At 43.9% G+C, this 70,864-nt stretch overlaps 6 protein-coding genes across 7 annotated transcripts in view; 4 read left to right on the top strand and 2 right to left on the bottom strand.

Annotated features, from left to right (window-relative positions):
• map6a (microtubule-associated protein 6a) overlaps window positions 1-12,861 on the top strand; it is a 19,553-nt gene extending 6,692 nt beyond the window's left edge. The window contains exons 2-5 of the mRNA XM_079283017.1: window positions 7,149-7,368; window positions 7,569-7,786; window positions 10,471-10,581; window positions 12,405-12,861. Coding sequence (XP_079139143.1) covers window positions 7,149-7,368; window positions 7,569-7,786; window positions 10,471-10,581; window positions 12,405-12,555 — 700 coding nt within the window. The 3' untranslated portion in view covers window positions 12,556-12,861. The remainder of the gene's footprint in view (window positions 1-7,148; window positions 7,369-7,568; window positions 7,787-10,470; window positions 10,582-12,404) is intronic.
• Window positions 12,862-17,485: 4,624 nt separating this feature from the next.
• Window positions 17,486-25,657, bottom strand: umodl1 (uromodulin-like 1; the record flags this gene model as incomplete). Its single annotated transcript, XM_079283383.1, has 13 exons — window positions 17,486-17,673; window positions 18,231-18,315; window positions 18,467-18,623; window positions 19,860-20,090; window positions 20,499-20,659; window positions 20,815-21,056; window positions 21,830-21,967; window positions 23,081-23,221; window positions 23,854-24,037; window positions 24,260-24,387; window positions 24,742-24,900; window positions 25,127-25,369; window positions 25,582-25,657. The coding sequence occupies 13 exons, from the start codon at window positions 25,655-25,657 to the stop codon at window positions 17,486-17,488; spliced, it is 2,133 nt and encodes a 710-aa protein (XP_079139509.1).
• A 1,701-nt stretch (window positions 25,658-27,358) lies between these two features.
• Window positions 27,359-35,377, top strand: zbtb21 (zinc finger and BTB domain containing 21). Its single transcript, XM_079283401.1, has 2 exons — window positions 27,359-27,461; window positions 30,626-35,377. Exon 2 carries the CDS (start codon window positions 30,628-30,630, stop codon window positions 33,688-33,690), a length of 3,063 nt encoding a protein of 1,020 aa, XP_079139527.1. The 5' UTR covers window positions 27,359-27,461; window positions 30,626-30,627; the 3' UTR covers window positions 33,691-35,377.
• A 1,100-nt stretch (window positions 35,378-36,477) lies between these two features.
• On the bottom strand, window positions 36,478-37,827 carry atg101 (autophagy related 101). The gene is made up of 2 exons (XM_079284089.1): window positions 37,315-37,827; window positions 36,478-37,225 (listed from the first exon to the last, which is right to left on the bottom strand). Exons 1-2 carry the CDS (start codon window positions 37,564-37,566, stop codon window positions 36,821-36,823), a joined length of 657 nt encoding a protein of 218 aa, XP_079140215.1. The 5' UTR covers window positions 37,567-37,827; the 3' UTR covers window positions 36,478-36,820.
• Window positions 37,828-38,159: 332 nt separating this feature from the next.
• Window positions 38,160-53,173, top strand: c2cd2 (C2 calcium dependent domain containing 2). Of its 2 annotated transcripts, XM_079283524.1 has the most exons (14): window positions 38,160-38,645; window positions 38,798-38,965; window positions 39,359-39,454; window positions 40,704-40,823; window positions 43,380-43,481; window positions 43,643-43,759; window positions 44,574-44,682; window positions 46,072-46,180; window positions 46,287-46,351; window positions 46,461-46,576; window positions 46,694-46,862; window positions 47,744-47,970; window positions 49,077-49,344; window positions 50,959-53,173. In XM_079283524.1, exons 1-14 carry the CDS (start codon window positions 38,616-38,618, stop codon window positions 51,177-51,179), a joined length of 1,917 nt encoding a protein of 638 aa, XP_079139650.1. In that variant the 5' UTR covers window positions 38,160-38,615; the 3' UTR covers window positions 51,180-53,173. The 2 variants fall into 2 exon arrangements, with proteins under 2 accessions (XP_079139650.1, XP_079139649.1); XM_079283523.1 differs by having other exon boundaries at window positions 38,160-38,965.
• A 549-nt stretch (window positions 53,174-53,722) lies between these two features.
• prdm15 (PR domain containing 15) lies at window positions 53,723-67,145 on the top strand (the record flags this gene model as incomplete). Its single annotated transcript, XM_079283514.1, has 24 exons — window positions 53,723-53,821; window positions 54,372-54,411; window positions 54,493-54,586; window positions 54,977-55,130; window positions 55,226-55,378; window positions 55,508-55,613; window positions 55,703-55,768; window positions 56,612-56,833; window positions 59,316-59,504; window positions 59,643-59,737; window positions 59,823-59,910; window positions 60,047-60,214; window positions 60,386-60,480; window positions 60,585-60,716; window positions 61,747-61,905; window positions 62,172-62,335; window positions 62,519-62,598; window positions 63,209-63,328; window positions 64,004-64,135; window positions 64,272-64,355; window positions 64,608-64,783; window positions 64,867-64,947; window positions 65,230-65,451; window positions 66,125-67,145. 24 exons carry the CDS (start codon window positions 53,723-53,725, stop codon window positions 66,653-66,655), a joined length of 3,450 nt encoding a protein of 1,149 aa, XP_079139640.1. The 3' UTR covers window positions 66,656-67,145.
• Between the last annotated feature and the right edge of the window lie 3,719 nt (window positions 67,146-70,864).

Here is a 70,864-nt window from a genome sequence, read left to right as displayed (position 1 = left end):
ATAAAGTATAGGCGCAACGTAAACCCTCGGCTACATGTGTATATATATATGTATACATACATATATAATTGTATGTATATATATAGATATATATATATATATATTAGGGGTGTAATGGTACGCGTATTCATATTGAACCGTTCGGTACGAGGCTCACGGTTCGGTACGCAAGACGAACCGAATACGTTTGAATAAAAAAATAAAAAAATAAAATTTCTTTTTAAAAACCTTTATTTAACCAGGTAGTCCCATTGAGATAAAAAATCTCTTTTGCAAGATGTAAGTAACAATACTACATAACATGAAGGAGCAGTTTTTGTTTTTTATGCTTATGTGTTGCTAAGAAGACACCCCAGAAGATGAGTCACTCAGGTATAGTTCCATCATTGTTCAAAGTCAAAGAATAACTTCATGATGTTAGTTGTAATGAATAAATATATTTTAAAATAAAGTACATTTCTCTGGCATTTATAGTTTTCTACTGTACCGAAACGTGAATTTTGTGAACCGTTACAAACGGTTCACAAAATTCACGGTTCGGTTCGGTACGATACAGTGGAGCCACGGTTCGGTACGTTTCGGTACAGTCATGCATACCGAACCGTGAGTCTCGTACCGAACGCTTCAATATGAATATGCGTATCGTTACACCCCTAATATATATATATATATATATAATTGTATGTATGTATATATATGTAAATAATAATATATTATTTTTGATTTGAAATGAAAACGAAAACAGCAGGGTTGTCATATTTAGTTTGATTGTAAAAATACTTTCCAGAAAAAAACGGATTAAACTCATGAGACCAGCTGAGGTGGTGATGTCATCAAGTAAGCTGCTGTTCCAATAGTCTGTAGGGCTGCAACAACGAATCGATAAAATCGATTATTAAAAGAGTTGGCAACGAATTTCATGATCGATTCGTTGTGTCGCGCGATTATTACGCCACTCAATAAGTCGCGGAGATGTTTGAGTATAAAAACAAAAGTTGAGTTGAGCCATTCGCGCCGCCGGTCTCGCCGGGGGCTATTTGTGTTCATTCGCACGGGACACGCCGGAGAGGGGGCGTGGCTTATCGCCCTGAAAGCCATTCAACTGTCCGCCATTAACCATTGGAAAAAAATAACCTCTATTTCTGCTTAGTACGTGTTGTGGAAGTCACAGATATCCCGGGAAACTAAACTAAATATGTTAGGGTTACATTTACACCGTCTTACATTTACAACCGGCCCTTTGAGGGCGACCGTGATGCTGATGTGGCCCCAGAGTGAAAATGAGTTTGACACTCCTGGTCCAGAGTATAATACCTCATACTGGATGGATTGCTAAGACACTTTGTGCAGACATTCATGGTTCCCAGAGGATCAACCCTGCTGATATTGTGATCCCCTCGCTGAAACACACAAGGGCAGGAAATGAAAAAAAATAAAATAAGAAAACATAACTTATACAAGGGACTGGGACAGATTCTCATGGTTCCCTCAGGATAAACATTGGAGATCCCTTAACTTTTCATCCAGTGACATAATCGGAGCTGAATTCCAAATTGTCCAGTACAATAGTTTATGACAAAACACCTGAAAAGTTAATGACATTCTCATCGGCCTCAGCTGTACTTTGTGTTTTGTGATAATAAGCAACAGCATCTCAAAAAAGGATTCTTTACTGGACTAAAATGGATTTTTACTGCTAGTTTTCTGTGTCATTGTACTATTCATGTGTCACGGTCAGCTTGTGCAGCTCGACAGCCTTTGATCCCACTCTGCAGAAATTTGCAGGCGTTCGTTTTCATTATTTTCTCCCATAACCCTCCCCGCGGTGAGAGGTCCAGGTTGTGCCGTGTTAGAGCCGGGCTGCCTGGAGCTCAGCAGTGCTGAACCCTGGCGTGGTTCCACCCCCGCAACATGCCAGGGTCCGGTTGTAGCGACGCGGCCTTTCTCTGCACATCCCTTCCACCGCAGCGGGTCAGCCGTCCAAAGCGGCTTTCCTCACACAGCAAGAAGAAATATCATAGGCGGTACGATAGCATAGCCTGAGCCTCAGTGACTCACAGATCCAAACGTCTTCCCTTAAAAACGATGGAAGAAACAATGCAGACATATAAGATAGTAATAGAAAGAGAAAGTAGAAGATGAGGTTATTTGAAATGTGCAGTTCATTTTAAAGGGACGTTTCACCCCAAATCTGAAATACTCTTACCTGGAGTGCTATTTATCAGATATTATTTATCTAGAATGGTTTGGTGTGAATTGCCAACTGTTGGAGATGTCGGACAAAGACTTGTCTGCCTTTTCTCCAATATAACAGGACTAATACATTTGGAAAGATCAAAAGCCATGACGCTTTCCAGAAATCCTGACCCGAGTGCCCAAGGTAATCCACAGACCTTGTTGTGAGCAGTTTCTTGTAGTTAAACAATTTTCATTCTCATAGTTCCTCCTGAAACTGCTCTCAACGAGGTCCGTTACAGTCACACAACAGATTAACGGACTGGACTGTCCATAAGAACACCAGAAACAAGCACAATTTCACAATAGCTGTGACCTCGTATGCATCCAGATACATCCTCACAACACATGACCTCCACCCCTTTTCAGCCTCGTAGGGTGAAACAATGTGATGGGGAACATAGACTGTATATAAGAAGTGGACGTAGTCATCGTGACATCACCCATTGGTTACGACGCCTCGAGCCCGGCGATTTTGGCGTCATCTTGGAATACGGCCGTCGCTGTGTTGTTGTTTTCACAACCAATGGACGGAAGTTACCATATTTGAAATGCAGAAAAGTGACGTAGTGGTGCCGGTTACGGTTCTGGTAGCGTCAGTGACCTGTCAATCACAGTAAGACCCGCCCTAAAGTATACCCTGCTTTATGGTTTGACTCTAAATGGACCATCATGTACTAAATGAACATCACGCTGTATTGAAGAAGACTTGAAACTAGAGATTGAGACATAAACTCATGTTTACAATGTTCACTGAGGTAATAAATCAAGAGAGAAGTAGAGTCATTTTCTCATAGACTTCTATCCAATCTGACTTCACTTTGCATCCGGAGGAGTCGCCCCCTGCTGGGCAGTCGAGAGAATGCAAGTTTTAAGACACTTCTGCATCAGCTTCACTCGGCAGAACCGGAGGCTGCTGCCTGTTGGGGAAGTTTTTGTCAAACGACAGAGCAAGTCATTGAGTGGCTAGTCGTAGCTAAAATACTGTGACATCCTGAAAGGAGCTGGGTGTACTTCACGAGAGTAGTGTGAGGTGTAAGGCGTGTCTTTTTTATGACAAGCACTTGGTCTAACACCTACTATGACATGAAAATAATTCGTTTTTTAACAGTGAGCTTTTTGCTTCCCGACACAAAGGGATGCTTCGTACTTCGGAGTCTCAGTGAACTGCTGGTTTTGCGGTGTTGCGCAGTAATCTGCCCGTTACGAATGTGACAGTAGCTGTGACATGACGCCTGCTGAACCAAGCAAGCTTCTTTAACACTCGTTTTTAAATAAGTACCAAGTACAGTCTGACCTCAGAGACACAGGCTTTATTGTTACACAGTTATATGTCCATGAATAGCAGCAATGTTACAGTACAGACCGGAGTTTCACACTGTGGAACCTGTCTGCACACACAATCTGCCTCTTTCTCTGTCGTTCTCACACACACACACACACACACACGATGTGAGTGCTTTAGACTCTTGGCCTTGGACCCTGTTGTATAACCTGTCTTTGTGGCTTCTCGGCCCAGCCGAGCATTGAAAATGGACTTCAGTCCGGTTATATAACGGCTCTCTGTGTGATTTCCTCCTGTCCTTGGTGTTCACTGTCACCGGCCTTCATATCATAAATAGTTTGCTGTAAATAGTCTAATAGAATGTAAAGAAGTTACATTCTCATACAATGTAACTTCTTTACATTCTAATAGAATGTAAAGAAGTTACATTCTCATACAATGTAACTTCTTTACATTCTAATAGAATTGTCTTTTGAAGATGAACAGGACATGTTTCAGTTTCAAGTAATGACTGGGTTGTTACTTTCGGTGCTGCTTTAGTATTGATCATGTTTTGATATTTGAGTCATGTTGTGGATGATCAGATGGCGTTATGATGGGAGCAGTCGCACAATTGCAGATTCATCTTGAGCGAAACCTTTGTCTATTGTGTTCAAATCAGGCCCACAGGAGTTTACAAGGCAGGCGTCCTTTCTCTAAACACTGACCTGATGCATCAAGTGGATATGTTTTGCTGAACACAATATTATGCATTGGTCCTCTACATCCTCTAGTCTAATGAGCAGACTTATAAACGCACTGTTACAACTCCTTCATAGTGTCATATTGCTTTTCGGAGAATTATGATGATAAGTTCATAGTCGATGCAAAAGTATACTTATGTACAATATATTATGTTGAACATTGTTGCTCCTGAATGGATCACAGCAACCCAATTATGTTCAACACAGCTCCATGTCCTTGGTCATGGTGCCACAGCACTTAAAAGAATAAACTTCATAATTCTCAAAATTCTGACCCTTTGCTTTTTTATTAACAGCATTTACTTGTACTTTTACTTTCAATACTTAAGTACATTTAATATCAGAAAATTACTTTTGATAATTAAGACCAATACATATCAGATACTTTAAGACTTTTACTCAAGTAGTATTCTAATAGGTGACTTTTACTGGAGTCATTTTCCAGTAAGGTATCTTTACTTTTACTCAAGTATGGCTTTTGGGTACTTTATACACCACTGGCTATTAGCGCCTGATAGCTGATTTATGTTTAGATTAATGGGAACAAATTATACAGTTATGAAGATGAGATGTCTAGAGTTTAAGCAGGTCAATTTTTAATTGAACATCGATTATGGTTTGTAAATGTCAGCTGTCTTTATTGGCATAGCGTTAACACAGTTTCACAAAGGTTGAATGATATACTTGAGTCATTACTCGAATGAATTTCCTGCTTGTGTGCAGTAAAGATGTCCAATCAATACAACTGTCCCTGAACTGTAATTGCGTTGAACAGGAACACAGTCTCCGAGGCGTATTTCCGTAGATGCCAGTTATTGATATGTGAGCTCTGTCCTAATGAGGCTCTCGTGCAGCAGCCTGGCCTCGTCTGCTCTGCTGATGTTGCCTCGGGGATCGGAGACCTTTCACTGAACTTTGGCTACAACTGCGTGGCTCTGAGCGCGCGTGCTGCGTTAGGGAAATGTTATGTGTTTGGGACCGCACTGCAGCCACAGGGGAGACCCGGTATGTCATCTGACTGGCCCAAAACACAGAGCAATCTGTTGTCCTTTGTAATTAGCCCCAGCAGCACGGTGTCATATTGCAGGGGAAGCAGATAAACTATTTTTATGTTGCGAATAAGGACACTCGAGCCAACTTTTGCGATGTGTAGAGGAACACATATCCTCTCTTTTTTTAACATTAATAGCAATTTGAACTATTTTATTTTACTATCATTTGAGCTACATGCTCCATTGTTTCATTTTCTTTTGAGAAAAACCAAAGAGCAAATGTTTTTGCTTTTGTTTCCACCTGTAAAAGAGAAATAAATCCATGGTTCATAACAAGCCAATAGTCATTACCAGATATACAGAGCCACTACAAGCTCACTCCTCTTCTATCAGGTTTAGATTATTCTGTTTCTAATCTAGTTTTAGTTTTCTAAAGCATCCCCTGATGACCTGTGGGCGACTGTGGCTAAGGGGATAGCAGGGCCGTCTTTCAGAGGGTCGGCGGTTCGATCCCCGGCTCCGGCTCTGCCAGTCTCATGTCGATGTGTTCTTGAGCAAGACACTTAAACCCAAAATTGCTCCCGTAGCTGTGCCTACGGTGTAGAAATGTGATAGAATTGTAAGTCGCTTTGGATAAAAGCGTCTGCTAAATGACTGTAATGTAATTTAATGAAGATTAAGGAGCATCACAAGCTTTAACATTTAAAGACACGACTGAGCTTCATCTTCCTGTTTCTCACAATAATAATGAATGTTTGTAATAAAAAGCTGTCTCGCTTCCCCTGTAAGGTGAATTACTGTAAATTTCTTCTTTTACAACAATACCAGGTCAACTGATGAACAGAAAAATGATTGTGAAACTAACCGATCCATCGTGTAGGTGTGTCTTCTGTCAGGCATTTTCTTTCTGTTTTCATGGAACAAACAATGAATACAGTAATTAAGGAGATGATCAGCATGTTCATCAATAATGAGACATTTGTTTAGTTGCAGCCCTCATACAATGGAAATGCTGCAGATGAACAGTATCTGCAGCAGATGTTGGTTTGCTTCAAATTAATGTGACCAGACTGCACTACAGAGAAAACACAACGTAAAGGAGAGCGAGAGACATGCAGTGTGATGTCCTACAGTAAAGGACTTTAATGTGCACCTGGTTGTCCTCTGTGGTACACCCGTCCAGAGGTGTATAAATGTGAGCAGAGTCACTGATGGAGAGCTCTGCGTGAGAACGACAGAAAACCACACCATCAGACGCTGGTGCTAAGCTCCTCCCACCTGCCGTACCTCCGACACACTGCGCTCTCCAGCAGCACTGCACCACTTCACTCCACACCTCTTCTGCAGACGCGGACTACAACATTGGTGTCACGCTGTCTGCAATGAATGTGAATCTATTTGAAGAGAGATTTTCTTTGATGACGCTCCAATAAAGACGGTTTTCCTTTCAAAATACAGCCGTATATATGACTAAATGTTGAAACGGTCAAATGGACCAAGCTTAAGAGTGATTGGGACACGAGGGAAATGATTCATTAAAAGCAAACTGATTCATCTGTATTTGCGTTAGAGGTCTAATTTGACATTTTAAGAAATATTTGCTTTCCTACCAAGAGGTAGATGAGAAGATGGATACCACTCTCATGTCTGTACCCTAAATATGAAGCTAGGCTGTACCTAAAATATACCTTTAAATTGAGACACTTTGAGCTAAAGTATCCTAGCTATAGGTCCTGAACACTTTTAGTTTTGGGAGCGTTAACTGAAATGAATTAGCTTGTCACTCGGACCCGTTCACTGTCATGACTCTTCATTGATAATCCTTATTGATGGGGTTTCAAGCTCTACCACGCAGTCCATTTACTTATACCTGACTTCCTTCTTTCCCCACAGAACTGAGTACAAGGCTTACGGAGATGTGAAGCCAGCAAAGATGATCCGGGCCAGGTCCCAGTACCTGCCACCGGATGAGAAGACCAGCCTAGAGACCAGTTACAGTTACAGCTACAAGGGCCAAGCCCCGCTGAGGCCTACTGGACAGGACAACAAGGCCCAGGACAGGAGGAGGATACGCAGTTTGTACAGCGAGCCTTACATAGACCCCATCAAACAGGTGAGAACACGCCTTTCTGACTTTGTAGTAGGGTTTGAAATCAGTTAAGGAGGGGAGAGATCAAAAGAAAGGCTTTCTATTACTGTAGTTGGAAATTCCTCACATGCTCATCTCACTGCACAGCACAGTTTTAGACATGACTAGCCACAAATGGAGCATTACAGCTTAGGAATCTCATTTGCGCTATCTGACCTCCTTAGGTTGACAGGTACAGTGCCCTTCGCACTAAACCCAAGAAGCCTGGAGCCGCCGCCGCGGCCGGCCAGGGCAAGCCAGCGAAGAAAGCCAGAGATAAGCAGAGCGCCGGGCTGAGGGGCTCCAAGAAGACGGCCTCGGAGAGCCAGCTGGAGAACCGGCCGGCGGCGGGCGACAAGGAGAAAAGTAAAGAGATGAACAACAAACTGGCTGAGGCAAAAGAGTAAAAATCATTCAGCACTACTTCTCCTTTTACTCCTTTTTCTTTTGGGGGACACAACACACACAGAGGCTGCAAAATGAATTACGGTTCTGATCATCTCTCCTTCTTTCTCCCCTCCAGTCTCTCTCTCCTCTTCTCTGTTCAGTATCCACTCATTCATTGTACAATGATAACAAGATGTCGGGGATTTTAGACATGACATGTCCTCGCTCCTCCCGCCTCCCGCTATGTTATATCGCTATAGTAACAAGTGGGCGGCTGCATCCTCTTCCTCCGCCATTTGATGCCCCCCCCCCTCCCCCTACCACTCTGCTCGCCTCCATCTCCAGGTTGCCATGGCTACAGGCTGCCAATGGATGGCTCTCGTTGCATGGGTCCACCGACAAGCAACTCGGCTTGGCTTTGATCAGCTGAGCAGATTGCTTTGTTGAGTTTATCAAAGATGTCCCCCCCCCCCCCCCCCACCTTCTCTTGTTTGTTGGGAGAAAAGATAATCGAATTGGCACTTTGGATATGATTTCTACGCTTGCTAAATTAACAACAACTCTGAAGATCTTTGATAAACGTGCCGCTCGGTTAGTCACGAGTGTCTGATCCGTCCCGGCTACCTTCTCACAGGGCTCACGGGACGTGTTGGGCAACATCATGCAACGCTCTGTTAATGTGATTTTGTACTGTCTCACTGTGACCTGAACTCTGTCGAAGGCTACGTGAAATTGTTCATCCCATTCAGCATTTGCTCCTTTCATGCGAGGCTCATTGATACAGCGGCATTTTAGGTTTGTTTACACCCAATTTGTTGCCAAGGAAGCATCTGGGTCACACTAAACTGATTATGCATTAAACACCAGCCATCTCAACGGCAGATGAGCATTTCCCAGACGAATTAGATGATAAGTTGTCGTGCAGTCATGATGACATTTAGCAGAAGACTAACAACATTTCTGAGAGACAGAGAGGTTTGAATTCAGCCTTACTCCCTAAGACTGATCCCTCTGCAAGGCTTCGCAGCAGCGTGCACACAAACGCACACCTCCTTTTGGCCCTTTCATTTTTTCTGTAAGTGCGCTCTGCCGAGGGTGACCGTAACCAATATGATCTGCCTGCCACGGGACGATGGCAAACAGCTCATATTACTGCTTAATCGCGCTTTTCACATAACCTTTAAAGAGGGAGCCGTGTGGATGAAGCTCAGATCCACGTTCCGAATAAGTCATGAACAATTCACTGCCATTTGTCTACAAGGATAAGAAGTTGTATCCCAGTTTCATGTACACACAATAAGTTGTATCTGTTATTAACACCATCTTTTATTTGAACACAGCCCCAATAAGGGCTCAATGATGTGATACGTGTGACTCCAATGTTCTGGATCCATGTTGTTCTTGTTTTGACCAAATTCCAAAAGCATGAAAAGTATGTTGATGAGGTTCAGTTTATTGATTGAAACGTGTTGCGTGTAAAAGACGTTTCATGCAAAACACACCGAAACCAAATCATAAATTCTGGTTGAAGATAAAGGGGGACAGGAAGTAAGTTGTGCTGTAAGTGTTTATCTGTTGAGACTAATTATAACCTCTTGTGTAAATATACAGTATATTATAGCAGGGCTACATGTTGGCTGAGTCAGTACTCGGTCCAAAGCTGTTTTCACTTAGCATAGATGGAGAGATCACTGCTTTCTTTGTTTTTGGATTAGAAGAGCACTGTACAGTCCCCCCCCCCCCCCACCCCACACACACACACACACACACAGCTCATTGCTCTCATTAGTTCTGCTTCTCAGCATCCTTCCCTCCATTGTGAGTGGACGACTGCACCATCTCTACATCCTGTGGTGTCTGACAGCGACCATCTCCACCACCATGTCTGTCCAAGCTGCCCCATGAGGGACCACTCACTAGCATTTTGCAGCCTTTGGTCGGGGGGGGCTTTGTCATGTACCACAAGGGAGGTGGGGGGCTTGTAGGGGCGGTCAATGTATAAAGTTGTTAGCACACCACACACCCTGTGCTATGTCTTTGTGACTACTAGGGAAATAAGGATAGAAAGTATGGTGAAGAAAGTTATGTCTTGGGCCCAAAAACAATTATAACAATAATGACTGTGACGTGCTTGTGTTTCTATCTGCTTGCTCATATTTAATGAAACATTACAAATAAATGCAAAAAAAAGCAGAAAGCGCAGTGTCTTCTTGCTTTTATTTCTTAAAAGGAAAAGACGAGCGGTTGCAGGTCTCTGTCGGCGTGTCTGCTGTCCCCGTCTTTGTCTTTGTGACACAGACGACATTAAACGCATCCACATGGAAGAGAATCTTTTGCTCTCACAACTTCTTTCTATGCTTATCCAAGACTGCTCCACATTCTGGCATGAGCTCTGACGTCCCCTCCGCATGGCCCCGCATGTTGCCCTCGTGTGAGAACTGGAGAATATATTATTTTTTGCATCGTGTCTCTCAATATATTCCAAGAACTCGCCCGACTAGTAGAGCAACATGCGCGTAAAAGGACGTCCAGAAACTCATTCCAGAATAAGATGTCATGTGCTTCTTAGGCTCCCAGTTAATGCAAAAAACAAACACCCACAGATGTGTGATATTACGTTTACTGAGATCATATTGTTCTTTCTTCATACTGTGTCCAATTTGTCGTGTGCTAATGAGTGACATTCTGATTCATTTGAAGGGTTGTGCTAAAACAGTACCACTACATACAGCTCTGCCAGCCAATCCGAGATATTGGCTGGGTGCAGACGCTAAAGCAACACCTGTGGGGCTGTGCGCTGCCCGATCCAAGGTAATCAATCGTGAGAGCAACGAAAGGGAAATCGGCCGCGAGCCGCAAATGCCACTCATTCCCATTCATACATGCTCATGGAGGTGTGATTTGATTTAGTTGTTTTCTATGACAGTCGCACAGTTCCTTTTAGTTTCACCGCATTCCCTCTGGTCCACTCCTCCGGTCACAGCCCTTCTGTATATTTCTCTTCCATATGGACACTAGAGTAGGGGGGGGGGGCTGTCACATCCTACATGTAAGGTTCCTTAAGATGCCTGTTCTTAAGGAGGCCCCAGGTTTAGTCCAAACATCACCCATCCTTGGACGTTAAAGGGCCAGTGTGTAGCATTTAGGGGCTTCTATCGGCAGAGACAGAGTATGTGTAATACGGTTGACACCGTTACAGTCATCACGTCTGTCAAGGTGAAATTATTCACTATAAGCGTGTGTTTTTCGCCGTAGTGGCGCAGAACCGGTTGAGGATTGCCAGAGTTTCACTTTGGGGGCATCAGGTGATTGACCAGGCCTTATCAATCCACTTATTAATTATGATTATTAATCCACTCGCCCAGAAGGGGGCGGCTTTAAGCACAGGTGCTTTTCCTGTGAGCATTTGTTTTTTTCAGCGAGAGATAAGGACGTTTTCTTTTTCCCCGTCATGATTTCAATGTGCACGCAGCACGAGCCTCAGAGAGTTACAGCGAGACAAATTATCATGGGAATAAAGAAATAAACAAAACAAAACTTTAATTAGTGGGAGCACACCTAGTTTTAAAATGTTTTTCTATACGTTGTTATGTAGGAAAAGACCCCAAATTAACTGGAACTTGATGACTACAGGCAAGTGTGTTTTCGTTAGCTTATTAGCCGCGGCTCTTCTTCACCGAGCCGGCCGCCATGTTTCTGGCACTTGGAAGAATTTTCAGTCGGTTGCAACCTGTAACCTCCCCGCTAGATGACGCCAGATCCTACACACTGGCCCTTTAAGACAAAGTGCATGCCTGTATAATTATGGAGCTATTACTAGTGGAGATCACTATTTCATCCATTTATGAGGCAGATCACTCACTTGGTTGAAACCGTCGCACTTTGCATCTCAGCCTGCCGTCCCCGGGCGGACGTGTCCTACTGTGTATTGCACTGCGATGGTTTTCTTTCGTCTCTGAAGCATGCTGCCTCTGTTTTCTGTTGGAACCTGCAATCCGATGTTGCGTTGAAAGAATTCGGTCTAGACTTTGAGTGTTGGCTTGGATATAAGACGAGGGGTAAGTATGAATGGTATGAGGGAAGCGTTGGAAGCGCACAGGTCAAAAGGACATTGTAAGTGCATGTTAATGATCTTCACGGCTGCTAATGTCTGTTGCATCTTGTAGATATTCTGTCACAGAACACCCCGAGACCCTCATTGCACTATTGGCATCCTGTAGTTCATAACGTCACAGTGACTTACTGAATGGGTCCAAGTATAGATTGAAAGCAAAGATCTAAAAGCAAAGCTTTCCAATGCATCATTGGAAACAGACAAGAAGCTTTCATTCACATGTGAATCCCCACAGAACACTGGCTTGTATCGTCTTGTTCAGTTGAGTCACTTGATTCTATCAAGAGTTTCCCTGTAATATATTTGTGATCAGCAAACAGGCCCCGTGGCGATGTCGTCTCTTTGTCTCGTGCTGAGCTCTCGGCCCCCGAACCGAAGCCTGGTGTTCTCCTCTGAAATGAGCGGTCACAGGGTGCTCGGCCCAATGACTTGTTGTTGCTCGCCCGGGAGAAATGCCTCATCGTGTGTCTCTTTGTGTCTCCTTCTCCTCTGCTGTCTTAACCCATGTGCTGCCTCCTAGAGATGCTAAGGACGAGGTTCTCCGACCCGGTCATCATCATACCCAGGGTGCTGCTGGAGGAGAACCACCACCACCACCGCTGGAGAGACCCGAGCCTCGGAGGAGCAGCGGAGTCGTACGCTTTTCCCTAGACGGCAGCCAGACCGAGTAGCTCTGCAGTGAGGATGGAGGCAGATACACCTTAAACAGACTGATGCTCTGTACTGTAGATAACTAGTATTTGCAACTAAGTTGGATTAAGACAAGAGGTTAAATCCCCCCTTCCACCCTCCAAAAAACCCTGAGCTATCCAAGAGGCATTTGAAACACGCATGTTTGAGACATCTCTTAAGGTCACAGCTGTTTGACCCATGGCATTATTCCAAAGGTGCTACATCATTTTCTGGTTTCATGCAATTTATTTTAAAAGAATATGTCACCATCATTAGGAATACCACACCATAAAGTGCTTCGACAACAATTACAACAGAAACTGTGCTGTACATTGATCGGTTTTAGTGTAAATAAATACTCATAACTTGCACATTACAACACTGTATTGTAGTTTTTGTTGTGTGGTCAGTGAGTCACAAATAGGCGGTCTGAATGGTGTGAAGAAAAGGCACAGGGCTCCTAATGTGGATGCAATGTGACACGTGGCCCGTTCAGTTTAAGTGCGTAACATGAGGGGAATACTGTGGGATGGAAACACGATGATGAACTGAGGGCTTTGCATTTGAAAAAAATGCAATAATAGTGCCAGTTTTCAGTATCTTTCCAAAATTATACTTTTTTCCCTTTAATGTAAAGAAACAACAACAATTTTTGAAAGTCCGCCTCCACTTAAAAATGTGTTTGGCTTATTGTTCCTTCCCTTGAATGTTTGAGCTTCAATGTGCAGAATTATATATGTGCACAGTTTATTTTACATTCATTTGCTGAAGGGGGAAAGTGTCTCTGAGCTCATATTTAATCTGCATTTGACATATGTACCAGCAGGATTTTGTGACATCACAACCAGTTTGGAAGCGATCCAGTATGCCACTTACATAAGTGTGATGTGGAAAAATCCAGTGCACATACACTGAAAATGGGAAAACCATAAATGACAACTCAGAACACAGGATTCTTATATGGCTTAAAGGGGAACTCGCCCGATTTTACATTCAGGTCTGTTGCAGGTGTGTATGTGAGAGACGTGTGATAAAGCCTTTTGTGGACGGATGAATTGCTTCAAAAAAACGAACCTGACCCGGCAGACAGAACCATGTGAGAAGCCGTCATTGGAAAGTGTTTGGAAACGAGCAGGCGCTCTCAAAAGCGTGGCAGATGATTGGATGAACCATCTGTCAATCAAACTCTTGTCAAAGTGGTAAAAACCCTCAATGTCGTTCTTTGTTCTTTTTGCTCGAAACTGTCCAGTGTGAGTCCGACAGTGTTAGTTGTACTATTTTAAAACACCTCTTTAAGAGATGCAGCCTTAACAGTGCTCTGAACACCAGCAGCCACACAAGAACTGGCCAAAGATTGGCAATATTTTAGATTTAAAATCAGGAAGTATCTCACAAACAACATTATAATTCCGACGCTCAAAGCCAGCTCTCAGTTCTGATACTGGGCTACGGACACATTTAAGTCATCACCATAATAACGTATGGAGGTTCGATACCCAACCCCCTCAAGTTCAAACAACACAGCAACAAGCCTGGAGCTGTACAACTCAGCTGGTTCAGACATATGTATGCTGGACAGAAACTAGGACAGAAGCTGTTATCTCCTGTCTGCACTCCAAGACAACAAAAGACAAAGGTCGATGAATTACCGATACTTTCTTTAAAAATCACAAGCTGCATCTTTGGCAAGCTTGTGCCTCATTAATGCAGATCCTCATATTTCATGGCCTATAGTCCAGCAGAGCAGAGCGAGATTTAGAAACATGAGGTGGAAAAGGCCGAACAGCTGCTTTGAGCTTTTGGTGCAGAGAAGCGGTTTCCTTGTCACAGTCCATGCTGCTCCTCATTAGACTGGCTTTGCTTCATTGCTGCTGTTAGCTTCATGGCGAACTGTAAATGACAATTTATCGGATTATGCTGACGCCCCCTCACACAGACGCACATCAAACTCAATGAGCACACGCAGCGTGGTTGAGCTTCGGATCGTCACAGCTTTTATTGATGCTGAAGCTTTCTGGAATTTGTGTAATTGTGATTGGAGAGTGTTGTCCACAGCTAGCACTGGGAGGAGGGGAGGTCACTCTCAATCTGTCAGTGCTATTCAGCAAGTCAGCCATCTTGCTGTAGTTCTCAAAGAGGACTATCCAAAGAGAGAGGACCATCGTCTGTTCTCTGACCTTGTTACTTGTTGTTGGTAAGAGAAAGACCTAAAAGCTCTGTACAGCATTTATGTAACCATTAATGTGGTTTCAGATACAACGAGAAAGCAATCCTCATACAGTACTGTAGATCTCACCCGGTGGAGGAAGTATTCATATTATTGACTAAGTAAAACAAGCAATACCACACTGTAAAAATACTCGAGTACAACTAAAAGTCCCACTTTGAAAATGTGGCTTCAGTAAAAGTATCAAAGGTAAAGTAAAATTTGCCAATACAGACAAATTACCCAATGAGTGTTACACTCTTATATGCTAGTAGATTACTGCTGAATACATTCATGTATAAGCAGCATTTCACTTTTGTAGATGGAGGCGGAGCCAATTTGGTAACACTTTATTTATAGATTTCATAACCTCCTGTCACAAAAAAAGAACACGTTTGGGACCAATTACAGGAGAAATGGACACAATAACTTTATTATAATTAGTTCCTGAACTGCTGGTGTCAGCCTTATAGTCACTCGTACCTTCATGGAGATTAATCTGCCAAACACAACTTAATAAACACAAATAACTCTCTACGCGTATACATCTATAATTTGCACTCGATGACACAGATATCTCCAGGAAGGTTCTATTCTATTATCATAGCAAATAACAGCGCCTGTAAAATGAAGTGTTCATTTGAACTACTTTGTAAACTGTATGTTATTCAAATCAATAAAAACACTTGCTCATCATACAGTTTGCATGAACAATCTTGGCACACTAACAGCTGTCATACAAATCTAGAAGAGTGAAAAGTAGAGTAGAAGTGTGAAGTGGCATGAAAAGGAAGCACTAAATTAAAGTACAAGTGTTAAATGTAATTAGTTACATTCCACCACTGAAATATCAAGATCAGTTGACGAGCAGGCGACTGGGATTTTATAACAGTCTCCAGAAACAAGCGCAATCACACCGCTCACATTAGCGATTCCATTACAGTGTAGAGGTGATGAGCTGCTCTGTAAAACCACAATGAGGATGTTTAATTAGCACTGACCTGTGTGAGAGAAAGCAGGGCACGAAGCCCGATGAACGGCCGAGTGTCTCCGAGCCGCTCTGACCTGGACCACCAGAGAGAGAGAGAGAGAGACGGAAGGGAGGGAGGGAGGAGAGAGGAAGGACTGTGGAGACACGGATCATGTTGCAGGGCCATTACGAGGATTGTGGCTCTGCTGCTTCCCGGATTACAGACGTACAGAGTGGGAAAACACTATTTACATCACCGAGGCCTCATCTGTGTATTTGGGAATATCCCTCCCTAGACACTTGTTTTGCGTGTCTAATGATGTTAGATTGTTGCTAGTAACACCTGCACATTGCTGTTTTTACAATCCAGTGCAATCAAGGCCATCCACAGTAGATGAACTGCAAAACACTCACTAGAAGAGGCAGCAGAGATGTCAAGTTGAATCCCAGAAAGATCAGCGTCTGAATCCTGCAGTTGTATCAAATCAAGAATAAAGGCACAGTTCACGCTTTTTAAACTGACGTCTTTTTCTCCCCTTTGATCCCAGTTGCTCTCCCTCCCTCCCTCCTTGCACTGGGCTGTTGCCAGGTCTCAGACGGTGAGGCTGAATGGGTTAATTAGGAGGCGGGGAGTTTGCAGCCCTCCAGATGGTAGTGTAGGCCCCTTCTCCGCAGGGCTCCAGGGACCTCCTCTCAAAAGAGAAAGCCTCTGTTGTTTAGTATTCAGTCCCTCGCCGTCGAACCAAGAGGTGCATTTATGACCCTGTAGTCAACAATGTGGGATTATGGGATGTGCAAGGGGGTGAAGCTGGGACCTCCTCTTCAGCTCTGTTCGGCTGAGATCATTTTTCTCAAGCCCTGATCTGATTAAAGATGAATAATGTTGTCTGTCCTTGTATTATCTCATACCTTATGTTGTCCTCTATAAACAGTGTATACATGTTGTCTCGATGCATGCGGGAGGCCATCTTGCCTTGTTTTTACAGAGCTGAAGAACTGTGACAGAAGCACCCCCAAGTGTCTACCTTCATACAGGACTCGAGTTTATTGTTACACCGCTTACAGCACGAGAGGAGCTGGTACACAATGGATATCAGATGTGTAACAAGCAGTACAAATACAATATGTGTAAATGTAGAAAAGTAGCAGCTAAAAGACAATAAAGTGATGACTGTGCTTGAGTAGTGTTAAACATGAACATGATTATTGAGACAAAAGATAAGTGACACAATCTGGTTTAGTGCACTCATTACATTACAGGTTTTGATGTGAAGCATGTAGTGAAATAATCTGAATTTATATTTTCCATCTGGTACCATCATGTTGCTTCTGTGAATGCTCACGAAACTTTGACCTTTTAAAATGTGTAGAAAATCACACATATGTATTCTTTATTAATGTGAAATATTCATGAAATATTTATATTCTACATATATATATATATATATATATATATATATATATATATATATATATATATATATATATATATATATGACATATATATATATATATATATATATATGACATTTCAGGATGCAACTACTCTATCATTTAAATATCTTAAATATATGTTTAGGGGGCATAAAATATAAATCTGTATTCCATTCGCTGTTTAATGTGCAAAGACTTGCAATGTTGCATCAGAGCAAATATGTGAATGGTGCAACAGCTCCACCCAGTGGCAGCTGTACTGTACTGACCTACTAAATCTGCTAATTCTGTAATTTTGGTTGTGGGTGCTGCTGCACCTTCAGGTGTTAAAGACAAGGTAGGTGAAGTTCTCCTGCTTGGGTTTGACGCTGAAGTTGTAGTGTCCAATGCGGTTCCTTTGGAAGTAGAAAATGCAGACGAAACCGATGATGAAGAAGAGCGTGAGGCCGATTCCAAGACAGGAGAGGCCGACTACATAGAGAAGGCTAAATCCCTCCTCCAAGGACTCTGCAAGAATATGTGTCGAAGAATTACAAATCAGTAAGCATCCATTGAAAAGGAAAAAATAAATCCCCACTTAATCAACAAAATGACAGATTATTTGAAACACTGTGACGTCCATAAGCACTGACTCTTATAACAAACTCTTGCGTTCAGCACACTTTCAAAAAGCTGAAATGTTCAAATCAACTCATGAGTCCAAATTAAGATACTTAATCAACTTCAGGGCTTTTTAAATGTGTGTTTTCTATCACGGCCACTTAAACTGGCCCCTGCACCTCGCTGATGATAGAGACAGCAGCGCTGCTGCCATAATACAACAGATTGGCCCATTCGAATTTCAAAATGGAGAGACACTCAGGTTCATAATGGATCCTGAAGATCTTGATAGCTGCTCTGCTTTTAAAACCGGCCAGCTCGTCGGTGAGGTCATGGGGAATCCCATCTTTTGGCTCACTTTTAAACACAGCAGAGGCATGCAGCTGACAAATACTTCCTTTCTAACAGAACCCCGCATCACAGAAGAGTGAGCGGTAGATGTTATTCTGTGTACAAGGACTCACCGTCATATGACTGCAGCAGAGACCCGGAAGAACCGACAGCTGTTCCAATCGTTTTTGATGACCGAACTGTTCTTTGCAGACAGTCCTGCAAGAAAACATGAGCAAAGACAAAGGAGAACGTTCTAATCTCTTCTTCAACAACCTTACAACCAAAAGCTTCAGTCAGAGTTGGGGATTAGTTATTTGCTAAAGAAGTTGTAAGGTTGCAAGTCATTTTTATAATAGGTTACACTCACAGGCACACAGGTATCTGATCCAATCTCCACACAGATCTGGACCAGGCAGTGCAGATAGATCACATCCAGGTTGACGATGGAGAAAATCTTCACAGACACGCGTGCTGTGCTCGAGTTGCCGTTCATCAACACCTTGGTGTACGTGTTCAGGGAACAGCTGTGGAGGACAGCGACCAACAAACAGTCTTTGTCTGCATCTGATATGCATTGTGTCTGATAAGACTGGGAAATGACAACCCGTAAACAATGTTCAATCATCCGTTGCAGCGTAAATAGTAGCTACAAATATACAAAAGTGTATAAGAAAGACATGAATTCAGCCTTGAAGGGGGTTAATAGTTCAACATTTTAGGAGATACACATATTCGCTTTCTTGTCGTCAGTTTGACGAGAAGGTCAATACCACTCTCATGTATGTTTGTTGAAGATGAAGCTAGAGCCAGGAGAGTTAGCTTAGCATAAAGACTGGAAACACTGCTTCCAGTGACCAAATCTGCCTAAAGGCACAAAAAATCGAATGTCTTGTATCTCGTTTGTTTAATGCGCACAAAAACCAAAGTGTAAAAATGGGTTATGTGCTGCAACTGCCTCCAGGAAGTCACTGTTTGTATGGCTTAAACGAAGTAAAGTTGCAGGGAGGCGCACTGTGCTAGCTTAAGACAGAGCCAGGCTAGCTGTCTCCTGCTTCCAGTCCCTGTGCTACGCTAAGCTAACAGGCTGTAGCTTCATATTGAAACAGTTTGAGAGTGGTTTCGATTTTGTCATCAAACTTTTAGCAAGGATGAATAATAATAGTGAAAAATTATAATTATTTACAACTAAGAATTAATTTGAGTTTACTTGTTGGTTTAAAAACTGGGCTTTAATGTTTGACTCATTATATTTAAGCATGTCCTTTTATTAGGCAGATTAGAAGATGTGAACAGTTTCTCAACCTCTTTTTTTGCCTGTGACCCTACTTCTACCTCACAAAGTCCTCATCGCCCCAACAATTACAGTGTTGTCATGGAAAGATTCCTTTCGTATTTTATTTTGAAAAGCATGAAGGGAGCTTCACATTGATTAAAAGGAGAAAAATAAATGATGTGCCGGTATATAAAACCTACAGAAGCTGAGAACAGCCTTTTATTCCATTACCTGGAGATTACAGGTTTATTTTGTCATTATCTCAGGATGACAGAGTTGTTTCTGGTGTTAACGGAAAAGAACAAAGATCTTTGCTTCCAAACAAACCTTAATATATAGGCCTAACTGTCCAAGGTAGAGATACTCTGAAGTAACGGCAGCAGTAATAGTAAGATCATAAGAAATAGCTGTGTGGGGGGAAAAGTACATGAATTAGTCGGCTCAAAGACTAACAGCAATAGAAATAGTGGCAGTGCTGTAAGCAGACCTGTTCTCCAGGAAGGTGAGGCTGTAGGCGTCTGCAGGGTTTTGAGTGGGAGTGGCCCAGCATTTGTTGATGACTACTTTAATCTGCTCTGAAGAGGAGTTGAGGCTGACCTCCACCACCACAGCCTCGTCAGAGGACAAGCTGTGGTTGTTGGGTAGAGGCATTGTACCGTTCATCAGCTGCACCTGGAACGACCCCGAGCCCGTTATGAAATCTCCGATCATGTCATACCTAAAGATGGGTGAGAAAAAAAATAAATATATGTTTAAATATATAGCCATAAATACAACAGAAACACACAGCCTACCAGCACCTAAAGCTCACAAATTAACATGTAACGTTGTTTAATCTGCAAAACCCCAAAAATGAAAAATGAAAAGTTGCTGTTTATCTGGATCCAAGGATGTTACTGGTGAGCTTCTGGTTACTTAGTGACCTTTAGAGGTGCTGAGCAGCAGAATTTGTTTCCTTCGAACAGAACCAGGCCAGCTGTTTTCCCCTGATCCCAGTCTTTAAGATAAGCTTAAAAGAGTGGTATCAGTCATCTAACTCATGAAAATAAAAACAGTTGCAGATGCTCTGAGGCTATTTAGAAAAATGCATAAAGCATGCTAAGTAATAAAGACAGCATGTTGGTACCCCATGGAGCCAAAGTCAGCAGAGATGAGCGTGCTCTTCATGTAGGTACACAGGATGGGAGCCTCCAGCCGTATTCTGGGTACCTCCACTTTCCCGCTGTCTGACGTGTACACTTCCATGGTGTTGAACAGGGTTACAGATGCTGTGTAGTATGTTTCATTCTAAAATACCAGATGACGCAAGCAGTGTGGGTCATTTACAGTTAACGCAATTCAGTTTTACAGGCCAAATACTGGCAAGCATAGTGTCTATGCAATGTGTGAGAACGCAGGAAAATGCAAAAGCGTCCTTAACACATCGCTTTTACAAAACTCACATGCACGAGACTGGTACCACACTCATTCCAGGCCACAGTCAGCTGGGCGTGGGTGGCGTTGCCTCCATTGACGCCACATTCCGGCAATCCCAAGTATAGAGTGTGCTCCCTGATCTTGTTGCTCAGGAGAAAATCCTTGGTAACTGTCAGGGTGATTGCAGCAACCCTGCACTGGACTGAGATGGCCCGCAGCATAGAGACATTGGTGGCAGTTCTCAGGGGAGTAGCGGTGGTCGCAGGAGCTGTAATGGTGGTAGTGGGGCTGGCAATGGTAGGGGTAGAAGTCATAGATATCATTGTCGTGGCTGTGGTTGTAGTGGCGGTTGTTAGGGCAGTAAATGTTACAGGAGTAGTAGTGGTGATTGCGGGGGCAGTAATGTTGGTTCTTGGGGCAGTAGGGGTGATTTCAATATTGTTTGTTGTTGGGGCAGTGGTGGTGATTGTAGGGGCAGTAATGATTGTTGTCTGGGCAGTAGGGGTGATTTCAGGGGCAGAATTTTTGGCTGTTAAGGCAGTAACGTTGGCTGTTGTGGCAGTATTGTTGGCTGTTGGGACAGTGGTGGTTGTTGGGGCAGTATTGTTGGTTGTTGGGGCAGTGGTGGTGGTTGTTGTTGGGGCAGTATTGTTGGTTGTTGGGGCAGTAATGATTGTTGTCTGGGCAGTAGGGGGGATTTCAGGGGCAATATTGTTGGCTGTTGGGACAGTGGTGGTTGTTGTTGGGGCAGTATTGTTGGTTGTTGGGGCAGTGGTGGTGGTTGTTGGGGCAGTAATGATTGTTGTCTGGGCAGTAGGGGGGATTTCAGGGGCAGTGTTGTTGGCTGTTGGGACAGTGGTGGTGATTGTAGGGGCAGTATTGTTGGCTGTTGGGACGGTGGTGGTTGTTGGGGCAGTAATGTTAGTTGCTGGGACAGTGGTGGTTGTTGCAATTTCTGCACAAGACAAAACACTCTGGTTATTTAATGCATGTAGTCTGTGTAAAACAAGTCTTTCCCACTACCACACAGTGAGACCGTACCTTGACAGGCTCGTCCAGGCCTTTCTGGGTTGTTGTCAATAAATCCATCCAGGCAAACACATGTGTAGGAGGCCCAGGTGTTTGTACATGTAGCCCACCGGGAACAGTCATTGTCCTCTGAAGCACATTCATTAAAATCTGCACAAAGCAAAAGTATTGGACTCAGTAAGTCAGGCTTTATGTTGTTGTAGTATTGTACTGTCGGTTCCTGGCTTGTAGATTGATTCGACTTGATAACCAGACCAGACTAGACAATGCATTACATTTTAGTTTGTTGTCTTTTAGGTCCTGGTATGGGTCAAGATCCAAAAATTCTGCATCCTACAATTCCCACAATGCAACTCGCTAGCATCCTATATCCTAATTGCCTCGTAAATACCTTTTTCTTTCAAACTCGTGCCCCCTGAATGAAAAACCCACTGTGAAAGGGTAAAAGCTACAAGACAAAAAAAAGTCAGCGACCTGTCAATCACAAGGTAGCCCCGCCCTAAAGCATACCCTGCGTTATGGTCTATTATTAGACTATAATTTACTAAATGAACATCACGCTGTATTGAAGAAGACTTGTAATTAGAGATTGAGACCATAAACTCATGTTTACAATGTTTACTGAGGTAATAAATCAAGAGAGAAGTAGAGTCATTTTCTTATAGACTTCTATACAATCAGACTTTTTTCGTCCCCTGCTGGCCAGTAGCGAGAATGCAGGTTTTCGGCACTGAAGCTTCACTATTCAGGCCCTGCTAAGAACCCAGCCTCCAGGTGACATTTGTGGTGTTGACAAAATGTTGTCACATTAAATCTGACCTCAACTTCCTCGTTCCAGCAGCGTTGAGGAAATACTTTGGCACATGCTGAGGCTTGCACTTCATTTCAAGACCGTGGTTTATTCCCTAAGACAAGACTTGCATTGTCTTATCACCCTGATAACATGAAGTGAAGACCTACGTAAACATAAGTTACCCACAAAGAAGCGTGTATCATTCCAGCTCACTCTTTCCTTCTCTATCTTAAAACAAACATGATAATAATTTATCATACATATCTAGTTGCATTTTATTAGATGTTTACCATCATGTTCGTGCTCTGGAGGTGCCATCAAATTAATTGTAGATTTATGATAAAAGGTGAGGTTTTCTGAGCTAAAAAGCCACGCAACTAAATGCTTTGGTGGTGAATGCACATGCATGCACACACACACACTCACTCACTCACTCACTCACTCACTCACTCACTCACACACAGTCTAACCTGTGCAGTGGGCTCCAGGGTTCCTGGGGTCCACATCAATAAATCCCTGGTGGCATGCACAACGGTAGGAGCCCACTGTGTTGTTACAGTCTGCATGAAGGGAGCACTGACGGAGAGCAGACTGTGCACACTCATCTACATCTGCAACAAAAACACGGACATATGAGGTTACAAGTACATGTTTCCGTTATTGAATTACAAGATGGAATGAGAAGTACAAGTTGGACTTGATTCCCTTTTCTTCTTGTATTTTTCATTTAAAGGCTAAGTAATTCAGAGGTGCCTTGAAAATAATAAAAGTACATTTTCACGCTGGCATAAAGTGATTCATTGAATTTGTGTTTACAGAGTCGAGAAGTAAATTTATTTAAAGAACATTCGGAAGGCGACTTGGTGTGTGTTTGATTGTATGGCACGCTTGTTACTGTGTCTTGTGCAAATGTGAAAGTGTGGCTGATTCATGATTAATATCTCTGGGTGTGTGCGTGTGTGTGCGTATATGTGTGTGCGTGTGCGTGTGTGCGCGTGTCTGCGCTCGCTCTGGTGTTATTTTCCGCCATTGCAGGAAACATCCCACAGATGACTGTCACTCAAACTGAAGTGGTGGGAGAAGGAAACTGTGGTGCGACTGAGTCATTCTTTCCTGAACACCGTGTTCTCTGCAACATGAATCATTCTCAAAGCTGCACAAGAATGTCATTTCTCAAAGGAAAGAAAAGAAAGAGGGCGATGTGACTGCTGCTGCTGCTGCACAAAACAACGCGTCTCCTCACCTTCCACGCTTACAGATGTCACCTCCTGTATGTATTTGAGGAGCTGGTGCAGCTTTGACGTTACATTGTGCAGTGAAAGAGCAAAGTTGCAGTCAATCAGCAGCGAGGTGGCAGTTCTGTAGGGATGCACGGGCTGTGAGCTGAGGTAATAAACAGAAACATCAGACTGCAGAGCTCCAGTCACCTGTTAGAGATACGATAGAGACACTTTGCTTTAAAGGAAAACCTTTAAAATGACTCAGAAGGACAAGAGACAAGTGGATGCCCATTTATAATTGCCATGTTTTAATTAACATAATTGCAAATATTGGTTGTTGGCTATAGAGCCTTGGCAGCATAGTCATATATCATATAAGCAGCAGAAATATGGCAGCTGTAGTAGAAGCAGTATTAGCAGTTGTATTACCATTGCTTGCAACAATCGCGTGTGATTCAGAATTCCTCTTTCGCTGGAACTCAGTTGCTGGTAATCTGTCTTCACTGTCACTGTTGCATTAAATCTGTATCCTCCATTCTCAGAATAATTTGCCGAGCCTGAAAATTAAGTTAAAAGCGTCAGTACACCCATGATATATTTGAACATTGGACCCTCCCCTTGACTTGGAGCGACTAAACAAACTAAGTTCAGGCTGCGTATCTGTGCAGCTACAGGTAAAGCTGAAATAAAATATAAAATCTAGGATGATAACATTTAAAATGACCATACTCCAGTAAATCAGACACCCCTTTCTTCAACAAAAAGAGAGCACACAAAACCCTCTCTCTTTTTTGGCCCCTATACTCAGCTAGTAGTTTGACAGCAGTCTCTAAATTCAGAAACGTTTGGCTTTATTTGCCCTGTTTTTTTTAGATAAAAGCCAAATTAAAAAAACAATCAGCTCAACTAACTTGTCGGATCCGTGCAGAGAAAGCTCCCCGATTGGTGGCAGCATTTTTGCCAGCCTGGGCAGTCCATGTCCCACTCGCAGTCCTCAGATCTGGGACACAATCCATCTGCAGTTGGACAGGATCCTGGCTTGGCAGTGAGCTCATCACTCCTGTTTACAGCTTCATTCAAAAGGAAATAACACATTACAGGCCATATATTAGCAGAAAGATATTTTTCTGTGCTCCCATCTGGTGTCTTGCACACAGCACCACACTCTGAAAGGTCACTGGTCTGTCTCCGGCGGTCCACGCTTTGCGATATCATCACATGTTATAAACACTTGGACAAAGACGCAGAGCAATTTGTGCGTTACTTTAATGGATATATGTGGTGTGCAGGACTCACGCCGGGCGCAGTAACGGCCGACTTGTTCATATCCACTGCAGCATCCGGTCACCTGCTCCATCACTGTCTTGTGCTCAGTCTGATAGGTCATCCTGTACTGTGTGACCGTACATGTCTGCCAGAGGAGCCAGCCGCCGCAAGGCTTTGTCACAGCGTAGGGGACCGTGTGCATCACCAGGAAACTCACGTTCCGTGTCTCATTGTGAACACACAGATGGTAGCCAGACTCAGACAGGCTATTCCCTAGAGCAAAACATTTCTTGTCAATTCAACTGTTGGTTTCCATGGTAGCATAAAGACATTTTCAATGCTGCTTGATTTTGACTTACTCTGTGACATTAAACTTTTTTTTTTTTTAAACAAATGAAAGCAGGCAAAGCATCGTCACATCCAATCCATACATATTGAGCTTCATGTTAAATTCATGTGAAGTCGTCATGTGGGTGGAGGCCTACCTTCATGCACAGTGTTTCGTCCCCTACAGAGAGACAGCAGGGCCGTCGCCACCCAGACGGAGAGCATCCAACTCATTTTCCACAGATCAAAATCCCAACCATGTATCTACCGACCACATTGTGCGTACATGCTCCTCTTTGAGATGATGCTAACTGACTGTTCAGGGCGTACTCAAAGATTAAATTCTCCGTGGCTCTGTCTTCCTCCTCCCCACCCCCATCAGTCCCTGATGGACCACACATTCACCACAGCCAGCAGGTAGGTATCGCATTTATGAAAACATTTGGAGTCACATTTTCCCAGTGTGTTAAAATGACACTTTCAGTTTTTGAAAGAATAATTACAATATTCAGACAATTCGATACCTTGCATTGCCATGACGTATGGCAGCATGACAAGCTAGTGAGGCAAGAGAAAAGCCTTTGGGTCGCATGATTTTCACAAGGGGAGCGCAGGCCTCACTTTAATCTTTGTAGACTAGATAAGTCGTCAGTTTACTCATTCTTTGATGGTGTCAGTAAACATGTTTATGACGCCGGGGTAAGAGATGTGGGATGGGAGAAGTCAGAGTCCCTAATGACTTGGTTTCCACACAGGTAACCATGGCAGTGCTTGCTATGCTGCTGGCACGAACAGCCCGTGTCAGCCATTAATGTCAAGTAAGAAGGAGTGAAAACTCCCCTGCCATGTTCCCACACGTCTTCTTTCTTGTTATAGAAGGAGCAGCGGGATGCTTCCGGCTGCCAAAGATATGTTCTATAGAAAGACGAGATTCTACAGATCGTCTGTATTCTTTTAAGTCTTTTCATGCATATTTACCTCTTATTTCTTCTAAATGTGGTGAGTGATGTACGACGCTCCTTCTTCAGTAATGAGCTGTGGAATAGTGCTTGATTAAACTTCCGTCAGTCATTAAGTGATCATGCTACATGCTGACGAGGTGGAGCATGTGGATGCATGGCTACAGACTGAGTAAATGAAGGTCACCACACACAGTTACAATACAAAATGAACATCAGCAGCTCAATAGAACATGGTTTGAGGCCGTATTGCACGTGTTTCACCACCAGTGCCACACCCGATTGGGTCATGGTACTGTAGCTTCCCGGGAACAGGTCTGTAGGCCAAATAAACATAGCAACAAGTCCCCACTGGATGCCAGTGATGAAAACAAACTCACTGCTATTCTGTCGTGACTTCCATTCAATTACAGACCTAATTGGTTTCATTGGGGTTAGGGGGATGATTATATCTACCTCTCGCAGTTCAAACCTACCAAAGACAGTCTCTATGTTGCTGGATACATAAAATAGGTATTATATATAACATTAATTTTTATTTTTCAATGCTAAAATATCAAAAGGTGGGCTCTGGTTATTTGAAATGCATACACTCGTGTGTTAAAATAGATAAACAACCACCAGCCTCCACCCTTGGCTAGTTTACTGTAACACATGTGATTCAGGCTAAATGGAGAACCTACTGTACTTAATTTAAACCATACTTAAAAATAATTACAGAGCAGTGCTCTACTAAACTGTCATTGCCAACAAGGACTGTAACTTCAGCGATCAACCTTTGGACAAAAGAAAAACAAGGCAAGTAACAGAAACATAGACAGAGCGAATACGAAAAATATGACCTATCCCTTTAAATTAGCTTCAGCGTCATGTCTTCCGTTGGACCCGCCTTCGAGTCCCTTTTCCGGCCTATCAGAGCGCAGTGCACGTGACGAGCTTTCTTTGCGATGACCTCATCCCTGGTGTGGGATGACGTCAAATTCAAGATGGATGGAATCACGACCAGCGCGCAGAAATCTACACAACACTGAATAAAGTCGCGGCTGTGTGGAGGAAAGAGCATATTGACGACGGGCAGGGTAAGTGTAGCTGGACCACCAAACTTAACGTTAGGCTGAATTAGCGCGGACGGTGAAACATAGTTGGTAGAGTGCTGTTAAGGGGAAGCTTTTCCTCCCTGACGTAACTCGAAAGGGGGCTCGTGCTGCTGTAAAACCTGGACAACTACAACATATTTTGCAGCCAACAACTAAAGTTACGCCTTGTCAGGCCGACATTAAACCGTTTTAAAAAACACAAACACCACTGCCACCGGAGATGGCTAACGTTACGTTAGGGGGCTCAATTCACCACCCCCCTCCCCTCCTCCTCACACTCTAACAGCTTCTCTCTCCGCACCGACTGTGTTTTCATTCCGGGGTTTGCCGCGGTGGAGTCCATTGAAACGCGCTCAACTCCCCCCCCCCCACCTTCTTGATTTGGTAGAACCGTTAAAGCGAAACGGTCGTATCCTCTGTTCTGACGCCATTTGCCCGCACGAAACGAGCGACTCGTGACTGTTTTAACTGAACTGGAAGTGGCGTGTCGGTTGGAGAAGTTATGTGTCATGAGGAATTGAGCCACGTCTCACGCTGTGATCTGACGCCGAAAGCCTGACCCCACTCCCTCGTGGGAAACTGACACGACCGAACATTCGCTGTTGTTCTCTTAACGTGGACCACACGTTTAGATGGAGAGGCAACCGCGCGGTTGCTATTTTTTGATGAATGAATGAAGCTTATGCCCAGTGCCCATGAGCCTATTATAGAACGCGTCAACATAAGTGGCATGTCTTCCGGTCACCATTTTTCAAAATAAAAGCTGAGAGGAACTACGATTGTGTAAAACAAATATGAATATATTTTTTGCAGGTGAAAATGCAGTTGTTCTCGTATTCAGAAAGGATAACTCCAATGCACCTAATAGAGGCCTCTCACACAACACTCTGTAAAACAACTAAATTGATTGAATTGGTGTCTTATTACTGGATAATGTCAATACACTCAGTTGCCAGTTTAATAAGTATACCGAGTTCAAACCAATGCACTCCCTTACAACAGCCCTACCTAACATTACCTCAAACTACAACCGCAAATGTGACCATAAAGTGCTCAAAATCAGTTCCAAGAAGAACTAAATTAAACCTACATGAAAGTGTGCTTTATTGCAGAGCTGGTGTATTTAGCTAGGCATACTTCCAAGGGTGTAATTTCTGCTCTGGGTGTGAGGGCCATGACCACTCACTTTTCAAAATCATATTTTTCTTATCTTTTTTTTTTTAAATCACTTTAGTGCATATTTGTTTTGCATCTCAGGCTACATACAGGCAGCCCTAACTTCCTGGTGGAGGTTGATATGGCTTCATGCAGCCTGAACGGAATGACTGCAGGCATGTTTTTCAGGTTTAAAAACTATTATGTAAACTATATTTTTATTTACAGTTGCTATTCTCATCAAAAGTGCTTGAGTAAAACATCAATCAAAAATAAAGGCAGCAAATGGTTCCTTGTTGTGAAGATGTCAGTACAACATCATCTATTCTGGTAAGGAAACTAAACATGATTTGAAGTAGGCTGGCTGCCTCAACAATACAGCAGCGGGTAACATACCATTTCTATTATTTTATTTTTTATATAAAAAATGATATGGAACAATTTTATTCATTTTTTTCTTCAGTGCTAGATTGATTCAAGTGTACTTAAAATACAGGTTACACACACACACACTGCTGGAACCAAACTTGCACTCATTTAGTACACATTGCAGTGTAACCATTGTACAGAGGGAGAATATTTTTATGTGACTTTTTATTCCTCCCTCAGGACATTTTTTAGATTAAGTAGTAAACCAGCGAGATCCTGATGCGGCTCGTCTCACAATCAACTTAGTTAGTAGATGACGACCTAAACAATAGTCACACATGTGACATATAGGCCATTTGCTGCATACAATGCCACATCTGCTCTTTTCTTTGAATATTTATGTTTTATTTCCTAAAAACATATTAAACAGGCCGAACGCTAAAGCCTTTATTTTTAAGGCCAATTTATTCAACTTCCTGCATTTGTCTGTGTCACTGAGGGTGACTTGACAGAGCTGCATGTGCCTACCTTCTGACTTCCAACATGATGTCATGCCCATAAACCTGCTCTGCATGTCCTTCTGTGTAACTCCAGTGATCACCACAAACAACAAGCAGTAAGAAAAATAGAGTCGACGAAAGTCAGCATTGCATTACTTAAATTCTTATTGTGTGTATATAAAGCTTATTCAAATATAAAAGTAGTTGCTAATCGTTTTTTTTCTGTCATTCAATTCATCGACTAAGTACTGCATCTCTAAGTCACAGTAATCCTACTGTACATTATCAAAAGTATCAATACTGAGCCTTAAAACATTTGTTTACACACAGCGCATCCATTTATTAACAAAGATGTTTGGAGAACACAGTTAATGTCTTAACTGAGGTAATCATACATTACGACATTTATCCAAATAAATTCAACATTTATTTATTTTATTTATCAAAATTATTAAATTAATTTCAAAAGCTTTTTGTTGCCTCTATTTACTATCAGGTGGCATCTGATATATTTTAGATTATACTTAGTTATAGTAAAATGTCAAATTATTGCTTAAATGTAAAAAGAAAATCCTCTTGCCTTAACATATATAGATATTTCAAGAATTTTGTAATAAAGTGACGATGTTTATAAGAGTGATCTGTATTGTAATTTGATACAAAAACATAAACTCACCTGCAGTAGAATCACGCTGGTTTAAATGAGAAGCATTTGAACACTTTTACATTGTGTTTAGATGCATATTTTATATTTTACACAGAGATTTTGTGTTAGACACTTCTATTTGTTTGACATTATATTTAACCAAGGCTACTTTACATGACAACATAATTGGCACATGTTGGGCTGGATTAACTATACTACAAGGCTCCATAACATACTGGGATAATATAATCTGTGACACTGATGGGGTTGTGGCCCCGCAGACAAAGGCCAATAGACACAAGCATACGTTAATGAGAGGCCAATAGGGACGCTATCTGATCTCCAGTTGGCTATTGTTGTGTTTGCATGTGCCGGTTCATGCCCGTCTCTACACTTAATAACCACCTTTTGTACTTGCATTCCCTTTGTGTTTACATTCCTGCGTTAAAATGCAACCCTCCCGTCTTGTCTTTCAGCCATGGAGAGCCTAGTGCATTACAGCAATCCCTCCCATGCCCTGTCAGTGTTGGGGGTTCTGAATGAGCAGCGCCTGCGGGGCCAGATGTGTGACGTAGTCCTGGTTGTGGCGGACCAGAGGTACCAGGCCCATAAGAGTGTTCTGGCCGCCACCAGTGAGTATTTCCAGTCCCTGTTCACGCGGACAGACGCAGAGTCGCTGAAAATTGTGAACCTGGACTTCTGTGAGCCGGATGCCTTCGAGATAGTTCTGAACTACATTTACTCCTCTTCACTATTTGTGGACAAAGGCAGCCTGGCAGCCATTCAAGAGCTTGGCTACAGTCTTGGAATCCCTTTCCTCACCAATATAGTGTCAACAAGGCCCCATGCGTCCTACTGTGTGTCTAGAAAAAGGCTTTCGTTCTCAGAGGGCGATGAGAACGACGTCCAGACAAGGAGCGTCATTGTGCGTCGGGTCCGGAATGACACAACACATCCCTCTCGCTCGAATTATCAGAGAAAAGCATCAGAGAGATCGTCCCCTCCCCACTCTGCTCGAGAGTCCGCTCTGCCTCCATCGGAGCACAACTCGTATGAATCTCTCAGAAACTCAGAATCCATCAGCAGGAAATCATCGGAGCCGAGCGACGCTGCTGAGAGGAAACCCACCTATCCGTACGCCTCCATATTAAAAGGGAACTCGTCGCACATCGCATCCGTTCGGCCCCAGCTGACATCATCGGTGTCTTTCAGTGATGCGGAAGTGCAGCACACCAGGCTGCAGTCTGGCACTGACCAGGACACCAAAGAGGAGGATGAAGAGCTGCAGCCCCACTATCACACCAAAGTGCCCTTCCGGGGTCAGGCCACTGAGCCGAGCCAGACCATCGACAGGAGCGGGCCGCTCATAAAAAGCCTGCTCCGAAGATCGCTGTCCATGGACAGCCCTGTTCCGGTCTTCTCGCCCACGCTGGAGCTCAAGGGGCTGCAAAACCGCGAACAGTCGGTCGTCAAAATGGCTTCAAACGCATCTGGGCCAGAAACATCTGCTCACAATGGCGATTCAAAAAGAACTTCTCCCCTGGTACTCGGGTCAAAGTACCCCAGCAGGTATGATGAAAATACTCAGGTAGAAAGAGAGTACAGTGTGAAAGCTGAGCCCAGCAGTCCACTCGCTGACCCCATGGACATTATTAGAATCACAGTCGGAGAAGTGTTGCCAGTCAATCTTAGAGACTTTCAAACGAATTACGAGCAAGATTCCAGGCCAGACTTCAATCCCTTTGGGAAAAGGAAGGATAGGCCGGACAACAGAAGGTACCCATTTAAGAAGAACAAAACATTGAAGGAACATACCCTGTCACCTGATGAGAACGTGTCAGAAACAGTACCTCAGAGTGCCGGCAGCGACTCCAATGAAAACAGCGGGGAGCCGCCGCAGAACAAGATTTTCAAATGCTGGAACTGTTTGAAGGTTTTCAGGTCCAGCGCTGGACTACACCGCCATGTAAATATGTATCACAACCCCGAAAAGCCGTATGCTTGCGACATCTGCCACAAGCGCTTCCATACCAACTTCAAAGTGTGGACTCACTGCCAAACCCAGCATGGTGTAGTACAAAACCCAGCGTCGTCCTCCAGCTCCTCTGTGCTGGATGAGAAATTTCAAAAGAAGCTGATAGATATTGTGCGAGAGCGGGAGATCAAGAAAGCCTTGCTTTGGAAGTTGAAGAGGAATAAGCAGGGTCTGCAGGCTCCTGCGCTCACCAAGAAGAGATCAAGGCCCAGCTTCATATGTCCTTACTGTGGGAAAGTATTCGTGTTCCAGTCTCAGTACAGACAGCATTTAAGAACACACCCTGCTGAAAAACCAGACGAGGACACCGAGAGCATCCTCTACCACAAGCAGGATGAGAACATTCAGCAGACGAACGCGGACGCCGGCGTTTACTCCTGTAGACTCTGTAACATGAAGCTGTCGTCACTCTTCGAGCAGGGCGACCACGAGAGGGGCTGTCGACACGCGACCGTGTGCCCCTACTGCGGCCTCCGCTTCTCGAGTCCAACGGTCAAGACGGACCACGAGGCTCATTGTAAGTACAAGAAACTGACGTGCCTGGAGTGCATGCGGACCTTCAAGTCCTCCTTCAGCATATGGCGCCACCAGGTGGAGGTCCACAACCACAACATGATGACAGTTAAAGACCAGATTCACCTGAGGCAGCACGAGAACAACGAAGAGGCGTCCGAAATGCTCGGCGAGGAGCATTACAGTGACGAGCCTCTGGCACCCGGGAGCTCGAGGGAGGTCATCACTTACAGCGACTCCTCGGGTCCGCCCATGTACGATTCAGAAGACTCCTTGTCCTATGTGCCTGAGGACCTGAGCATGGGCCACCATGGCAAGCTGGTGGTGAAAGAAGAGCCGTTAGAGGAGGCTGTGAGTGAGATGGAGAACTCTGAGTCTGCCCAAGCAGGGCCCGAGGAAGCCGGCGTGTGGCCGTGTGAGAAATGCGGAAACCTCTTCAGCTCTCGCAAAGACCTGGAGCGACACCAGGAGCTGCTATGCCACATCAAGCCGTTCATCTGTCACATCTGCAACAAAGCCTTCAGGACCAACTTCCGCCTTTGGAGCCACTTCCAGTCCCACATGTCGACTGCTAACGAGCCTGGAGCCAAAGAGATCGACGGAGACCCGGCGTCCCTGTCGCCATCCCCGCCCGCGACCCCTCAAAGCGGCGACCGTCCCTCCCCACAGGCCTCCGTGCTCAAGTCCGCCCAGACGGCGCCGGTGGCCGCGGTGATGGCCGAGGACTCCAGCAGCCCGGAGCCCTGCGGCTCGTCGGCGAGCAAGACGAAGAGGCCCGAGCTAGAACGGCAAGCCAGCGGCCACAGCCCTCTGTCGAGGTCAAACAGCATGGAGAACGCAGGCGGCCCTCAGGAATCGGACACCCTCTTTTACCACGCGCCGTCTCTCTCGGCCCTGACGTTCAAGAGGCAGTACATGTGTAAACTCTGTCACAGGACCTTCAAGACGGCCTTTAGTCTCTGGAGCCACGAGCAGAGTCACAGCCACGTGTAAGCGTCAGACGAGTTGTGGTGGTGCACTTCTCTCGAGACAATACTTGGTATTAGAATACCTCAGCCTACAAAAGGAAGACTCTGAATGTATAGCTTGTTTGCTTGCCTCCAATGTCATATATATTGAAGTGGCCATGTTCATTAGAGGTGTAAACGTGAATGTGCAATCAAGTGCTAGATTTCTCTGTGAGATGAGATGATTATAACTGTTTTATTTTTTTCCTTCAAAATGAGCTACAAGCATTTGTCGATTTCAAAGCTCCTTTAGTTGTTCACTTGTATTTATCTATCTTGGTGTTTTTGAGAAAACAAAGTACAGAGTTGCACCAGCTGTACCGCGTTTACAGCGGCAACTGTGTACATTGTTTCCTCAGAGTGTGGAAACAGTGCTTCAAATTTGATGGAGGTTGCAGTTTAATTTAAAAGTTGTGCTTTTTGACCCTTCTGTCAGATCTAGTGAGCAACATCCCTGAAGATAATATTGGTGGCCTGAACAATGACTTTCAAAATGCACTTTGTATAACAGTTTGATTCTGTTAGGGGGGGGGGTCCATTGTCCCAAATGTTCACTTGGGTGCTTTCACTGACTGAGGTTTTTAGGCTGTATAAGTCTAAATGATAAGCAGGCTCAGTAGTTTTGTGTCTACATGCTTAGCATTCCTCTGCATTTTCCCAAAGGTTAATGCATATGAATCATTTGTAAAAGGTGCTCAGACCAGCTTAGTAACAAAAAGGGGAAATTGTGAGTTTATTTGACAGTATCTTAAATAGATAACATCATTCAAACCCTACGAATGCTTTAAAAAAAAGCACACTGCAGCCTGGTAATGCAGTTTATGGTTATACTGCAAGTAATAGAAATGAAATGAAAATTATAATTTGTTATATATTAGACATTGTCACAATTTCTGAATCGCGAAATTCCACCACCCCAGTGCAACGCCAGTGTGGTGATTAACCAAGCTTTACAATGCTTTCATGGCCTTATGCAATTTTGAAACTATTTTGTCAACATTATTTAACACGAAAGCACAACAAGAGTTTCAGATGATTTATGACTCAGGCTTTTCAAGAAGAGGGAAGAGGGAAGCACGGGGAATCCAATCTTTTATTCTATGAATGGTGAGAAAGTGTTCCTGCTCCCTAAAGATGTATTATTAACGGTTGTGTTGATTGTATTCCAGATGTTTCACAATTGTATTCTTGTACAAGTATATACCGGTAGTTCTGCTTTGGCTTGATGGATTAGACCTTCGTCATAAGTTATTACGATTTGGGGAGATGTTGCATTCAAAGAGTGCTCCACACAAACTGTGGGAAGTAGTTTTCCTCTGGAACGCGAGCTGCATTGTGATGTTAAATGCGTCGGAGAACTTCTGTATTGATAATAGTGCTCTTAATTTCTTGTGATAAAAGACTTTCTGAAAGTTTCACAGAGATGATTAGAATTGTGTACATGGAAGTGTTTGTATCCTCGATTTTGTACCAATTTTGTTAGTAAACAAAAGTTTTATCTTTTTAGTATTCCTGTGCTCTCACTGCAATAATGAATATTTGTATCAGCATTGGTTGCATTATTGTTGCTTTTGGAAACTTGCAGCTGTTTTGTGTTTAGGTTTTTCTACAGTTTTTGTGCTTAATTTCTGTAATAAAGAGTAACAATGGAGTATATATATCTATATACACAACCATTTGTGGTATTCAAATTTTTCGGTAACCATTACCCTCAGCTCATTTAAAGCTTAATCAAAAGTACATTTGCAGGACTTTGCATAACCTTGAGTGAGCTTGTTTACTGCAGCTAAAGGGGACGCGTCATTAAAAACCCACGTTTTCAGTACTTGTGCACATACACGTGGGTATCTGAAGTGCCAACCAACCAGTCAGTTTTTTGTGGACTGACTACCTTTGCAAAGGTGCACTATATTGCACTATATTTTTTGCTTAAGCCAATCAGAACAGACTAGCCTTTTGTTAGGAGGGAGGGGGCTTAAAGAGACAGGTGCTGAAACGGAGCGTTTGACAGATACAGCTATTTTCAGACTTTCTTTTTCTTTACATTAAATCATGTAAACATGTTCTATGAGAAACCCCAAACACAGGTATGAATGTGGAACTGAGAATGATATGTCCGCTTTAACTGTCTTATTTGAATACCTGATACACTACATATGCACTTTCATGATTTACTGCATCTTCGTCACCACAACTAGGATTTAGTGATACACAAAAAGAACATTTTTGCCATGTATGCCCTTATTTGTTTATGTATATCAACAGCCCGTCAATGTGACTGTGCTTGTGAAGAAAGATACAGCTCGTCTACCTGTGTAACTAAAGTAAGTGAAAACGGACGCACACGTTGTGCAGTTGGCAGACAACACTGAGCAAGAGGGATGTTTTTCAAGCTGGGGGCCACGGTGACAATTTCTGGCTGGAAAACTCGGGAGTGAACTAAGGAGGTGTTTGCTTTAATTTGGAAAAATGGCAAACTGGAAATCCTGTCCTACCCATGTGTGAGGTCACACTCTCCATGAAGCTGTGTGCAGAGGAAGTTTTCACATAGATGAGGAAATCTGCTCGCAAACTCAGCCATATCTTTTTCATAAAGAAAAAAAGAAATTCTCTCTGCCAGCAGTTTCCATATCGAAACGCTGGGATAGGTTTACAGAATTGATCGTTAGTTTAAAAGCGCTGTGACTGTTGACTACGAGTACCACCAGTTACAATGAACATTTATTGTCAAAGATGAACAATAACTTACAGATTTGACATTATCAGCACACAATGAAAGAATTGAACTGATATATTGTGTTATTTGCTACTGGGTTGAAGTTACATTCCTAGACGGTGAAAGACATTTTGAGAAAGCTTGCAAAAACAAAATGTGTTTTAAATCAGCATTATATAATCAAGATTCTTAAAAGGTACAAGCAATAGCAAAACCGCAGCAGAGACATCAAACTAAGTTACTGATTAGGCGCTTACACTGACACTGCTGCAGAAGTACAGCTGTCAAATTTGTGTTTCTGAACATTAAAAAAAAAAGAGAGAGTTATAAAGCATCACTATAAATACAGTTATGGATTAAATCGTCCAGATCTTTCTGCTCTCTGTCTTGGAGCAAATCCTCACAGTGCCAGGGTGTCTTTGATCAGCCTTCTCATTGTCGTGCTTACAGAGGTGCCCAGAGAGTCTGTGATCTGGAACGTGATTTTGTAAAGGTAGGGCTGGACATCTTTGAGACTGGTGTCGAATACATTGTCCACTTCGGACTGGGTGGGCATCTTTGGCAGGTACTCGTGGCGGTTTATGACCTCGACGACGTTAATCACCTTCTCGCCCAGCTTCTCGCCCACTTTCTCCCTGCAGATCTGTCTCTCCTGCTCATTGGCCAGGTTGACAACGTTGACCTTGATGCTCCACACTTCCCAGGGAATGCACTCGTCAGAAAAGGGCCAGCGAGACTTCTTCTTCTGGTAGAACTCCAGGGAGATTTGCCCCATGCCATCGCTGCCGGAGTTGCTCAACGCATCCTGTAAACAAAGCATGTGATGAAGTCGTGAACTTATAGGCCCTGCAGCAGTATTACAGACAACAATCACACGTTGAAACCACCAATTACCTTGAATTCAGACACAGCTTTCCGGATCACTCTGTCCAGCTCCTCCGAGGACACCCTGACGAACGTGAAATCGATGAAGTCGCAGTCGAAGTCCAGTGTGCCCACGGTACCTATGGAGTAGGTGCCCTCCTTTTTGTAGTGGAATTTCCCGGAGCTGCGATGCAGTAAAATGGTGTGCAGCAAAGACAGCATCGCTTCTTCCACCTGCCTCGCCTCCACCGTTACTTCAAGAACCTCTGAGCGGCAATTCATAGCGAAATGATTGTTATTTCCATGTACAGGCGACAACTTGAGTTGGGTGACGATGGCTGCTGTGTAGCAGCTTGATCACGTTAGGTGACGAAGATATACTTTGTTTACCTCTACGGGTGGGCGGAGCCTATCCCACACATCGTATTACATTATATTAAAAACACGATAGTAATTTTCAGAAAGGCTGACCTACTTCCAAATGTAAAATATGCGACCTGAGCACATTAACATGGACACAAAGGCTAACTAGCAAGCGTTACGTGTTTGCTACAAACGGGACAGGAAGATGTGGTAATGATGACAGCCATCTACGGCAAGTCGCGAGGTTCAGTAGACTGTTTTTGGAGTCGTTTCCTCCTCAACTGCGTCTTTTTTATGTGTCAAATGTAATGTACTTCACATAATATCACATTGCTTGTTGACAGCACACAACAGAGTTTATAGATACCAAAACTTGTCCTCAGTTTGTTCATACGTTCAGTTTCGCGCGACCGGCACACGGCAAAAAACTCTCGCAAACTGTCGCTGTGCATTCTGGGACTTACAGTTTGTGCCACATATCCGTTTAGAAACGGCAACTTTGTACAGTCAGGCTGAGCCGCAAAGCGAGTCCAGCGTGACAAATGCATCCTTCTCTACCAGGATGTGTCCTCGGAACTCTTGTTCAACGTCTGGCTATCGTTCGGTGGAAGTAAACCGCAGACTTTGGAAATAATTCACATTTGGGGAACTTTGGCGGCTCCATAGCCAATGAAGAATAGCTAGTTAAGCGAACCGTGGCGAAGATTAGCTAACTGGGCTAACAACCGTATTCAGCGAGAGGAGGAGAGCGCGTTTCTGCTACATTTAACTCTTTTTACAATGCTCTAGGTCTCTTTAACCAGCTGGAGTAGTTTGTGACATCTTATATCGCTCGTTAAAGCTACTATCGAGTCCTGCAGCATGGATCCCAATAAGCACAACTTGTTCTGGGGGTTGAGCTCTGTGCTGCTATCAGCTGTGAGCGATCGCTTTCATTGATTTCGCCGGTCCTTGATCAAATACAGACTATGAGGTTGCCCGGATATTTCTCAGAGGAGGTGTGTTAAACTTTGATCATCGTTCTCATCTGCAAAGAATGTCCGACTTTGGAAGTTCCAGTTCATATTTCGGTTTGAAGGATCCGCAGTGGCTATGCATGGTCACACTTTTCTTCGTGTCTCTGGTCACCCTGATACTGTATTTCGTACAGTATTTCCAACAAAGGGGTGTAGGAAACAAGCGGACAGCAGCCGAGGACAATGCGGAGAAGGAGGAAGCCGCGGCTCTGCTGGGATGGGCGCTGTCACTGAGCGGCTGGAGAAGTCAGTGGAGAGGAGCTTGGTGCAGGGCTTTGAATGAGCGATCGAGGAAGAGTGGGGTAAGTCTCGTGACCACTCTGCTCTGTGTAATACAAGTGCAGCTTGTCATTGAATGTGACTAGAAATAACCTGGAGTGAATCCATGTCATTTATGCTCTCTTCAATCAAATCCCACCTCATTCCTTTGACATGAAACAAAACACAACCACTCCACTGTTTTTAATTTACACTCAATAGTGTAGTATGTGCACCTTCTTGCCCCACCCCTGATCTATTCGTGTTTCTTTTTTTATTACCAGGTATTATCAAGTCCGAACACATGCATTGACGTTGCCAATGTGATGCATTGCAGCCAAGCTCATCATTTATTAGGCAACAGCTTCATTTTTCCTGCGAGTTGCGTAAAAGGCATTTGCTGTTGATTTCATGTTTCCATCATCTTCCCCCAACAGGGTCCGCTTCTGTTGACGTTTGAAGAGGATGATCTTGAGGCGTCGGAGCTCACGGTCAGCCAAGTCTCCAGCTTTCAGAAGTCTGCCAGAAACAAGGTACACTGATCATAAAGTCTTCTAGTAATACAGAGCGGCGTTTTTCTGGATCAATATATCCTGTGTTTAGTGCAGATGCAGTGTCCTCCTCCCAACCACCGGCAAGATAACAGATTTATTTTGTCATTGCAGCGTCAGCATTCATTTAGGTTATAGCAGCAGCAGACACGATAGATTTCTAATTTCCTCTTTATGTACTTTATTGATAAAAGTTGTCCTACAAATCAATCACCCCTTCTCTTATTCAGTGGAGAGGGAGCTACTCTCCCACCAGTGCTGCATTTTAGCCGGCAGTGGACAAGCACTGAGTCATCACCTGGCCAACTTATGTCCCCCATTTATTTAGATTTGGCAAATGAATCTGCTCAGCAATTTTTCACAATGTCCACATGCATATTACAGAAATCACAGAACTCAATGAACACTTCTGCTTAAAGGAGGCTGGTATGATGCACCTTTTTTATCAGTCAGATGTATGTACAGCAGACCGTGTGTAAAACAAACTGCCCCCGGAGGGCTTTTATTTTTTCAGAGAGGTCAAATAGGGACAAATTGCTGGCTGTGTTGCTGCCCCCGGTTGGCTTTGCACTGCTCCCTATGCAAACTCAGCCCTTTCTTTGTGACGATCACGATGTGGAGCAAAATACCAGGTGCTCTGTTGTTGAATGCGGGTAGTTTAATGAACAGAGGCTTATTTTTGCCCACACGATGTGTGTGTGTGTGTGAGTGTGAGTGTGCGCTAGAGCTCTAAGAAGCTTACATAGCTGTCAAGCTCAGCAGCGAGGAGGAGCAGGCAGACAGGAATGCACCACGCTTAGGTTTCCCCTCACGGTGATCTAAACCCAACAGGACACGAACACGCCCGTCTTCCACTGAAATCCCAATGAATAGCTGTGTTTCAAGGAAGAGGACACTTATGATTCTGTGGTAATTCACTCTGTTCCAGATGCATTCCATTGCAGGGAAAGTGATTTCTTGAATCTGCTGATAAAGCGAGTACAGATGTTTGTCCAGATGTTTGTCCTTTTTCACAGTTCAGGCATGAACCTCATCGAAGGCAGATGTTTTGCCTCTGGATCAGTTTAAGCTAAAGTGACGACAGACATACAGCACCTTACAGTTTAGTGCACATTCTAGTGTTTCATGGTATAACTACATGTGAGTCACATGCAAATGCTGCCATGGCTTTAGCTCCGGCGTTCTCAGTGTATTTACGTTACGCTGTCGCCTCAATTTGTCCTCCCAACAGGCCGCTCGCTGCAGCGTGGTCGGGGAGCAGCTTCAATTCTCTCTCGGTGCATCAACGACAGCCATGGCTACGGCAGATCCTTGTAAATACACCGTCTGTATAGCTCCACTGGAGCTGCAGGTAAGTGCTCATTAGTCTGTCCCAAGGCATCTATTAAAGTTGCAAGTGTCGAGAAAGTAGGCAATACTCGTATTGTTGTTTTTTTATGTGCGTATCCCTTTAACACTGTCTGAAAACAGAGTCCCATCCTTAGAAGTTGCTGTGGTTTAGTTTAATGGGAGATTTTATTGAATGCGATTTGTGCCGCCCAGCTCTGGCTCACTGCTGGCAGGAGTCTTTGATGAAATGGCTGGGATGTCTTTCTGTGCTTGGCGAATGACCCGAAGACCTCATTAGAATCACTGTCAGGCCCGTTTCCAGTGCGGCTGCCCCACTTTGTCTGCATTAATATTAGTCAGAGGCCCGTACGGGATTGATGAAGGTATGACACATATTACTGCCATGCTCTTACCTGGAGATTGCAGCGATTTCTTTTAGTTATTTATCATGCCCCAACCCGACTGGACTCTTTGTCTAAGTAAAATATGACAGGCTTCAAATGAAGCGAGTCAACGGTGATGTTTAGCGAGTCGTGTACAGTGAACTTTCATCCTGCTCTTCGTTTCAGTGTTAAATCTTCACCAACGTATGGATACAAGTGGCTGTCCAAGCTAACCCAATTGTATCAAGGCTATTTTTAAACCAATAAGGTGCTTGTCTCCCCAGCTGAACTCATTGTGCCACAAATACAACCTGAGTGAGTGAGAGACTCGAAAGCTGAAGTCGGGATTAGAGTCGGGCCGGTTTTGTTTTGGTTGCGGATCAGTTGTTGTGGCAGGAACATAAAGGACGCCTCTTGTCTCCTTTTCACTCTAATTGTTTCAGCTTAGTCTGGAAAAGTCGGAGGGCCCTTTTCAAATGTCTCCATCCATCCATCCGCTGGAACAGTTGTTAGCTTTTGACCGGGCTTCCATGCTAGAATGGTCCTGGCTCGTGCTGTTATGAGTGCCGGGATGTGTGGACCAGAAGCCCCGGGGCATGTATGGTCTCTGGACACAATAACAACACCCAGTGCACTGCGGACATGTGACGAGGGACACGCATGTCGCGTGTGTGTCGTCCCAATGCGGTAACGGCACATTTAAATATCTGTTGTAGGACCTCACAACAGGCACTTCTCTCTCGGGGATATGAAAATACTTTAATGATTATCTTATACCTTTTAATAAGCAGCTTCTCTTCAAACTGTTTCCGTTCTTCAGATCATGTGGTTGGAGTTGTATTATTATGCCAACATAGCCTTCCACACAAAGCTGTTAGCATGAACTGATCCGGGTCTCATCAATGCAGCCTGTGATATTATTCGGCCGGATCCATCAAAGCGTTCTCATTGTTAACTGATGAGGCCTTTGTTTGGCATCACAGAGGCGGTTGTTCAGTCTTCCACTGGAATCCAGGCATGCTGGGACAGGATGGCCCAGTCTGTTTTCTCTCTCCCTCTTTTACTCTCTTCTTCTTTCACTTTGTCTCTCACGTGAGCAAAGTGTTGACGGGCACCTCGCTGACCTCCTCCTCTGAACCGTCTTCCTGTTTGTCAGGCTGACTAGAGAAGCATTGCATAGTGTTTGTTGTAGAGAGCAGGGTGTCGGCCACGCCATCGCTGTTATTCTTCAGATTGAAATTGGAAATAAGTCATTAAAAAGGTTTTATTATACTAATTGAGAAAGAATAGAGTTATATAAAACAAAGAAAATGAACCAAATGTTAATGTAATCAATGATATCCAAGATCAACAAATGAATCCCATCTAGAGATTGCAGCTGTAGAATAGATTGAAGGAAATAATGTATTCAAGATATGACAACGTTTTAATGAGCCTGACATTGCTTGTTGCCTTTGAAGTTGGTCAACAAATTAAAGCACGACAAAATTTGGTACTGTACTGACAATTTAAGGCTTGCTTAATGGCTCGATAATTGACCATTCAAGTCATCTAACAACATAACCGTAGCAACAGAGCATCATGACAGCAGGTAGAGCTACAGAACAGACACAAAGATAACCGGATGCTTTTTTGTTTTCCTCTGCCTTTAAGGCTTTTTGAGCCCGCTGCCTTCTTTGGAAAAGAATTGGCAACACTGCCTCGTGTTTCCACAGTTACTTTGGTTCTTTGACTATCTGCCATTCTGCTGCTGGGGATCTTTACTGCAGAGAACTTCCACTCATACTCTCTGGTAACTGGGGAGAGCTACCGAGAGCTAGCTGAGAAAACAGAAGCGCTGTCCTCTTCCTGTTTTGGTTGCGCAATGGTTGATGCACTTCCTTCCTTTTCCCAGGAGATCGCACCCGGTGCAAAGTAAAAGTGAGGCTAAAGGGAACCAATCGAAACACTGATGGTGTCATTAGTCTACAGCTGTTACATCGAGCAGACAGAGATTCCTTTCAGATGAAGTTAAAGCAGAAACCTTTCTTTGCCACTTTATTCAACATCCTGAACCTACGTTCTAAATGTTTCATGATATCCAGAAGATTAGTCCTGATATTGTAAATGCCAGTTTTATGTCATTTAAATTGAAATATCACAACAGATACTAAAGTGTGTGTGATCTCTGCTTTTCTCTCATCTGTGTTCCTCAGCTTGACCTGCAGATGCAAGAAGCTGAAGATGTGGTCACGGTGAGCTGGGGAGTGTCTCACCTGGAGACGGGGGCGCTGCAGGTGATGCCCACTTTCACCCAGGTAATTCACCAGTGAGATGTTCCTGTCGTCAAGATTCTATCAATACTGTATATATTTTTAATTTGACCCTCTACAAAGGAGGTTATGTTTCTGGTTTAATACCACAGTTATGCTGTTGATATGTGGGACATGTCTGATATCATCATCTCTTTATCTGTCAGGTCAACGCCAACACCTCCAGTGTGGCGGCCGTACAGGAGCAGTTGAGGCAGCTGCTGTGTGCGACGCGTCCCTCTGTGTCGCTGAGCTGCCGGCCTGCTCAGGCCTCACAGGTCAAGGTGAGCGGAGGAGTCTCTTGGTTCTGAACATGTTCAGAAGTGTGTGCAGGTTTGTCACACTGCGTCATGGTTTCAAATAACGTGAGGGGTTGCTCATAGTGAATCCGCAGCTCTCTGCCTTTTTTATAGTAAGTTTCATCACCCGAGGTTAAATCTATACTTTTACACCGAGGTTACTCAAGGCAACTAATCTGATTTATTTTGATGCAACGCAGATGCTTCTCGAGGGTTATTGCATTCATGTTAAACCCACTAAGCCACTGTGTCTCCACACAAATGTCAGAGATTCATAATGGGAGCATGTGATCATGGTCACCGCATGCATAATTAAAGCCTGCGCTGACGTGGTGTAGTGAGTTTATTATGCTGACACGCATTTACACGCATTTACACACATTTACACACATTTACACACCTTTTTTCTGATGTGCTCTTTGCCCAGTCATCACAAGATGTCATGTGCTCCTGATTTGATCACGTGTCGTACGTTCAGTGTCACAGATGTTGACAAATGCCTCGCAAGTCAGCCGAGCCCAAAGTGGTCCCTCGAAATGTTCTATTTTTCCAAATGTTTTGAATTTTTCAAAACATGTGTATGATTGTTTGTTCTTTCGAGGTTGAAACAATGACTTCTAATGCAGATTCTATCGAGCACAGAATATTGTACATACTCTACACATTAACATTCCCGGCATGCTGAGACGAGCTGGCAGAAGTTGTTTCAAGTGGTACTTTGCTTACATTGTTGCTGTTAATATTACGGCCAGTAGATCAACGTTGTTTAATTATTCAATTACTGTGGTTCCTCCAATAGGAAGCGGGCAACAACATCCTTTCACCCCCAAAACCCCCCCGTGCCCACGACTGGAAGCTGCTGGTGAAGAACATCCGAGTGACACTGAATCAGGAGGAGGATGCTGCAGGTTGGATGCTCTTGTTCTCAGAAATGTCCCGGTGGTCAGATGACATGGCTGTTGCTAGGGTCCTTATTCTGTCCTGATGTTAACCAACATCAGTCCCCTCACATCTGCATCACAGTCATGTCTCCGGTTTGTTGTAATCAGTTTACACGACAGAGCAGGATGTAAACATCAACAGCGATCTCCTGCGAGCGGTAACTTTAGCTAGCTCGGTGGCGCTAGGTGAGCTAGCAGTATCGATGCACGCAGACATCTTTACACCCGATATCTCCAACCCGTGGCACCTCGCACCAAAGCACTGTAGATTGATAAATAGCACTGTAGGGCGGAGGAAGAACATGTTTCTTTCGATTCTGGGTTGAACTCTTTCTTTAATACCGTGCTGCTTCTGTGTTCCGTAATTGTATTTCAGGACTTGATTCAGCTTTTTTAAAATGGGAGTAACATGCATTCTGTTATCGCTCATCAACATTGAGTTCATCATACCTGGAGGACTGTTTCTGCCTTGCCTTTGTTTATTTAGCCAACATGTGATACAGAGGCTCTCCAGATAACGAGGCAGAGACCGGTTTGCCCGTTGGCTGTCAAAAGTGGTAATCTGCTTCTTAAAGCTGAACAATGCTGTCAGTTCATGAATAACACACCTTCACTAGTGTCACTCCACCCTGTGTGCTGGCCTGTACCTGCACAGGAATTATGATCAGAGTGAAAAGAAGGTGTTGTCAGCTGTGACACCAGAGGGCAAGATGTCCTTGAGTCACGAGAGGCTGTTCAATCATTGTTCAGTCTTAGACCTGAACATCATCCACAACAACAGCGTCTTTGTCGAGTCACTCTCTAGTTGTGAGTCAGCGGTTTTCAGGACTCCAGACATCTTCTTAAGTATTGTGCCCCAGCTCTAGATAATGCACAGCAGAGACATGACACAGCGTTCAACACCTCATTATCTGCTTTCCGTCCCGTGAGTGAAGGGCAGTTATACTTCGCTTCACTTGTGAGACTTCCTGCAGACTAGCCCCAGAAGCCAGATCTAGAGCGGCTGCAGCAGACGCTCTGTCTTTGAGGCTTCTGCTGCTGTTGTATTCATTAAGACACAGTGCTCTCACAGTGTTGGAACTGTATAACTATATATATATATATATATATATATATATATATATATATATATATATATATATATATATATATATATATATATATATATAACTTACGCTGACGTCTGTCCATCAACGTGAAGCAGAAGAAGTGACCAAAGCAACGTGTATTATTGCAGCAGCACATTTTATGTGGCCAGCTGTCACAAAGCCATTCCTATGAATTTGAAGCGAGATCTCGGGTCACACGGTGTGTTTCTTTCCTGTGATGTCGACGGTTTTCTGCTGTGTTTTTTAGGCAGCATGAATCCTGTGTGTGTAATGCAGTTAGACGATCCTCCACAGAGGCTGAACACCCCCATGTTGAAGAACACAGCCAATCCTGCCTGGGACCAGCCGTTCATCTTGTAAGATTTACTCATTCAGTCACTGTTTTTCTGTGCAGTCCACCAACATCTGTAATGCATTTTCTTTCTTTCCCTGATTATGCTTTTATTTTTGCTCTCTCACCAGTGAATTGAACGGACGATCAAAAGAGCTCAATATTCAGCTAATGAATGATGGACAACCTCAAGAGAGTAAGGAAACCAATAATACCGGCTGCCTTTTGATGTTTGTGGCGAAGACTTCTTTTATTCACATGTGTTTGTACTGCCAGACTAAAGTAGGCGTGTCTCTCTCTTCCAGGTTCACTGCTGGGTCAGGCGTCGGTGCCTTTTGATCTTGTAAAGAAGCAGCCCAAAGGACAGCAAACGTTTGCACTCATGACCAAAGACGTAGTGACCGGATCACTAACTACTGATGTAAGATCTCATCCCAGTTAACATCGGGATATAGTGACACGTTTGCCTTAATATCAACATTATCTGAGGTTTTCCCTTTGCACAACATTAACTGTGTGGGGGGGTTGTATCCTTCAGTTTACCTATCTGGAGCCCAGTGAGGTGAGGTCCTGGCACCCTCCCACCCCAGCCTCCAATAGGAGGGTGGAGATGGACCGTACAGTCATGCCCTGTGGCACGGTGGTCACCACCGTCACCGCGGTGAAGAGCAAGCCGGGTCGACCCCCCCCTCTCAGACTCACCATAGGTACGGCACCACAGACCGAGCACTGACAAAGATGCTATACATATCAAGATAGAGTACAGGAAGACTCATTGAGGTATACGTGTTGATGCTGAGATAATGATCCGATAATTATCTTCATATCGACTTAATCCATCATAGTATTTGTCTGCAAATCTACAGACGCCCTCAGAGGCAAGTGAGATTTATTTTTCTTGTGATACATTTTCTGAATCTGAACTAAATAGTTTTCCTCTCCTGTGTTTATGACTAAAGAACAGGTAAAAAAAACAAAAGGTTTTGCCGTGATCATCTTTCTGTGGAGAAAACATTTTCCCAGATGGAAAAAGTCGTTGTTGTTGTAGTACTCATTTCTGCCACAAGTGTACCACTACCCCGTGTTCTTTTACCTCAAGACAATTTAGATCACAATCATTTTTTTTCATCACTTGCCTCTCAGGGCTTCTGTACAAATCCCTGCAAATTTCACTTTCAGAAAAAGTTCTGCAATAAACACATATAACCTCTGGAAGAACCTGCCACAACGTATTAACCATAAGCTAGCAGAGTTGCTCTATGGGTGCCAATGTACAAATTATACCTGCTAAACATTCGCTTCTTAGCATTTAGCCCAAGTGCAGCCTCTCAGAGCCACTAGAGGGAGTCTTGTTATCCCAAAGTCAGCTGTAGTTGGGACCAAACACCTTGGACAACAAAGCAATGCAAAAGCAAAATATGGTAATTCAAAGTGTCTGTATGACAAATCTAAAACTTTATTATACTTACAGCTCAAATACTAAATATGTCTGCAGATAAAAACACATGAAATTTAACTTCAACATCATTCATGTTTTGACCTTCCATCCATGAAGCAGTCCATTAAACTAACTTTTGTGCTGACTCAGATCCGGCCCAGAAAGCGGTGGCCGTCAAGTCTAAGCTGTCGGAGCAGGCGTCTATGATGGGGGCCACCGTCAGCAAGGCCTTGTCCTCCTCTGATACCGAGCTGCTGATGCTCAATGGCACCGACCCGGTGGCCGAGGCCGCCATCAGGCAGCTCCACCAGTCCGCCAAGCAGAAGCTCAAGTCCCCGGTGAAGAAGAGTACAATCATCATCTCTGGCATCGCCAAAGTAAGAATGAGTTCCAGCACCAGAGGAGCTCTTCACTGGTGCATTGTACTGTTTCATTTATTACATAAACAGGGTAACGTAGAGCAGAGGACTGGCTCAGGAAATCAGTTTCACCAACACTTGTTTAGCTCTTGTGTTCCCAATCAGTGGATCATGACGGAGGAAATACACCAATCTGAACCCTCAAAGACAAGGACCATAATCCCATCCATATGCTTTAAAAAGTCACGTGAAGCAGAGTTTCTACATGTTTTCAGTGCTGTCACATATTTTCTAGTTTGGGCATTCCGAGGCTCCGTAGTGAACGAGGTTACGCCATCACGTTCTGCAGCATTGATTCATCACGGAATCACATGTACCGGTAGTTCTTTGTTCTTTGTCCTGTTTTGTTCAAAGTTTGTCCTCATCATCTACTCCACCGATCAGCATAGGTTTTGGTCTTTCATTTTATTTTCAAACGAGTCGAGAGGCGATGTTGCGTTGGACTTCAGCCAGAGGATTGATCCGTTGTTCATTTAATAATACATTTCTCTGGGGGGAAAAAGACACGTTTGCTTCAATGTCCTCTGTTATGATATAATAACCTTTGAAATGAACCCCAGAACGTATTTGAACACATCTACATGAGCAGTAAATGATAAATAGGAATACACCTTGTTAGCTGTAGACCAAAAATCATTTGTAAGCCATATATTTAAAAATGTCCTGAGGTTCTGTTTCAGCTCAGAGTACGTATTTTATCAATTATCAGACTAAACAAATGTAAACTTTGGACTTAAAATGAACCAGACTGAAAGCTGAGGGTCTCTTGATTCCAGTGATGCATGGCACTTAATGCTGACGCTGGTTAACATTGGTTAGAAAAACATAATAAATACAGGAGAGTCAGGCGGCCAGAAATAGTTTACGGTCTTTGAGGGTTAAATGAAACATTGTGTCAACTCGTGTTGTTGAAGTACACTTCATGTGCCAACGATTAAATCTCGGCCTCATGACTCATGATGCCAGAGGAAGAATTTGCATGATCACATGCAAATGTTAAACCAAAGGAAATCTCGCCTCACCAAAAAGTGATTTAAAAAGTTTCAATACGCTCAATTTCCCAGACGCCCTTGACTCAGGATGACGAGCTCGCCCTGATGGCGGGCTACGCCGCAGCGATGGACGCCTCCATGTCAGAGGCCAGCTCCACTCAGGACGTGACCACAGCGATCGCGACAGGGTCCAGCAGCCCTCCAGACACGTCCGAGCCCCAGGAGGGCCCCAGTGGAATAGGCCGGCCTCCGGAGGACTGGGAGAGCCAGACCGGAGAGGGGCTGGACAACAGCTCGCTGTCCATGTGCGTGTCCGAGGCAAGCTGCAAGAAGAGAAGAGGTGAGGGGTCACAGAGGGAAGCCACGAGTGACCGTGGACATGGGGGCATAGCTGGTCTTTATAGGCATGTTATTTTATGAAATATATCACTCTGACGGCAGAACTTGATAAATGTCCATGTGGTTGTTTTCTCGGTGATGCATGTTTTTTTGTGTTCTTTTCTCGCTTCCCTTCCGACTGTGTCTTCTTTTTCCTTTGACCTATCGTCACTGCCGTCTTAGAGGAAGGCAGTGCTGAGCACACGTTATGTCCAGATGAGTAAGTTCTTTCAGGAGCTACTTGTAGTGCCATGGTGCTCTAGTATGTGTAGTATCCGCTGCAGTAGAGTAGATAACCTAGTTTTTCTGCAATGTCAAATTCATTTTCACTTCATGCTAAATCAATGAGATCAAAGCTGATCATATACGGTAGTTGCTTTTAGAGATTTAGAATACGTGTTGTGGGGGCTGAACAATATTCACAAAGGCCTATGAATATTTTGAGATATTCACTTGCAACATGATGGATTGCATATTAGGACCTTTGGTACGAGCGGTGTGAGTCTTTTGGTGTTTCACGATTCGATGCACAATCATCTCTCAATTCAAATTCTTTTCCCAATTCAGTACGTTCGGGTGCTAATTCCAGGATCGACTCCAGTCTGCTGTGCGCTGAAAGAGGGCGGCAAATGAAAGCAGAGAAAAGTTTATGATTATGTAGTATTTAAACACGTGATATCAACTGATTGCAGTACTATAAACACACAAAGGCAAGGCAAACCTAAGACAAAAGGTAACATTCATGCTCAACTTTCACAAATTACCTTTTTTTCTTTTTTTTTTTTTACTGAAACGTTTTTAGTATTTTTCAATTATCAGTGACTTCAAAAATGAAAAACAAAAAGTCAAAATGCTGCCTGTTGCATAAATACAATTGGATGGCTGAGGCCAGCTGCCTTTTTTTTTTAAATTTCTCAAACTCTTTCCAATTTCTAAAAATTGTAGCCCACCGGAGCCACAGATGGCAAAGACCACTCTCACTATTCCAGTCTGAAATTACATTATAAACGTGGATATTAAAATGCTGATAGTACAGAGTAAAATACCAGGCACATAATGGAGATCAAACCTATTCAATACAATACAAGTTATTCACTATATAAGATATTGTTCAGCCTGTAGCTGTAGGAATCTATTCTGTGTGGAGGAGAAGGATGTTACTGTCTTCATCTGAAATGAATTAGTTGTCATAATGTTGTTTATATTGTTTTGTATTAATTTAATCTAATCGCCAGAAATGATAAAATCCCAGAAACCTCTTGTGTGCTGACAGGAAGGAATGCTGCTTGCAGTGAGGTCTTTGTATGGTACAGTTCAGTGTGTGTTCGCTGCTCTTCTCCAGAGGAAAAACTAGGTGTAGAAGGAGGAATAACCAGAAGTGTTTTACTCCAACCTGTCCCATCCATCCCAGATGTTCTCACCATCAATCATCACAAATTGCTTCGGCTGTCTTCAAATCGCCGCCACTTGAATATTGTCCATGCCCAAAGTTTGATTCTGTCTCGAGTGGTGTCGTCTTGACATGGTCCTTGTCTCAAGGTATCCCAGTTTATATTCCTTGTCCTCCCCGCTACAGGGAGCTTCCTCCAGAAGAGCGCCAAGCTCTTCTTCCGGCGGCGTCACCAGCGCAAGGACCCGGGGATGAGCCAGTCCCACAACGACCTGGTGTACCTGGAGTCTCCGGCCGCAGTGGAGCAGGCCAGCCGAACAGCCACGCTCAGCCGCATGCTCAGCCGCAAGAGTAAGAACAAGAGCAAAGCCAACGGCGCTACCTCCATGGGGGAGCCACCTGCGTGACCCCCTCAGTCCCTCCGACAAACGACTACGACCATCACCACCTCCACCTCAATCTTGCACTGGCATACTTCCTGGCTGACTTACTCCCCCTAACGCCCAGCCTGCAGCCGGCTCCTGCATTGTGAATTGGGGAAAGCTGTACAGATGGAAAGAAATACATATATATCCTCTTAAACTGCCGTTTCCTGCTTCCTTTAAGAGGCAGATATTCCACCAAAAGCAAGCGTGTGCATGTGTGAATGAAGGTCTCCTGTCTTAGATTAAGGGTATTTCAGAGGATATTGTTTTGCATGTTTCTTCTGTCAAAGTTCATGCAACGTTTTTGAAATCTTTTAAGCGCTTTTGTGGCCTTTTCACTGACAGAAGGGGCAGATGTGTGCTGTCACTCTTTACCTCACTGACACTGGGGGCGCAGAGTAAACTCCCCCTGCTGTAATCCGTACGCTTCCTACGGTGGACCAACGGGACCAAAGATATCGGAAGAGTGGTGTTTGTATGATTTGCACAATTCTAGTATCTTTATTTAAAGTGCAATGAGGGGAGCTGCTCTTGTATCACATTCACAAAGGGAGATGATCTTTTCACTGTGGGAGATAGTAACGAGACTACTTTTTGACACTAATACTATGAAATGTGGTATTTATATCGGTTAATTTAATAAATCCTTGAAATTTGAATTCCACGTGAAACAAGATGAGAATGACAGACCGATGTAATGTGCCCATGAAAGCTGTAAAACAAAGCTATCCGGAAAAAACTAAAGTCAGCAGCCTTCACAACCGTTGGTGTACGGTTGGAATACCGGCTACAGGAAAAGACAGAAAGAAAGAAAGAAGCAAGCAGTGACACTATGGTTTACATGGGACTTTAGCAACACGAGAGCGTTTTCAAATGACATGCAACTTTCTTCTTTGTCTTCCTAAAGAGTCCACCTGTACACTACTGTCATCAGCAGGGTTGTTAATGTGTCAAAAGGGAACCCGGAGGAACCTTTTATCCAGGGACTGTGACGTTACACTCGGCCGTACTCGCAGCATAACGTGCTCATGAAAAACCCATCCGAAATGAAGTCCTCCGTTCTTTTATCGGATGTTCTGTTGTTTTTAAAAGATGTAGCTTTGAACACATGAACGTGTGAACGAACACCTTTGGGAGCAACCAAATGGTTTGGCTGCTGCTTCTTCTCCTTTTTTAATCCAGCTAATGATTGTACTTTAGTTTATTTGTTTTTTTGCGAGCAGCTTGTTGAAGACATTCTCTGTACATCGTGTTAACTACTGTCTCTTCAATAACCTGCTCAGAGAATGGATGTGGCAGTGACGGACAGAACTAACAGGTCGCCTTACAGTTAGTCCGAGGACCACGTCACGGGGAGTGGACTTGTCCTTTTATGGTTCCGCCGTGACACCAGAGGGCTGAAGGACCTCAGCGAACTGTTGGAGAGACAAGGTTACCACCGTGTTCCTGAACCATCGGCCATGTCGATCATCTAGAAGCCTATGCACATAACGTGTTAACTGAGCGTTTCCATTATTAGACTATCTGAGAATTAAAGAAAACAACTCGGCTTGCTGACATTGTCCTGCAGATACAGGGTGGGTTGTCTTTTGTTTAAAGCACATGGCAGAGCTGTGATCCTGCAAACCTGTGATCTTCCACCATCATGAGCTGCAGTCTGTTTTAAAACACAGAAAAGCCCAGATTTGAGCTGAAGAAAATTCAGTTATCTTTCAAACAGAATCACATTTAAACTCTGAGGAACAAAGGGAGGGGGGTTAATGATGCTCTGAAGCTGAGCTCATATCAGCCTGCAAGCATTGGCTACTGTCATGCATCAGTAAGCAGTACGGCTGTATGTGATTATTAACTTCTTGATGGGTTTTTTATCGGCATCTGCTCTGCTGACTGTTTTTGCAGAACGTCAATCATTCCCTGCAGGGACTATAACTAATATACATATCGAGTTATTTCATTTTCAGCAATAAATATTGATTGAATAACTGAGACTGTGGTGCCAACTTTGAATGTCCAGGCTGTAGCGGATTCTCCCTTAACTGTGCATGTTGATGTTACTTAACATAGGCAAGTTTTTTGTTTTTTGCAGATTGTTCTAGCACATGATGCATGTTTCAGTAAAAACAAATCTCCCTCTTATCAAGTCATTGTAGTCTGGAATTGAGTCCTAGGTATATTTTACACACTAAAAGTAGCCTACAAGTATAGTAGGAATATTTCGATTTTTCTAAAATCAACTTTTATTATTATTTACACTCTTATTTCATGATACAGACACTCATTTGTTAATTTTTGTTTTTAAATGCAACACATAAAATAGACATACAGCCAGAGAAAGACTTCATAAAGTAGTTAAATGCTCCGCCTCGACCAGCTACAACAAAAATGCTGCTTAAAATCATGTTATGGTATTATATAAGACTGTGTGGTCGTTAAGACAAAAGTTAGACGTTAAAGTGCGTGTCCATATCTTGTATCTCTTTTGATGCCTGATTGAGTCGCTTTGTATCGAGCCTACATTCCCCACAATGCACACGGCGCGGCTTGTTTCCGGTCCTGCGCCGTTTCTGGAGCGGATTGGAACCCGGAGTCAGGATTCGCTAAATGAAGGGTCTTTTGCAGAAAAGGTAACGTGTTTCCCCGTAAATGTACACCGAATTCCCACAAAATGGCGACGCAGTTCTGTGGTGAAGGTGCAGCCGGGTTGTCCGGTTCGCTCCGGGCTTCCTTGCGCCGCCTCCACCGCGAACTGCTTGACGTTGAAGAGCATCGACTCCGGTTTGGCGGTTCGCGTCTCCGGTCCATCCGCCATGCCGACTGTTCTTTGTTACATTTTACTAAAGACCAGCCGCTCAGATCGGAGTTAAAACCCGGCAAGCGTTTGGGAACGACTCAAATCCCGGATCTCGTCTCCTGCCCGGACTGCATACATTAGCATGCACGCTCCAACCGTGTCGCTCATACCAAAAAGCCAGCTAATGTTGTCATAACACGCTGCCGTTTGGCCGGGAGGTCTGATGCATTCAAGTGTCCCAGGTTAAATGTGCGTGCAGGCTTGGAAGTTGAACACTCTTAACTCACTCTTGAAAGAACTTCCCTCATATAAATGTGCGTTTTAGGGCGCTCTGTGGGACACTTGTTTCCTAATAGTATGATGATCTTTTCTCCTGTTTGTAGGTTGGCATAATGGCTGAACAGGCACCAGATGAGTTCATCTGTGAGTATGAATCCAGTCTGAGCTGTACTGCTGACACAGTGTGACTGAGGGCTGCTGTGACAGGTGTGATGTGTGTCGCAGGGTGCGAGGACTGTGGCCAGTACCATGACTCAGAGTGTCCCGAGCTGGGACCCCTGGTGACCGTCCAGGACTCCTTCGTCCTCAGCCGGGCCCGGTGAGTGACCTTCACTGACTGCAATCAAACATTGGATTTCCATCCATATAACCTAAGTCCATTTTCAGAGATTCAACCAGAGAAAGAAGACTAGTAGACTGACCTCTGTCCTCCTCCTGGAGAGGAGAACGATTACACAAAGCCTCTACACGTGTCATGTTATTGATATCACAGAGCTCGAGTGAGTAAAGAGCCATTGCACATAACCGACTCTCTGGTACTTGAAGTTCCATCCTTCAGGCAAATCCCCACATTTTATTTTAACAAGCCCCTGAAACTACAATGCGGTTATGTAATCTCATTACACTGGGGGACTAATGAAGGAAACAATATAAATTACTTTTTGTGTGCGGTTTCATAACAATCATACCAAGCTGCTCCTTGTTTTAGGTCGTCTTTGCCAAACAGCCTGGAGTTCAGACAGGGGGCTGACGGGCAGGAGGGAGTGTTTGTGATTCGCAGGCTTGTCAAGAGGACACGCTTCGGGCCCTTCGAGGCTAAGAGGGTCCCCCACCTGGAGAAGGAAGGAGCTTTCCCTCTTAAGGTGCAGCCACACAGGCTCGATGCTCTGCTCTGTTATAAATACATGGACGTGGTTGTTATTTATGCTTCCTCTCTTGTTCTCCTCTCGATGGGCAGATCTTCAAGAACAACGGCGTGGGGGTGTGTTTCGACTCCAGCAGTGAAGAGGACTGCAACTGGATGATGCTGGTGCGGAGCGCCGCCGACCACACTCACCAGAATCTGTCGGCTTACCAGCAGGACGATGACGTGTACTTCAACACCTCCCAGGTGCGTGCGTCCATCCTGGACCTGAGCTTCGTTGGGCTCAAGAGTTCAGGGATTCATTTAGTCAGTCATCTCAAACAGGAGATTGGCGTCTTCTAACGTTTTGGCTTTCCCGCTTTTTCTTTCCCCAAGGATGTGTTCCCAGGAACGGAGCTGAGGGTCTGGTACGGAGCTTTCTATGCCAAGAAGATGGAGATGCCGATGCTTAAGCCTCCACTTCAACCGGCACCTCCACCAGGTAGATGACATCGCTGCACCGATGCTGTTTGTACCATGTCATGGCAACAGTGTGAGTTGTGTCTTACAGCTTGTCTCTGTTTCACTTAGACATGCCGGAGACCTCCGAGAAAACTGGAGCCCACATGCCCCCGGTGGCTGAAGAAGACAACGCAGGTGAGATCGTTCAAAACATCCATCACCTCCAGTTAGTTGGTTGAATCTGTTTCATTTAAATCCGAGCGAAGACCATTTGGGGTTCCATTGAAAAAGTTTAGCGTACAATGCACTTCTCAGGAACGAATAAAATGAATGTTACACACATGTTATATACTCTGTTAAAGAAAAAAGCCTGGGCAACAATGTCCTGCAAGCCATGTTTACATGCTCCAAACACAATTCCTCCTCAAAATCTGTTCAACGGAGGTCCTTGTTTGTCAAAAATTCTCTTTCCGTGAAGACTGGTGGGATTTGACCCAGGGAAGCTGGGGGAAGGGATTTGATTTTCGGCGTCTCGGATTTTACGCTTGGCGAGGGACGGCACAGTTTTGATTCTGACTGGCTAACGATTCTGTCAATCAATCCCACGTTGACCCAGCTCAATTCTATGGACTCTGACACGTCGAAGGAGGGTTCATTGACTGAAATCGGCCAATGGGCTGCTGACTTAGGCCTGCATAGACTCAGAGAAACTGCAGGCAGACGAGACAGCTCCATGGATCACAGACACAAAATGGACTCAGAGGATTCTCGCTCTCAAAATGCAGCCAAACTGCTGTATTTGGATAGATTGAACACTAATAGTGATAAAATAAGTGAAATATATAGTTATATAGTGTAGAAAATTACAATTTGGGTGAACTCGCCTGACCTCTCTGTACTAAAACTTCTCTAATTTTGTTCTGCTTCACTTTATGAAAGTCATACTTTGCAGAGAGACTGTTTCTCTCCACAGGGATCCAACAGGAGTGGAAACGTCATGTCATAGTCACTCACTCTGATTCCCTCTGGTGATCACAGGCAACATGCTGAGTCACCTGGCTGAGACGGCGACAGCAGCAGCACTTCCGGTGGACCCGCTCCTGACCCGAGAGGAGGAGAGCCTGGTCGCTCCCGATGATGAGGAGGAGGAGGAGGAGGTATGCGCCCCCCCCGCAGCTCAGCCGGTCCCCAAGAGAGGGCAGGGCCGAGGGAGGAGAGCCAAGGGACGCAGGCCCGGAGCTACGGCAAGCAAAAGCAAAGGTGAGAGGAAAAAGCAGCTCTGCTTGAGCAGATAAAACCAAACCTGAAGCACACGACAGTTTGAAATGGGTCTTTGTGGAGCAAAATTGTGGCGAACTCTCTTAAGTTGGACAGTTGTTAAGGATCTAGAACACATGTGTCAAACCCGCCACGTCATTCTATGTGGCCCGCGAATTCGCCAGCAAACACAAAAAAACAACATTTTTTTTTCCCCTCTTTTTAAAAAAAACAAATAATTAAAAGTTAGACTTGAAAATAAAAGTATCCCCATGGTCGAAATTATGAGATTGCATGTTGTCTGTGTACCGACATTAAAACTATCACAACAGGTGGACAGGAGAGGCAACAGCCCGAAAAGAGGTTTTCCAACGATTGAAAAAGATTGACAAATAATCCCAAAATGTCCACGAAGAGAAAAATTGATGCAGAGGGAAGAAAATGTAATGAAAGATGGGAAAGCGAATACATGTTTGTGCTTCAAGGAGAACAAACGGGTCTGTCTTCTGTGTTATCAGGCACATGACCACATGTCGGTGATGAAGGATACAATTCACGTCGGCATTTTGACACCAAACACGGAGCTAAATTTAGCCTCCAAGAAAAACATCAAACTGTCCAAGAATTAAAAGGCAGACTGCAATCACAGCAGAATATATTTACACAGCTACAGCCCAGTGCATGCTGAAGGATGTGAGCAGAGCTCCGACCAGATACAGACTTTTACAAATGTCAGTTTGTGAAGAAACACCATCGCAGACCGAGTTCATGAACTAGCAGCAATCTAACAACACAGACCGCTAAGAGACGAGCAGGTACTCGTCTTCTTCATTATCTGTTGATGAAAGCACAGACAACACGGATACATCATCTATCCATGTTCATCAGACCTGACTCTCAGTGAGGAGCTCTTGGATGTAGCTGCATGCACAGGACGACGACAGGGAGGAACATTAGTGATGCAGAGAGGTGACACAAACAGCTTTGAACAAAGTTAATGTCATAACTTGTGTTTGATATTTGTCTGTTATTTGCTTTAATAGTTTGATCTTTGATAGAGTCATGTGGGTTTCTTAACCCTCAATTAAAATTATTTATGTTATAATAACAGAAATGATACAATATCTTTACACTTGAATAAACAACAATCAAATGCAGAGAGAGTTATTTAACAATATGTCAGGGAGAAGTTAGTTATACAGTCTTACAGTTACAACTGGCCCTTTGAGGACGACCGTGATGCTGATGTGGCCCAGAGTGGAAATGAGTTTGACACCCCTGATCTAGAACGTCTTATTTATTCAGCAGCATTTGTGTCAGTTCATGACTGGTGTTCATAAACATATAATTAGAAATTCATCTCAGATACTATAGGGTTAGAGTTCACAATGCAATACAGCGCTCACTTTTTTTTATCCTCTACTTGCTATCAGATTTATCACCACGTATGTTTTCACATACAAAGAATTTGCTTTGCTGTACATAGTACGGGGAAATTAAAAATAAAAGTAAGTTGTTGCAAGAATCCTAAAATACTATAAAAATGTGTTCAAATAACATGAATATAAAATAGAAGAAAAATACTTTAAAAATACAATAAAGATATGTACAATATATCTGAATTAAAATGGAAGTTTTGAGCACAAATAAACACATTGTCCCATGACTGTACAAAGGTTCACAGTACGAAGTGTGAAAGAATATGTGACAGATGTGAAGACGTCCATGTGGCATGTGGGGTCTATAGGAGGGGATAAGAGTCCCGGGCCTTGCTGATGAGGCACATTGCGATCACTCCACCACCTTCATCACTCCACCACCTTCTTCCTACATGTGTAACACACAACTCTGAAGTGATCAAGTTGCAACAGGTTCAGGCACATTCTGCAGAGGCTATCAGATGGCATTCTGGGAAAATGTTAGAAATGTCTAACTGAGGCAGTCTGTGATTGGTGGCTAGCGGCCTCGCCCTGGGGACAAATGACAGAAGACCACCACTTTGGTCCAGATTGAAATATCTCAACAATTACTGAATACAATCTTGTACATTCGTGGTCCCCAGAGGATGAATCTTACTCGCTTTAGTGATTCTAGTCAAAAGTTTACTGTCGTTTATGACCAAATACCTGCATAACTAATGAGGAACCAGTCAACCTCAGCTTCAAGTTGTTTAGTGCTAATTAGCAAATGTTAGCACGCTAACATGCTAAACTACAAGGGGAACATGGTAAATGTATATTATTATACCATACATAGTTAGCATTAAGCTCAAAGCACCGCTGTGCCCACGTACAGCCTCACATAGCTTGTCTGTGTTTCCTATGCATCTTGATTATTTAATGTAACGTTCGTGAAATACAGGTTCAACTGTAAAGTATTATCTTCAAAACAAAAGTGTTTACGTTTAAAGCAAATCAGATCATTTCTGTCAATTTGTATTGTTCTTATATTTTCCCCTTTGACACTGGGTTCCTGATGTGTGCAGATGTGAAGCCCTCGGTGGCGAGCTCCGAGCCAGCAGCAGCAGAGAGCAGCAGCCTGCTGGGCTCTCCGGACGGCGGGGCCGTCCCGAAGAGACACAAACCCAGAGAGCACAAGAGGGTCTACCGCTGCTCGCTCTGCAACAAGGTCTTCCAGAACAGCAGCAACCTCAACAGGCACATCCGCTCTCACGGTACGCGGAGATCAGTGAGCAGAGGAGCTGATCTTTGGCTCTTCAGAGCAGCGTTGGATTCATCGCATCATTCAAATACAGTTAACGTTGGGAATGAGTGGATGCATTAAGCGGCCCTTTTATGTGCATTGTCCCCAGGTGATAAGCTGTTCAAATGCGATGAATGCGACAAGTTGTTCAGCCGCAAGGAGAGTCTGAAGCAGCACATCTCTTACAAGCACAGCAAGAATATGGTGAGTTAGACTGCAGAGCTGGTGGCTCAGGAGCTTTTGGTTACCCTGCTAGTCGATGAGTCTTCTATTTATGTGCTTCTAACAGATTGACCAGGACTACAAATATAAATGCAACACGTGCGAGAAATCCTTCCGCCTGGAAAATGCCTTAAAGTTCCACAACTGTCGGACAGGTAGGATAGTCTCTCAGGAATGAATCATCTCCTCGCTTTTCTTCCTTTTGAAAGATGTTTCCCGATCACATTCCTGCCGGGGTCCCCTCCGTCTCATTTTATCATCGTCTCGCTCTCTCGCTCTCTCGCTCTTCAGACGACAAGACGTTCCAGTGCGACATCTGCTCGCGCTTCTTCTCCACCAACAGTAACCTCTCCAAGCACAAGAAGAAGCACGGCGAGAAGCTCTACTCCTGCGAGATCTGCAACAAGATGTTCTACCGCAAAGACGTGATGCAGGAGCACCACAGGAGGCACGGCGTCGGTGAGTTTCACCAGGGCGGAGAGCTTCGACTTCATTTTGTCTCTGTGTGGGAAATTGACTTTGTGTTCAGGTGCGTCATTAACAATCCAGATGAAGGTGCTTTAGAAACATGGGACTGGATCAAAAATCTGCTTCTAAGCCCAAAACATAAATAAACATGCATCTTGACAGGACCAAAGCACATGAAGAGAGAGGAGCTGGAGGCCAATGGAGAAGAAGGGACCAGGTACAGGAAGGAGCCGTCACCCTGTCCCATCTGTGGCAAGGTGAGCGCTCTACACGGCAGCCATGATTCATGGCTGCAGGTCAAAGAGCTGCACGCGAGGAGAGGAGGGTAAAAATGTTTTACCGTGGGTGTTTGTGTGCACAGGTGTTCTCCTGCAGGAGCAACATGAACAAGCATCTGTTGACTCACGGTGATAAGAAGTACACCTGTGAGATCTGCGCTCGCAAGTTCTTCCGCGTGGACGTCCTCCGAGATCACATCCACGTTCACTTCAAGGTGAGTCGGGCCCGCCGCTTCTCTGTCGTTCACGTTTAACCGCCGCGTTTCTTTTCTTCATCAGCGAGCGATAAGGCACAGGCGTGGGGATCACAAGAAAAACAGCTTATATTTGTTTCTCCAAATAAATTCAAAATATGACTTTTTTTTAAATAGACCATCAGTCATCAGCACCTACAGCTGTGTGTATTTGTTCCGACAAAGTAGATCGGTAAGAAGGCCTTGTCTGGAATGTGGCATGATATCAAGTGGTGATGAATATTTACAGTGGTGGAGATTAAGTAAGTACATTTACTCAAGTATTGTACTATTTAGAGGTACTTCTACTCTACTGTAATTCATAGGGAAATATTGTGCTTTTTATTTGTTTTAGTCTGTTTAATACCCGTAGTTTGAGCAATATTGCATATTGTGCATATAACACAAAATATAATAAGAAATGAATCATAATGAGGAATTATTACAGATTAAGACAAACCATTGTTGATCCCACGGTACCTTAAAGTGTGTCAAATCATTTAAATGAACTCGTACATTAAAGTGATGAGCCAATCAATCAATCCAGTAATATAATACACCAGATTCTGAAATGGGCCATTCTGCATAATGAGTACTTTTACTATTTGTGCTTATTTTTACCATGTGGTTTTGCTATGTTCACTTAAAGTTACTAAGAGGAACTCTTAACTGTTCATGAAACCGTCTATTATAACTAACTTATTTGTGCATGTATGTAATCATACATTCATCATTGAATTTCAAACCTGTTTTTTTTAAGAAAGTGCCTCCGCAACACCTCGTATGCACAACCACGTGACGAGCCTGATCCTGCACATGCACTGAATTTAAGACTGTCGTCCATTTTGTTGTCCAGGAGCTCTGCGATGTAACCGATGAACATAAGTAGACTTTGCTGGTATGGCTGGTCACAATGTATTCCTCGGATAGGTATCAACGTTTCATTGATTTCGGTTGGGACTCCCCGTCTGGATAATACATGAATCATTTCAAAGAGCTCTGTTTGCTCCAGGATATAGCCTTAATGGACGAGCAGGAGAGAGAGGGCTTCATCAAGAAGATCGGCATCTCGGCAGGCGACAGCGACGAAACGGCCGAAGACGATGACGACGAGGAGGAGGAGGAGGAAGACGATCCCGAGCACCACAAGTACAACTGCAAGAAATGCCAAGTAAGCTTTGTCCTGGGGGGCGTGGAGATCCCCTGCACACTTTTTAAGTTCTTCATCTTATTCACTTGTAATAAGATCCAAACATTCCCGCGAGTTGAAGCACATTTTAGAATACAGAATGTTTCAACGTTATCCCGAGCAGCGTTCACTGAACGCGCTCAAGGCCGTGAAGCTTAGATCAGATAGTGCTATAAACTGACTGTGTGTACCCTGCGTTGTTTTTCCTTCACACTCATTCACAAACCTCCATCCTCCTGCATCTCTAGTTGTCGTTTGCCAAGGGCAAAGAGTACCTGAGGCACATCCTGGAGCAGCATAAGGAGAGAGGCTACGGCTGCGCCATCTGTAACCGACGCTTCGCGCTGAAGGCCACGTACAACGCTCACCTGGTCATCCACAGGGAGCAGCTGCCTGACGCCGCAGTGCAGAAGTAAGCACATGAGACGTCTTCCAGCTCACGTTGGTGTCTGTGGTCTTTGTGTTTGTGCTTTAGCCTGGTCCAAGTATTTGGAACAGGAAAGGCAATTTCAAAGTGTAAATGTAACGTATAACAAATGACCGTGAGGTCCAAAGCCATTGTAATCATTTCTAATCTGCTCTGGTGTCCCTAAAGGTACATCCACCCGTGTGAAATTTGTGGCCGAATCTTCAATAGCATCGGTAACCTGGAAAGGCACAAGATCATCCACACTGGTGAGCGACGGCCTGAGATCTCTTTATACGTACGTTTGTCCCATTATGTGTGTGATGTCTGGACAAGGATGCCAAATGGTCACATGCTTTGGTTAAATAGTTGTAAAGCAACGCTGTGAAACAAAGACTTGCATGCATCGAGAGCGAGACTCTAAAATGAACTGCTGCATTACCTCCGAAGGCTCCAAGAAATCTTTAAGTTGTTGGCGTTGCATCCACGGGTTGTCTACACACTGCAAATATCTCTGTGATTAGATGGAGGCGCGTGTTCGAGGGATAAGAGACACGTTGATGAGACATTATGAGTCTTAGTAACGTCTAAAGAATGTATCGATGGTGCAAACAAAGAAAAACATCCAATATTTGCTCATTTGACTTCCTATTGTTCTTTTTCTTACTTCTCTCTGTGATAAACATGTTTCACTTCCCATAATGCTCTGGGGAATGGATGTGAGCAGGAAGTATAATGTTGCCATGGGGTTTTTGACATGTTTGGCATAATAACATGTAATAGAAACATAAGTTACTCACAGAGACACAAGATGGCAACACATGTTTTTCTTTTCTCGTGCTGATTGAGTGCCTAACATGCGTCTGTTTGGTCTTCCAGGGGTGAAGAGCCACGGCTGTGATACGTGTGGCAAATCATTCGCAAGGAAGGACATGCTGAAGGAGCACCTCAGGGTTCACGACGACATCCGGGACTTCCTGTGTGCAGAGTGCGGAAAAGGTCAGGCTGCTGCAACGCGCTCACTGTCACTGTGCAAACCGCACCGTCAGCACGTAGGTGCTCCAACGGGCATGTTGGTCTCAAAAGGAGGGTCAGGCGTGTTGTTGCCGCATTGCTATCTTGAGGCAACAGAAAGCCATTGAGCAGCAAAAGCCTGCTCTGAAGTCAATGGTGCAGTATTTCCCTGCTGTTTAAAGGACACATTATTCAGAGAGTAAGATGTGCCGACACTGCGTATTACACATACAGGAACGCACAGCAGCACTCCTCCTCAGGTCGTCAATGGACAACATTTTTTTTATCTCACAAAATATTCTGCTCTGATCCATATTTTAAAACGTTTTCACTGCAGAAAAACCACTCGCTTCTCCAATTTGTCAAATCTGCCATTTAAAAAGCAATGTGTCAGGTGCATCTGGCTTTTAACAGGAATGGGAGACGACACAGATTTTGGTTTTATTCATGTTACACCCAAAACACAGCTATCATTAATTAACATACTAAATACAACCCCTTTGCCCCTTGCACCTTACATTGCGCCCAGATTATGCACCGTTTGGCTGACAAACGCACCCCTAAATACATGAGCTATGCACTTTAGACCATGCGCTACAGATCATTTAAATAGTTGATGTTTGGATCACCACAATATCGAGCAGATGCTTTCCTGTGCAGGCATGAAGACCAAGCACGCTCTGAGGCACCACATGAAGCTTCACAAGGGCATCAAGGAGTACGAGTGTAAAGAGTGCAGCCGCAAGTTCGCCCAAAAGGTCAACATGCTGAAACACTACAAGAGACACACAGGTGAGACACAGTTTTAAGACCACAAAACAGACGGAGGCGTGTGATCGCTCGTTTGTCTTCGCGTGACGTTGACGGTGCAAACTTCACAGAACAGAACTCGGTGTGTTAATGTTTGCCTGTGACACTTTGCTTGCAGGTATAAAGGACTTCATGTGCGAGCTGTGTGGAAAGACGTTCAGCGAGAGGACGACTCTCGAGACGCACAAGCTCATCCACACAGGCAAGTGTCTCATGTCAGAATCCCGACTTCTCAGTCTCCTACTATTACAAGACTTCAATTTACAATTTAAAACACATTGAGTGGAGCAGATTCTGCAGCCTGACTTTATGCAGCCAGAATAAAACAAACTCTCGGCACTCTAAAAACTGTAAGAAAAATACTCCCACCAGTGGCCTGCGCCGTGTTAACATCGGTGCATTATTGCCATGCTGGACTGACCCTCTCGCTCTCTCTCTCTCGCTCTCTCTGCAGTGGGTAAGACGTGGACGTGTGCCATGTGCGACAAGAAGTACCTGACTGAGTACATGCTGCAGAAGCACGTCCACCTCACCCACGAGAAGGTGGAGGCCCAGTCGTGTCACCTCTGTGGGACCAAGGTGTCCACCCGCGCCTCCATGAACCGCCACCTGCGACGCAAACACCCGGAGGTGAGTCCCGTCGGGAAAGGGGCCCCGGGCCGGTCGCTGGTCCTTTTTGTCCTTTTTCTCATTGTTGTCCTTTGCCCCTCCAGGTGGTGTCTGTGAGAATGGATGAGTTTGATGATCTTCAGGAAGCACCGACAATCAACGATTCGTCTATCAGCATTGTGCAGGTCAGATTGCAGATCTTTCACAATGCAGTGTTTGCATGATTTACATTTAAATGAAATCAATGAATCGGATGCTGAAATGATGCTGATCTCTGGCAGACTGTACATCATGTTCCTTAGACTCTTAACTTCCTTGTGGTGACGCTAAATATAGAACTATATAATATAAAGACTTCCTGTTTCTTCACATTATGAGTTATAAATCAGGCACAAACGTACTGGTGTTGCATGCATCCTGTGTGACATGTCGACAAACCGAATCAAATGTCCCACCTCCCTCCTCAGCCCACTCTGACGCTGGAAAAAGACGGCATGCCCCAGGAGAGGCTCGGCCGACCTTTCCGACACCCCAAGAAGAAGCAGAGAGTTCTAGCTGAGCCGGAGCTCTCCGAGTCCGACGAATATGCTGACTTCGCCGAGCCGAGGCACGAGCCCATGGCGGACTTCCACACCGTCATCGTCGGCGACGAGACCGAGACCAGCTCTGCCGTGCAGAGTATCCAACAGGTAGACAGAAAGATCTTCACAAAGGTTCTTGTTTTACTCTTATAATAAATTGTCCAATCCCTTTTTTATTTATTTTTTTTATTCTCAAAGACCACAAGAAGTGGGCAGCAGTTTTGTTTGCCGAATGCCCAGAGACGACAGAATGAATAACGATACATAGAAGCAGTGATGATAAACATCTGGCTCTGTGTTACTGGGAGCTTAACATTCTTCTTGTTGGTTTTGTTTATTGTGGTAAACAGTTAAAAGATGTGACAAGTCATACATGTCCCTCTAAAAGGGTAAAAATAATTTATATACAGTAAAACTGACAAAACACAAGGGAAATAATTATAACTAAATAACATACTTAATGAGTGTAAAATAATTATAATTGATGCTGTAATATCTGGAAGAAACAATGTAATAATTCAAGTTTATTTTTGTTTAATCAACAAAGGGTTACATCCTATATTAAGTCATAATTAACAGTTAAAGTAATGTGATGTTATCACATTATATTTAACAAATGTTAATAAAATATATGTATATTAAATTTAAAGTTTAGACATATTTCCATCATATGAAATATAAACTAGCCTTTATGGCTAAATCTGGCACATTTACCTGCGTTAGTGTGCGTTGTCCCTTCTTAAATCAAACACACAACCGTACATCTGACCTGCTGTTTCAGGTGGTGGTCCTGGCCGACCCCAGCGCTCCATCAGCCTCTTCACCCAACAGCTCGGTAGGTCTGACCAACATCACCGTGACGCCCATCGCCAGCCACCCCCCCGCCCAGTTCACCAGCCTGCAGACCGTAGCCGTGGGCCACCTGACGGCCAGCGACCGGCCCCTCACCCTGGACAACTCCATCCTCACCGTCACCTTCGACGCCGTCAGCGGCTCTGCTATGCTCCACAACCGGCCGGCCGAACTCGTCCCAGAGACGGTGGGCCCCGGCGGGGACACGGCACCCCAGTCGGTCGCCCACTTTATCAACGTCACCACTCTGGTCAACCCCATGGGCCACCAGCTGGAGGCCCCGACTCTGGCCTGGAGGCCCGTACCGGCGGTCGAAGGGGGCCAGGTCACCCCCGTGGTGGAGGGAGCACAGGGTCAGGAGGACCGGAACCAGGGCCCGGAGCCAGGCAGGCCCGTCCAGAGCCAGCCCCCCACACCGCAGCAGCAGAGCGGCTCCGCACAGCAGATGTTCGGCTACTAGGGCGGAGCCTGGAGGTGCTGGTCACCTCACACTCACAGACATTGTAATATAGTAGAATAGATTTTATCAACGTCACCCTGATGCCTCTCCAGCCCCATGGGAGTGAAAGAAATTATGATGTTGTAATGATGTTTTTGTATACTGACAAAACACAGTTGCTGTAAATAACATAATATTTAAAAAAAGAAGAAGAGAAATGGTACATTTAGCATAAATCACTGACCCTCTTCTGGAATATTTACATTTCAAACCAAAGCAGCATGTTGAATATTCAAATGCCTTATCAGCCTTTTAAAAACATGCATGTTTTCAAGATCAATCTGCTGCTCAAGCAATGAAGACGTAGCAACCTGAAGGACACATGTAGTGCAGTGGAAACACTTCTAGCAGGTTGTGCGGCGATACATCACGGTTGGCGTCACTCTTGACATGTTGCTTTTGAATGCTGTAAACTGTATTTACTGATGCGTTGGAAGTTCTGGAAGAGTTTTTGTAATCTTTATTTTAAACAAAATACCTCTTTGAAATGGCCGTTCGTTTGATTTTATTTAATGGTCTTCGTATGAATTTAGTTTGTTTTCAATAGTGACGACTTTCAGCCGCAACGCAAGGCGACTGAACGCTGAGCAAACCTGTTCTCGTCTGTTTATAGCTGCGTGGCCGTCTGCCCTGCATCTGCGCTGATCTCAGACCAGCGAGCCTGTTTGTCCTCCAGTTAGTCAGCAGCTGATGGCTTCCCTGCAAACAGCCCGACGTGAGTGTGACACACACGATCAGAGTGCACGGATGTGCGTGTGTTTAGTCGAGTCATCGCTCACGTTCAGTCAAATTCTGCAGAGAGATTGTTTGAAAAGATATTCATTCAAAAGTGTTAAAGAAACAAATGAACCAGTGAATCAACATAAACAATCAGTTGAATTTCCAAAAGGGTTTCTTTCCCTTTACCAGGTGTATGAATAATACGCATATCCTCCAGAGACCCGACCACTAATGAGCAGTACGGCAACAGGTTATTTTTATTTTTTTTAAAGTAGGACAAATAATTAACAACATGGAAGAAAAAAATATATTGGTTTGAGTATAAATAGTAAATAATTTAAAATCTGCATCTCATCTCCTAGATATGGGAGAATATGATCAAATATATCCATAGTTGTTTTCCTTCCAAGATAAATGAATTTCTTTACAAACTAAAAGTTCTTTATTTGTGTTATTTTAATATTTCTGTTGAAGAAAATATTTAATTTGTGAACACATGAATAGCTTTTCCCCGAACTGAAGTTCTTTCTTTGCTTTTCTGAGGCCAGATACTTTACTGCAGCAACTGAAATGTATGAATACATTTAAAACATGCTCCTTTTTTTTTAAACTTTACCAGCAAATAAGAAGTATCTTGCTTTTACACGACTATGTATCCTCATCTAAAGCATAACCTTTATTTTCAACTTTTAAATTCAGATCCAAACAAAGACACAGAGAGCCATTAAACGTTCAGTTTTTAAATTCGATCAGACGGCATTCTTCACTACCTTCATTTAGGTTCTGTGAACTGCACAGAGATCAGAATAAACTTTGGGAGATGAAGGTATGGAAGCCTGGCGGAATGTGAGACAGATAAAATATATGTAATGATAATATACAGGATCATCATTAAATACAGGCACGGGTTACAGACAAATGAAAGCATTAGGAACGAAGCCATGGTGTAGTAAGATAATAGTGATAATATTTTATACAAGCACAAAGCTGTTGAAATATTTTGGCGTTTTATAAAAAAGCACCCGCAGCAATAAGCTGAGTCGTGGCCTTCATGCTCTCACATCTAGGACTCTTTGTGATGTTCAGTGTTTGAGAACAGGCAGCGATGATGTAACCCGACACTGACCTCCACAGAAGAAAAATGTCAAATGATCTTTATCTTTAAGCATATGTTTTCATAAATACCGTAGATATGTCTTATCACAGAGCTAAATGCTTTAATATGAGCCCTCCAGTGGATGGCGTTAGTTAGGCAACATCCAGCACACAAGAGGGTGAAATATAATGGTGTTAATAGATTTACATAGTCATAATCAGTTAAATGAATGACTTCATATTTGTTTTCCTACCAAGACCAGCAAATACTCTCAAACGGCAGAGAAAAAAACCATCTAGAATTCCTCACACGCTGCTGTCAGTAAGTAGGACGCTGAATGAACAACCATCACATTCTTATGTCCACACTCATGCTTCAAATAAGCCCCGAGGAAACCAACTGAATGATGGGAAGTCCAGTGGAGCGCAGGACTATAAATAATACGGCGGCACATGTCAGAGCTGCGTGCTGCCACAAGCTGAGATTTACTGTACGACATTCTAAAAACAAGATACTGGTTGTGGTTCGTTGGTTAGTCTTTTTTTACATCTCGTGATGGATCTGCGAGCTGGTTTGTGAGATGATGTATGATTCCTTCAGCCACTTGTCCTTACTGGTACCTTCAGACCAGCAAAGCTCAAAACAAAAGAAGCACTTTTTTTTCATCCCAGTGGAGGAAAAGTGGATGATCCTGATTTATCCTCTTGTTCTCAATCAGAGCAGTGAAGCAGATAAAAAGAGAGACAATTTAATCATCACACCGATCAAAGCTGCTCTTTCATGCTAATGATCAAGCGGTGTGATGCCGCCCAAGAGAGCACTGTGGGCCCGCTGTTAATTCACACCGCGCTGAACAACTTTTTAATTGCTGTTCATGTTAATGCAGCAGCCTCTGGGGGGGGGGCTCCTGGCTCCTGGCTCCTCGTGGACCAATGAGATGTCCTTATTGTCTCGACAGCCTCTCTGATGACATATTTACCGTCAGCCCTCACGCCTTGTCCTTCCGGTTTCCTTCTTCAAACCTGGAGAGCAGGGCGGAGCAGGGCGACACGATGAGGTCATGTGTTATTCTGGTGGAGCAGAGGTAAATAGAGAGGTGGTGCTAACGATACAGAATGAATAACGCATTAGATTGTGATTTTATCCTGGAATACACTCGAGGCAAGAGGAGCTGATGCCCCGAGTATTCCAGGATAAAATACTTTTTACATGAAGATATAGTGAATGCAGTTTTCAGTCAGTGTAGGTTTAACATGCAGGTAAACATAGTTAAGGCCTTGAAACTGATGCAAAATATAAAAGGATCGTCCCACAACACAACAAAGAGATCTTTAATCAAGGGAGTGTATGAAAATGATTGGCGGGGAAGATAAGGGTCCGAAGGTAGTCCCAATTTTTTTGGAGAAGCAAAAAGGGATATTTTTCCCATTGCATTCATTTAGCAGATGCTTTTATCCAAAGCGACTTACAATTCAGAGTCTATCGCATTTCTACCCCGTAGGCTCAGCTACGGGAGCAATTTTGGGGTTAAGTGTCTTGCTCAAGGACACATCGACATGCGACGAGCAGAGCCGGAACCGGGGATTGAACCGCCGACCCTGCTATCCACTTAGCCACAGTCGCCCAGATCAATCTTTGTGAAATGTCGTGTAAAAAGCCAAAATGTTATTTGTCAACACGCTGCCTTTTCAAAGAATGGTACAGTACCATTTAGTTGTATTTTATCCGTGCAGTGCGCCAGCGGTTTGTCATTACTGCATGCTGTTTGTGCTCCAGACCATGTGACGTGGCCCTGTTCCACACAGACGAATGAAATGATTTGATGGATAGTCCGACCTCTGATTTCATATCATCATATCAAGTCATATTTTGTGAGGTGGAATCCTGGGACGGGTGGTCTTGAGCTCGTTTCACTCCTTCTGTTGCTGGAATATTCGCCATTTTGTTATGCTTGCAGAAATAGATTGTTTTGGGGGGGGTGGTGTCTTTTTTGAGGGGAGGATCCAAAAATAAAATTAAAACTGGGTCAGGTCGTTGTCTTAATGAAGCATACGTTTCAACACAATCATTTTGTACAGTCCCTAACACTAAGGTTCTAATAAGCTTGTTTTTTGAGCCACAACCTCTACGATTAGTGATCTGTAGACGGTACGAGTTACAGTTTCTTACAGGTTTTTGGGCCTAAATCTGACATTTGATGTCTCACATTCGGGGGCTCTATGAATTGCGTGTTTGCTGTCTTCTATGAACTTGCTTCCTTACATTTATGTCGGCTTATACAACAGCGTAGCCTGAGATAAGACTGGTTTAAACTCCACTCCATACTTGTTTTATGATAAGTAACAAAATGAATC

Source organism: Melanostigma gelatinosum (genome assembly GCF_949748355.1).
Source record: "Melanostigma gelatinosum genome assembly, chromosome: 14".
NCBI lineage: Eukaryota > Metazoa > Chordata > Actinopteri > Perciformes > Zoarcidae > Melanostigma > Melanostigma gelatinosum.
This window is presented reverse-complemented; position numbering and strand designations above follow the sequence as displayed.

Excerpts from the sequence above, each read along its gene's own strand:
- c2cd2 (XM_079283523.1), top strand. The coding sequence starts at position 38,684 with ATGTCCGACTTTGGAAGTTCCAGTTCATATTTCGGTTTGAAGGATCCG. Across the intron at positions 39,455-40,703 it reads AGAAGTCTGCCAGAAACAAG|GCCGCTCGCTGCAGCGTGGT; the intron begins GTACACTGATCA and ends TCCTCCCAACAG. Across the intron at positions 46,863-47,743 it reads CCCTCTCAGACTCACCATAG|ATCCGGCCCAGAAAGCGGTG; the intron begins GTACGGCACCAC and ends GTGCTGACTCAG.
- atg101 (XM_079284089.1), bottom strand. The coding sequence starts at position 37,566 with ATGAATTGCCGCTCAGAGGTTCTTGAAGTAACGGTGGAGGCGAGGCAG. Across the intron at positions 37,226-37,314 it reads AAGCTGTGTCTGAATTCAAG|GATGCGTTGAGCAACTCCGG; the intron begins GTAATTGGTGGT and ends CTTTGTTTACAG.
- zbtb21 (XM_079283401.1), top strand. The coding sequence starts at position 30,628 with ATGGAGAGCCTAGTGCATTACAGCAATCCCTCCCATGCCCTGTCAGTG.